The sequence below is a fragment of the Salmo salar genome, chromosome 11 (genome assembly GCF_965601325.2).
Source record: "Salmo salar chromosome 11, fSalSal1, whole genome shotgun sequence".
Classification (NCBI taxonomy): Eukaryota; Metazoa; Chordata; class Actinopteri; order Salmoniformes; family Salmonidae; genus Salmo; species Salmo salar.
Window position 1 is genome coordinate 100,748,532 of NC_138301.1, and position 72,089 is coordinate 100,820,620.

Below are 72,089 nucleotides of genomic sequence, written 5' to 3' on the forward strand. Positions count from 1 at the left end.
TAACCTCTCACTCTCTCTTCCTCCAGCCTTTCGTACTCCTGAATCACCCATGCTGTGCCTCTTCTGTTGGATCCTAATGAGGCTACATTGTGTATTCCCTCCCTCCATCCTCCTTCCATCCTTCCTCATTCACCATAACATTACCAAACAACGGCCTCTCTTCCCTCCCTCATGTCAACCAAGCTTTTCAAACCAATAACAACTGCTCTCCTGCCCCCAGCTCTCCACTCTATCACTCTCCTGCCCCCAGCCCTCCACCCTATCACTCTCCTGCCCCCAGCCCTCCACCCTATCACTCTCCTTTACCCAGCCCTCCACCCTATCACTCTCCTGCCTCCAGCCCTCCACCCTATCACTCTCCTGCCCCCAGCCCTCCACCCTATCACTCTCCTGCCCCCAGCCCTCCACCCTATCACTCTCCTGCCCCCAGCCCTCCACGCTATCACTCTCCTGCCCCCAGCCCTCCACCCTATCACTCTCCTGCCCCCAGCCCTCCACCCTATCACTCTCCTGCCCCCAGCCCTCCACCCTATCACTCTCCTGCCCCCAGCCCGCCACCCTATCACTCTCCTGCCCCCAGCCCTCCACCCTATCACTCTCCTGCCCCCAGCCCTCCACCCTATCACTCTCCTGCCTCCAGCCCTCCACCCTATCACTCTCCTTTACCCAGCGCTCCACCCTATCACTCTCCTTTACTCAGCCCTCCACCCTATCACTCTCCTGCCCCCAGCCCTCCACTCTATCACTCTCCTTTACCCAGCCCTCCACCCTATCACTCTCCTGCCCCAGCCCTCCACCCTATCACTCTCCTGCCTCCAGCCCTCCACCCTATCACTCTCCTGCTCCCAGCCCTCCACTCTATCACTCTCCTGCTCCCAGCCCTCCACCCTATCAATCTCCTACCCCCAGTCCTCTACCCTATCACTCTCCTGCCCCCAGCCCTCCACCCTATCACTCTCCTTTACCCAGCCCTCCACTCTATCACTCTCCTGCCCCCAGCCCTCCACCCTATCACTCTCCTACCCCCAGTCCTCTACCCTATCACTCTCCTGCCCCCAGCCCTCCACCCTATCACTCTCCTTTACCCAGCCCTCCACTCTATCACTCTCCTACCCCCAGTCCTCTACCCTATCACTCTCCTGCCCCCAGCCCTCCACCCTATCACTCTCCTGCCTCCAGCCCTCCACCCTATCACTCTCCTTTACCCAGCGCTCCACCCTATCACTCTCCTTTACTCAGCCCTCCACTCTATCACTCTCCTGCTCCCAGCCCTCCACCCTATCACTCTCCTACCCCCAGTCCTCTACCCTATCACTCTCCTGCCCCCAGCCCTCCACCCTATCACTCTCCTGCCTCCAGCCCTCCACCCTATCACTCTCCTGCCCCCAGCCCTCCACTCTATCACTCTCCTGCCCCCAGCCCTCCACCCTATCACTCTCCTGCCCCCAGCCCTCCACCCTATCACTCTCCTGCCCCCAGCCCTCCACCCTATCACTCTCCTGCCCCCAGCCCTCCACCCTATCACTCTCCTGCCCCCAGCCCACCACCCTATCACTCTCCTGCCCCCAGCCCTCCACCCTATCACTCTCCTGCCCCCAGCCCTCCACCCTATTACTCTCCTGCCCCCAGCCCTCCACCCTATCACTCTCCTGCTCCCAGCCCTCCACCCTATCACTCTCCTGCCCCCAGCCCTCCACCCTATCACTCTCCTGCCTCCAGCCCTCCACCCTATCACTCTCCTTTACCCAGCGCTCCACCCTATCACTCTCCTTTACTCAGCCCTCCACCCTATCACTCTCCTGCCCCCAGCCCTCCACTCTATCACTCTCCTTTACCCAGCCCTCCACCCTATCACTCTCCTGCCCCCAGCCCTCCACCCTATCACTCTCCTTTACCCAGCCCTCCACTCTATCACTCTCCTGCTCCCAGCCCTCCACCCTATCACTCTCCTGCCCCCAGCCCTCCACCCTATCACTCTCCTGCCCCCAGCCCTCCACCCTATCACTCTCCTGCCCCCAGCCCTCCACCCTATCACTCTCCTGCCCCCAGCCCACCACCCTATCACTCTCCTGCCCCCAGCCCTCCACCCTATCACTCTCCTGCCCCCAGCCCTCCACCCTATCACTCTCCTTTACCCAGCGCTCCACCCTATCACTCTCCTTTACTCAGCCCTCCACCCTATCACTCTCCTGCCCCCAGCCCTCCACCCTATCACTCTCCTTTACCCAGCCCTCCACTCTATCACTCTCCTGCTCCCAGCCCTCCACCCTATCACTCTCCTACCCCCAGTCCTCTACCCTATCACTCTCCTGCCCCCAGCCCTCCACCCTATCACTCTCCTTTACCCAGCCCTCCACTCTATCACTCTCCTGCCCCCAGCCCTCCACCCTATCACTCTCCTACCCCCAGTCCTCTACCCTATCACTCTCCTGCCCCCAGCCTTCCACCCTATCACTCTCCTTTACCCAGCCCTCCACTCTATCACTCTCCTACCCCCAGTCCTCTACCCTATCACTCTCCTGCCCCCAGCCCTCCACCCTATCACTCTCCTGCCTCCAGCCCTCCACCCTATCACTCTCCTTTACCCAGCGCTCCACCCTATCACTCTCCTTTACTCAGCCCTCCACTCTATCACTCTCCTGCTCCCAGCCCTCAACCCTATCACTCTCCTACCCCCAGTCCTCTACCCTATCACTCTCCTGCCCCCAGCCCTCCACCCTATCACTCTCCTGCCTCCAGCCCTCCACCCTATCACTCTCCTGCCCCCAGCCCGCCACTCTATCACTCTCCTGCTCCCAGCCCTCCACCCTATCACTCTCCTACCCCCAGTCCTCTACCCTATCACTCTCCTGCCCCCAGCCCTCCACCCTATCACTCTCCTGCCTCCAGCCCTCCACCCTATCACTCTCCTTTACCCAGCGCTCCACCCTATCACTCTCCTTTACTCAGCCCTCCACTCTATCACTCTCCTGCTCCCAGCCCTCCACCCTATCACTCTCCTACCCCCAGTCCTCTACCCTATCACTCTCCTGCCCCCAGCCCTCCACTCTATCACTCTCCTGCCCCCAGCCCTCCACCCTATCACTCTCCTGCCTCCAGCCCTCCAGCCCTCCACCCTATCACTCTCCTGCCTCCAGCCCTCCAGCCCTCCACCCTATCACTCTATAGGGCTTAAAGATCCAATGCGGCCATTTTTATCTCAATATCAAATAATTTCTGGGTAACAATTAAGTACCTTACTGTGATTATTTCAATTAAAATAGTCAAAAAGAAACAAAAATAGCTTCTTAGCAAAGAGCAATTTCTCAAGCCGAGTGGTCTGAGTGGGGAGGGGAAAACTGAAAACCAGCGCTTGGCAGAAAGTTTTGGAAATCTCTTTCTTATTGCTCTGTTAGCTCATTTACCGCCTGGTGATGTCACCAGGCAAGCCAAAACGCCATCCCGCCAAAACAGGCTGAAATTTCAGGCAATCTTTTCAAACAGCTCTTACACTGAAAGGGAATTATCCAGATTTTTACCATTTACATTTACATTTTAGTCATTTAGCAGACGCTCTTATCCAGAGCGACTTACAGTAGTGACTGCATACATTTCATACATTTTTTTTATTTTATTTTTTTTCTGTGCTGGCCCCCCGTAGGAATCGAACCCACAACCCTGGCGTTGCAAACACCATGCTTTACCAACTGAGCTACAGGGAATGCATTTCACTGTAATGTTCCAACCTCATAGTTTGGAAATATATATAAAACACACAAATCATGTTTTTGACTGCACTGAGCCTTTAACAGTTTATACAGAAGAGAGAGATATTGCACGCATGCGTGCGTCAGCGTGCATGCACGTGTCTTTGCTGAGTGTGTGCACATGTGCCTGTCTGCCTGCCCCTGGCTCCGGTGGGTTCACCCAGGATCCTCTCTTTAACCATGCTCACCACCTGTGACAAATGCAGCATGATGTTGTGCTGTGAGTCTGACTGAGGACGAGCTAATGAAGTCAATGTGCTTCTCTCTCTGGGCTCAAGGCCAAGTCAATTCCAATAGGCTGTGTGAAGAGATTGAGAGAGAGGGAAGAAATTGGCTATAAGACACCTCATATACAGTACAGTAGCATCATCTGACATCCATCACAGTATGCTTAGTATTCTTCCCAGCCACGTCTTCTCCACAAGGAACACTATACAGTAATCCTGGCAAGTTTATATGTGCAAATGTGTGTTATTTTGTTTTTCAACTGCACCAACTTTATACAGTTCTATGTATTTTTTATAACATCACCATGGCAACAGTATACTTCGTCAGTACACAATCCTTGATCTATATCTTAAATCCTTGTTTTACATAATGGATCTTTTTGAAGAAATAGGATAAATCACTCTGTCTGTATTTTTCCTCAGAAAAAAATGTTGGAAAAAGAATACGCTTGTTTTAAGTGTTCCATGGCAATTCCCTTTCCTTTTGTGGTCTTTGTTCGATAACTTTTCTAAAGCATGGCTCAGTGAAAGTGAAAATGAAATTCAACATCCCCATCAAATGTTACACCTACTGATAAACTAAGGTCTCAAAGTTTGAAGTTTGTTCATTGTTGTTCTATGAGTCAGTGAATAGACAGTGATCAATGTGCTGGGTAACAAAACATCCTAGAGGAAGAGGTAGGTCCTTCAGACATATAGGCCTAACAGATGGAAGGGTTATCTGCTGCATCATGACCCTTTAATGGCTTTATAATGATGTCCTCTTCCAGACCGAGGGAACGCTTCTGATGGAGAAAAAGCACAACTGCATCTCAGTCCATGAGGCGTCACTACAGTCTCTGGTATGAATCCAGGCTGTATTACATCCGGCTGTGATTGGGAGTCCCATAGGGCGGCGCACAATTGGCCCAGCGTCGTCCAGGTTTGGCCGGGGTATGCCCTCATTGTAAATAAGAATTTGTTCTTAACTGACTTGCCTAGTTAAATATAAAATGTTATTTAATGTAAACATTTCCAACTTCAGGTTTATGGTAATGTGTTAAAGTAGTAAATGTTCATTTGAATTATAATTTCAAAAAAGCCAGCTAATTGCTTTGGGGTACTGAATAAAACATGTATAGAACAAGTATTTAATCTTCAGTTCTCTGGAAAATATTTGGATACAAATAGGATACATTGTACAGTAAGTAGTACATAATCAGTAAACAAAGCACAAAACATACAAAGTCATACACTATAGTCAGTCTATACAAAACACTGAATAATTTTCTGTATAAAAACAAATATATCTTAAGTGCACAAAAACCTGGAAAATAGTTCACCTTTACAATTTGTATACAATCCCAATGTGTTCCTTTACAATAGCAAAGTAGCAATACAGTGTGGGAAAAAAGTATTTGATCCCCTGCTGATTTTGTACGTTTGCCCACTGACAAAGAAATGATCAGTCTATAATTTTAATGGTAGGTTTATTTAAACAGTAAGAGACAGAATAACAACAACAAAAAATCCAGAAAAACGCATGTCAAAAATGTTATAAATTGATTTGCATTTTAATGAGGGAAATATGTATTTGACCCCTCTGCAAAACATGACTTAGTACTTGGTGGCAAAACCCTTGTTGGCAATCACAGAGGTCAGACATTTCTTGTAGTTGGCCACCAGGTTTGCACACATCTCAGGAGGAATTTTGTCCCACTCCTCTTTGCAGATCTTCTCCAAGTCATTATGGTTTCGAGGCTGACGTTTGGCAACTCGAACCTTCAGCTCCCTCCACAGATTTTCTATGGGATTAAGGTCTGGAGACTGGCTAGGCCACTCCAGGACCTGAATGTGCTTCTTCTTGAGCCACTCCTTTGTTGCCTTGGCCGTGTGTTTTGGGTCATTGTCATGCTGGAATACCCATCCACGACCCATTTTCAATGCACTGGCTGACGGAAGGAGGTGCTCACCCAAGATTTGACGGTACATGGCCCCGTCCATCGTCCCTTTGATGCGGTGAAGTCGTCCTGTCCCCTTAGCAGAAAAACACCCCCAAAGCATAATGTTTCCACCTCCATGTTTGACGGTGGGGATGGTGTTCTTGTGGTCATAGGCAGCATTCCTCCTCCTCCAAACACGGCGAGTTGAGTTGATGCCAAAGAGCTCCATTTTGGTCTCATCTGACCACAACACTTTCACCCGGTTGTCCTCTGAATCATTCAGATGTTCATTGGCAAACTTCAGATGGGCATGTATATGTGCTTTCTTGAGCAGGGGGACCTTGCAGGCGCTGCAGGATTTCAGTCCTTCACGGCGTAGTGTGTTACCAATTGTTTTCTTGGTGACTATGGTCCCAGCTGCCTTGAGATCATTGACAAGATCCTCCCGTGTAGTTCTGGGCTGATTCCTCACCGTTCTCATGATCATTGCCACTCCACGAGGTGAGATCTTGCATTGAGCCCCAGGCCGAGGGAGATTGACAGTTCTTTGTGTTTCTTCCATTTGCGAATAATCGCACCAACTGTTGTCACCTTCTCACCAAACTGCTTGGCGATGGTCTTGTAGCCCATTCCAGCCTTGTGTAGGTCTACAATCTTGTCCCTGACATCCTTGGAGAGCTCTTTGGTCTTGGCCATGGTGGAGAGTTTGGAACCTGATTGATTGATTGCTTCTGTGGACAGGTGTCTTTTATACAGGTAACAAGCTGAGATTAGGAGCACTCCCTTTAAGAGTGTGCTCCTAATCTCAGCTCGTTACCTGTATAAAAGACACCTGGGAGCCAGAAATCTTTCTGATTGAGAGGGGGTCAAATACTTATTTCCCTCATTAAAATGCAAATCAATTTATAACATTTTTGACATGCGTTTTTCTGGATTTTTTTGTTGTTATTCTGTCTCTTACTATTCAAATAAACCTACCATTAAAATTATAGACTGATCATTTCTTTGTCAGTGGGCAAACGTACAAAATCAGCAGGGGATCAAATACTTTTTTCCCTCACTGTACATTTTTTGTCATGCTTCTTGCTGCATTTGCATTCAGTCTGAGGAAAATAATTAATGTACAGTATATTGGCAGTGTATTGCTATTGGGTGCCATAGAACGTATACAAAACCATAAGTGGGCAAACTGACATTTCTCTGGAAGTCATTTCTGTGTACAAAATGAGTGTTGAAATTAAAATGGAGGGTAAGTGGGGTGATCTGCCGTTGTAAACTGATAACAGAGTGAGTACAGCTCAAAAGGCATTCACATCCCCAGCTCCCCTCCTCTCCTTTCTCACCAGACGTTGTGCTGGAAGGCATTCTAGAACCTAATTAACTCCTCTGACATGCTGTGAATTCTCATCTCCCTCCCTGACTCGGATGACTAAGAGATAGACTGATTGAAAAAATCCCATTTAGGTTTCAATCTCCAAATTAGACATGGCAAACAATATCTTGCCGCTAATGCTCACTGATTATCAGTCTCATTTTACACAAGGTTGGTGAAAAAAATGTCCTTCATTTATCCCAGCAACAGGCGATTATTACCAGCCGAACCCTTACCCTCCTCATTCACACACAAAATAACTACTGCACTCTGAGTACAAAAAAATCTATTGACAGTACAAACATTGCACAACATCAATGAGGTTAAAAACAGAGGGAAATTAGATTTGCTACATCTTGAGAATATGGGTAGAAAAGAAAGGAGTGGTTCTTCCTAGTGTGATCTATAGCTACATCTGATCAACCCTAGTGAGTTAACCTCCTGGGGTAATAGTACTTGATTGTTTACTCAGAGCTCAGGGTTGTACTGCAGATGCTGTCACACTAGGCCAGGCCTATGGAAAAACACTATTTGTGAAAAAGGCATGATGCAGCCTACTTCTTCTCCACAATGTCCATCAGTCCTGTTATCCTGCCCTGTCAAGCTGTCAAGCTCTCTCTCTCTCTCTCTCTCTTGCTCGCTCTCCCTCTCCATCTCACAGAAAATCGATCATCCATCAGAGTTCTGTCAAACGTTGAAAGTGTTGGAACAAAGTGTCAGTAGTGGAACAAAGTGCCAGCCCAGTGGTGGTTTGCCTTTTCTCAAAGCAATAAAAATAATCTCCAACTGTTCTTCCGTGAGTCCAAGAGTATGATTATTGTATTGATTATAGTCAGCACCATGATGATGAGCAAGGCAGACCAAATATTGTACCTGCTTGTTCACTGACTTGGTAACAAGTACCATATACATAGTATTCCATAGAAGAAGCAGAGATCAATCAATGTAACTACTAGCTCTTGTAAATCAGTGGTAAAAGTCCTCTTCGGTAGGTACAGCTTTGAACAACAACAGCCAATTCTTTATTCAGCCCTGAGCGTCCACCAGAGTCCAGTCAGTCAGATGGTTGAGAGGTTGATGACTGTTCAGCCATACTGAATTACTGACGATGGCACTCTATTTTGACATTGTTGGTGGAAGTCTGTATAAATAAAAGTGTGAAATTCACTGGGATATTAGTAGAAAGCAACGGGAGAAGACCGAAAGACGCATACAAACAGAAAATAAAACAAAAACACCCACACAATAAGGTAGGAGGGACATGGGTAAACACAGCCAATCACACAGATCAGTAGTCCTGTTCAAACACACAATAACAGAAATTAGAGCTCTGAGCTGACCTTAGGTATAGATGGGATTGTCAGAACAGCACAGTCTCTGGTTCGGGGTCTGAGTAGCGGCTGGTCTCATGGTGATGACCCTGGAATTGGACTGACTCTTTGAGGCCCTTCTTGGAATAGTGCATGCTGGGAGTAGACTTCAGTAGACTCACTGAGGAGAACAGGCCTAAAGCAGGAGAAGATTGGACAGGGATTAGAAAGATCCTTATATAATCTAAAGCAGGGGTGTCAATCAAACCAATTGAAGAATTTCTGAAGTACCTTCAGTTAAAAAAATAACTAGGTGTCTTCACTGTGTCCAGCCTGCTAACAGTCACTAAAACTAAAGCTAGACAGTCAGGATCATTTAAAAAGTCCCAAAAGAGTGGACCAATTTGCCGTGTGGCCTTGGTGAAGACCGAATGTGGCCCTTAGGGCAAAATGAGATTGACACGCCTGTTCTTAAGCAACAGAGCTAGTGTTATTAAACACAGTTCTGAACATCTTTAATTCACAGACAGTGGCATGCCAGTCTAAAAAGGAACATTATAGCTCTCTCACTTGTGCCTTCAAGGTCTTGATCTCCTGGCTGAATGGACACATCAGTTGAGTCCCACTCATAATTCTTATCCACTGAGGCCTTTCTCCTGAAGAAGCACACACACACACAAGTGGAAAGTTTGTGATGGCTGACATTGAAGGGCATTTTATTTAATTGTCTATTAATTGTGTTGCATCTTACTCAACGTGAAAGGGACAATGTAGACAGAGAGTACTAGAGATATTAAATAAAAGAAGACTGAAGCACTCACCTTTTCAATGCCTCCATGTCCTGTAGGCGTGTCTCCTCTGTGCTCCCCTGTATCTCCTCGATGGTCTCAGGAGAGCTGGTGAGGGTTGGGGACAGGCAGATGGACAGGCGCCCATTGGGAGGCTCCAGACTCCCCCTGCCACTGCTCTGGCTGGTATAGCTACTGTAGCTCCCCCCTGAGTCTGGCACTCCCCGATGATACCTCCCAATCTCCACCTCCATTTCATGCCCCCCATACCGCTCCTCTCCTTCCTCCTCCTCCTCTTCTCCCACCTCCTCCTCCTGGGATGGCTGTGAGGTGTGAAGGGGTGTGGGCCAGCTGTAACCTCTGAGCAGGGAGGGAGCTGTAGTTCTGCCTCTATAGTCTGATGGTCTGCGGTGCTCCCTGTGGTCCCTGGGGAGAGAGGCATTCTTCCTGGCCTCCATGCGCTGCACAGACCTCAGGGCCTCCTTGTAGGTGATGGGCCACCTGGAGGCATCTGGGAAGATGGAGGCCTTTTTGTGGGGGTTGTGGGGGGGGTGGATGGGGCCCAAAGGCACTGGAGGAGGGGTTGGGGGGAGTGGCTGCTGTCTCTCCAGCACCAGGTTTCTTACATTTGGCATGTGCACATTACCCTTGTATGCTTCATAAAGCTGCTGAGGGGCCTTGCTGAGAGGCTGGGGGTCCTGGGGGGGAGGTGGGCAGGCAGTGGGGGCCTCTGTGTGGTTGGTCTCAGGAGCTGAGGTGAATTCTGGTTCCCAGAACACAGAGTCTGGTCGGAAGGAGAAAGGAGAGGAACAGTTCTCATGGCTGAGAGAGTCGACCCAGGCGTCAGGCGTCAAGAAGTTACCCTGGGATTGTCTCCTGGAATCTAGACTGTGGCTGCGCTGGTGGTGGCGGTCGTCCCCGTTCTGAGAGCCTTCTAGACTGAGGGCCTTCCTGAGCACCGGCCTGGGAGGCTGAATGGTAGTTGGGCTTCTGCCCCGAGGTGATCTCTTGTGCCACTTCTCCCGCTCCTCTCTAGGTACTGGGCTCTTTTTGTGGTCCAATGGATGGCCTCTGCGGTCTTTTTTTGTGGTTTGCGGTCCTCTGTGGTCTTTCTCTGCCAATAGGCTCTGGAACATTATGGGATTTGTAGGAGGATCAACTGAGCCTTCTGGTTCATCCACACTCATCTCTACACAGTCTGAGAGATCCAACACTGTGTGTTGAGATGGCTTTTCAAATGGCTGTGACCTTGCTAACGCCACTTTCCATACACCATGCACTTTGTTGACAGAGACATCTGGCTTAGACTTGTGTGAAATTCTGCCATTGGAATGGCATTGATTGCTCTTGCTGTTCCATTCATGTGACTCTGAGTCATCTCCCTTCAACTCTGTTGACATGTGAGTAGTATCCCAAAGCCCTGTGTGTGTCTTGAAACTCGCAGCTTCTTTCCCTTCTTGCCTCTCTAGTGGCTGGTGACTCACCCTCCTCTTAGAGTGACCCTCTGCTCTCTTAGCCTTGAGGTGGTGTTGTGTGACAGGTGACAGAGAGGGACATTGAGTGACTGGAGGGTCACAGTGGAGGGTCACTGTCCTCTCAGAGGTGGTGTGAAGGGCTGCGACCAGGCTGGTGGCAGAGGTGAGAGGGCTGGCCTCCCAGTGAATATCAGATGGGGACGAAGGCCTTTTGGCCATGCTAGATCTCCCCCAGCTGGCCTGGGGATGACAGTGATGGGGCTGATTTTGTAGGGAGGTGCTTTCCAGAGGTTTCCATATGGGATCACATTCTTCAGTCTCTCTCCAGTTCTCCTCATCTATGCCTGGTTTCTTGCTCTTCCCATCTAAAGTAGCATTCCTCTCCAGTGTGTACTTCCGTAGCTTTCTCTCCAGCTCCTCTCTCTCCCGGGCCAGCTTCAGACACATGCTCAGGTTGCCGGTCTCCCTCTCATGCTCCATCTGTAGCATCAGGGTGCTGGCGATGGCAGGCTGGACGGCCCGCTTTAGTGACAGGTATCCTGGTTTGCTCTCCTCCAGGCTTGGCTGGGGGTACATGTCTGAGTTACTGTCCGAATAGAGACTACTCTCGCCTGGATGTCCAGCGCAACTGTCTTTCTCCCCATCCAGGTAGAATCGTCCATGGAGGGAAAGGTGTTTGGCCATGGCCCGGACCATGGTCGTGGGGTTGGGGTTAGATCCACCACGGGGGGGTAGGTCCACTGAGAGGACCAATGGCGGCTCCCTCCTCACACAGGGGGACACTGACCTCTGGACCTCAGTGGATTGTGGGAAGTCTTTCCTCAGGGATCTTATGTTGTGGGAAATGTGGACAGAGGCCTGGTCATAGGGCTGCATCATGAAGAGACCATCAGGGCCTCTGAAGATGAACTCTAGAGGGGAAGTGGGAGAAGAGCCTGTCCTGGGGAGGTGGTGGTGGGGGTCGTAGTGAGGAGGTGGTGGGGGGCAGGAGAGCAGCTGCTGGCACTGCTCATGGTATTCACTGTGGCTGGGTCTGTCGAAAGAGGAGTGGTCCGACTGGGAGGAGGAGCAGGAGCGGGAGGTGGAGCCAGGATAGTGGGTGTGGGACTGGAGGAGCTTCTGCTTCAGCACACTGTCTGGACTGCTAGCAAGTGACCCACTACGAGAGAGAGCAAGAGAGAGAAGGGTTAAAGGATGGATGAGAGAGAGAACAGGGAATATTCATCAGGTCGAAGGGCCACTTTACCGAGCCATCACCAACCATGTCTTGAGATGTTTTGTGAAGACATCTTGAGACATCTTAAGCAAGGTTGGAGAGTAATGTATTACATGAAACCTGTTGCATGTAACAGTTTAACAAAATACTGTAACTGTAATCTGTTACGTTACCAGCAAAAATATTGTAATCAGATCACAGATACTTTTTAAAAACTAGATGATTACTTCTAGGGTTACTTTAAATTAAAAAAGGATGTTTGCAAAAACAAATCTTTGACACTTCTCTGTTTTCTCAATGACATTCAAATCAGCATTGAAAAAAGGCTCAAGTTGAAGTTTGTTCCACCTGAGCGAGTCTGACCACAAGTCAGAGACCACTATGATGATACACCAAATGTGTTTGATGGATCGCAGGAAAAGAGCAGGAATAGGCTTTTGTAGGCTACAGTCCAAGCTATGTCTTCCAATGGTGCGACTGCTGTCGGCATCCAAAGTTTATCCAACTTTAATAAACGCTTGGAGGTAAGGACGACAGCAGTGGTGTAGCCTACGGGTGATATACGGATATCACAAATTATTGATATCTACATAGCGCATTGATGTGAATCACACTGCTGCTCTCTTATTTAGTTATTTGTGCCTTACAGATTGTGGTTGTTGTGAATGGCTGTTCACAAATGTAGATGTGTATTTTAACCCAGTAATGGTTGAATTGAAGAGGTTTAAGCTGCCTATCAATCATTGTTTTTGCAACCTGTGAACAGCCAGTGAAAAATGCGCTCTTGCAACAACTGCATACTGCAGATCTCAGCCTATGGATTATTATTTGACCCTGCTGGTCATCTATAAATGTTTGAACATCTCAAAGAACCCTCTGGCCTTAATTGCCATGTACTCTTGTAATCTCCACCCGGCACAGCCAGAAGAGGACTGGCCACCCCCCAGAGCCTGGTTCCTCTCTAGGTTTCTTCCTAGGTTCCGGCCTTTCTAGGGAGTTTTTCCTAGCCACCGTGCTTCTACACCTGCATTGCTTGCTGTTAGGAGTTTTAGGCTGGGTTTCTGTACAGCACTTTGTGACATTGGCTGATGTAAAAAGGGCTTTATAAATACATTTGATTGATTGAATTTGATTATGGAATAAAGTTTGAGGGAGTTCCTAACTTGTAAACTCCTCTGTATTTTGCTACATACTGTCAAAAACACGTTTTATTTAAGAAGACCACAAGTGGGGCTTTTATTGCTCAATCTAATTCGTGCTGATTCAAAAAGAATAGGTCTATAGGTCTAAAGGACACATGCTCAAATTCACACACTTTTGATAGACTTAAAGGGGCAACCTGTAGTTGCTTCATCCATGTTTGGATTTATAAATTAATGGCATATACCAATTGATTTTTGAAGAATATAACTTATAAATGCATCATGAGTTTAGTTCAACTGTCACATTCCATCAGAACCCAAAATATAAGCTTGTTTTTCTCTAATGTTTGTAAACATTGTCAATGTAAACAAACACTGTAGCCTTAAAACATGGTTAAAACAATCATTTTGATATCATGGATGGTCAGTCCTTACATCCATAGCTCTGTCTATTAATCTGAGAGTGGTTACATTTCTCCAAGCCCATCCCTCAACTTTTTACCAAAACAGAGACGGGTATCCATTTTGTTATTGTTTCAACTGTGGATTCGCCCTTTAAACATCTGCAAATTATCGAGATATCAAAGTGTCACCTACAAAAATGTAAACAATGGGCCTATAGCAAATTCAGCATATGGCATTCATTTCTCACATGCAAATAGCACTTTTCAGTAATGCTCAAAGCATACCATTCCAGGAAGATCAGTATTTATTTTCAATTTGAAATAATGAGCCCAATACGTCCTCCATGACAACAAAATCAGAGTAGGCTAATAGCCTGTAGTTTTTGGGTTATGCTGAGGTAAAACAATTTGGCTAATCTAAACTTCCATATTTCTAAGTCCTATTTTTGAAGATCAAGGGTTATTAAATTAATTGGAATGACTGGAAATCTGACAGACTTTGGTTTTTAATGTAAAGATATAATCTAATAATCGTATTATTATCTGTATTAGAAAGAAATGGGTTAGAAGAAGCCTACATAACCAGCTATGTAAATTCTAACATTAATTTATCCTGCAATAGATGTCGTTCAATTGGTAATATATATTTTTGTCTTCTTCTAATGCCTCTTAAGGGGAAACTAATCTAAAAGTAACTGAAAGTAATCAGATTATGTTACTGAGTTTGGGTAACAATTTTGGACAGGTATCAAGTAACTGTAACGGATTACATTTAGGAGGTAACCTACCCAACCCAATGTCTTCTGAAAAATGAAAATGTGTCTACAGACACATCTTGAAGACGTCGTAAGATGTTTAGTAAATGACTTTAAGACAAAGGCGATGAAAGTCAGAAAAAAAACGAATCTTAAGTAAAACAAAATGGCAATGAGAAGGAAAACAATTAATAATAAGGGGCACTTACGTTGAGGGGGGGCTTTTATAGATGGCAGGAGGGAGATCTGAAAGGGCAGGGGGGGAAAGATGATCATTCACAATGACACAGTCACCATGGAAAGGAAATCAATGAAAAAACAAAATCTAGCCCAATAATACGAGCCCATTCAAAGCAGACAAAAATGTCCGGAGGCACAGCAATTGGCCATCCCTCAAAGTTAATTACCGGCACAATAATCAGCCACATTAATGAGAAATGACCCTAATTAGCCACAATGTAAACGACATGAATATATTTTACAACTAAAGCGGGATGGAGTTGACAAGCATGGCGTCATGTCCATGCTCTGAACTATGATTTATCAAAGAGTATTGGAGGACCTCTATCTGCTGTATCGTGGTGCTCATAGTGCATGTAATTAGTTAATTGATAATGTTTCACCATCTTTCCTCTTCCTGCGTCGCTGGTCTCTCTTGTGACTGATGATACACACTGTCCCTAGGACCAGGATCAGGGCCAAACACAGGAAGGCAACGCCTCCCATCACTCCAGCCAATAACGGCTTGGGTACAAACTCCAGGAGGCGGGAACTGGCAGGGTACATATCCATCCCTGTGGCATGACCACAACATCAGCATCCATAACACAGAGATTTACCACAACCAAATGTTAACAATGCATTCATTCCCTTACAGTAGATACACTAGGGCAGTTCACCCAAGATACTGCTTGACAGAATAGAAGCCTGATGTCTACCTCTGTTATATTGGTCTTCAATATGTCCCATGATGAAATATTAATATCATGTTAAAAAAGCCAGACAATGGTCTAATTCTAACAACATGTTTAGCTGCAATATTTCCATGATTCAGACTCCTACTAGACCAGTATTCTCCAGAGGGCTGTTCTAATTATGTGGTGCCAGTGGAACAGAGAGGAGAGGCTGCCTGCCTAGCTTTCCCTGGCTCCAAAGCCTGAAACACTAACCCATGTTGGAGACATTAACTGATGGACTGGGCTCGCTCAGCAACACCCCTCGCCGGGACAGCAGCCTCAGCTCGTACACAGAGTCCTAGATACACACACACACACACAAACACACAGACACACACACACGGGAGGACGGAGGGGTAGGGGGATGAAACCACACTTTGTCAACATGGGATAGCGCCTGGAATGCTAATCAGGATCATCTGAATTCAGATTTAGGAAAGAGAAGGAGAGAGGGACAAAGGAGGCAGACAGAGAGGGGAGGAAGGAACAAAAATACTGAACAAAAATACAAACACACGTGCAACAATGTTCAAGATTTTACTGAGTTACAGTTCATATAAGGAAATCAGTAAATTTAAATAAATAAATGAAGCCCTAGTCTATGGATTTCACATGACTGGGAATGCAGATATGCATCGGTTGGTCACAGATACCTGAAAAAAAAGGTAGAGGTGTGCATCAGAAAACCAGTCAGTATCTGGTGTGACCACAATTTGCCTCATGCAGCACGACACATCTACTTCGAATAGAGTTGATCAGGCTGTTGATTGTGGCCTGTGGAATGTTGTCCCACTCCTTTTCAATGGCTGTGCGAAGTTGCTGGATATTGGCGGGAACTGGAACACGCTGTCGTACACATCGATCCAGAGTATCCCAAACATGTTTAATGGTTGACATGTCTGGTAAGTACGCAGGCCATGGAAGAACTGGGACATTTTCAGCTTCCAGGAACTGTGTACAGATCCTTACGACATTATCATGCTGAAACATGAGGTGATGGCAGAGGATGAATGGCACGACAATGGGCTTCAGGATCTCGTCGCGGTATCTCTGTGCATTCAAACTGCCATCAATAAAATGCAATTGTGTTTGTGGTCCATAGTTTATGCCTACCCATTCCATAACCCCAGCGCCACCATGGGGCACTCTGTTCACAACGATGACATCATCAAACCGCTCACCCACAAAACACCATACACATTGTCTGCGGTTGTGAGGCCGGTTGGACGTACTGGCAAATTCTCTAAAACAACGTTGGAGGCGGCTTGTGGTAGAGAAATGAACATTCAATTATCTGGCAACAGCTCTGTTGGACATTCCTGCAGTCAGCATGCCAATTGCATGCTCCCTCAAAACTTGAGACATCTGTAGAATTGTGTTGTGTGACAAAACTGCACATTTTAGAGTGGCCTTTTATTGTCCCCAGACCCCAGGTGCCCCTGTGTAATGATCATGCTGTTTAGTATGCCAAACCTGTCAGGTGGAAGGATTATCTTTGGAAAGGAGAAATTCTTACTAACTAGGATGTAAACAAATTTGTGTCCAAAACGGATCTTCAGCTGTCCCCATAGGAGAACACTTTTTGGTTCCAGGTACCTTTTGGGTTCCATGTTGAACCCTCTGTGGAAAGGGTTCTTCATGGATCCCAAAAGCGTTCTACCTGGGCCCAAAAATGTTCTACCTGGAACTAAAAATGGTTCTTCAAAGGTTTCTCCTATGAGGGCAGCCAAAGAACCATTTTAGGTTCTAGATAGCACCTTTAACACCAGTTTTAAGATCTCTGCACTGGCTGCCTGTGAATACATTTTAAGATTCTTCTATTGGTTTTTAAATCAATCCACGATTGTACACCACAATAAATGTCAGACATGCTTTTAAGTTATGTACCCAGTAGGTCCCTCAGGTCCTCTGACACTGGCCTTTTAACTATCCCAAAGCCTAAGACCAAGAGGCATGGAGAGGCAGCCTTTAGTTACTATGCCCCCAGCCTCTGGAATAGCCTGCCAGAGAACCTGAGAGGGGCTGAAACTTTGGACATATTTAAAATAGATCTTATTAAAACACTCCTTTTTAGCTTTGTTTTCCTTAGGATGCTTTTAGATGGTTCAGTTTTTATTGTACATTTTTCAGTTTTTATTTTCATTGTTTTTATTCATTTTTTCCTGTGAAGCACATTGTGTTGCATTCCATGTCTGAAATTTGCTGTTTAAATAAAGCTTGATTTGATTTTCATAACCAATATAAATGTCTCTAAGGCAGCTAAAGCAGGGGATGATATCCGTTGATTGGTCTCAGAGGGAGTGACTAACAGGGACTGGCGGTTACCTTGCGCAGACCTGGAACGATCATCACAGTTCTATTGGCATCGATGTCCTCGTCTAGATTGAACCACTCCCCTTGCTCTGCGCGAGATTGGAGGACAAATCCAGTGATGGGCGGGAACTGAGCCACAGGAGACCATTGCAGGACTATACCTGCCAAGCTCTGATTGGCTGACAGCGATGTGGGCGGTTCTAGTTTCGCTCTCCTTGGGAGTGTATCTGATGGTGTAAAGCAGAACAGCCTTAGAAAGAAATACCCCTACTTTGGGAAAAAAAGAGAAAATGCCTAATTCTCCACGCATGCAGCCTTGAGTAGACAATGTCATTCAGGCTCTCAACACAACGGGTACTGACTCAGAGTTCGGATGGTGGCGATCTCACTGAAAGGCCCAGTGCCCACTTTGTTGTGTGGCAGGACACTGAACTGGTACTCTGTGTCAGGGACCAGCCCCGTCACCTGCAGACTGGAGCCAGAGGAGGAGGGCACGGGCACAGAGAGCCACTCCTGTTTCTCCCCACTGTCACCCACAGACATCTGCTTCAACCTGCAGAGAGAGAAGGAGAGGGGGAGTGAATGGAGAGAGAAAGAAAAAAGAAAAAGAAAAGAGAGCGAGAGAGAAAAAATAGAATAAAAAAATTAAGAGAAAAGAGAAACATTGTGTATATATGTATATACTGATCTTATACCATCTATTGCATCTTGCCTATGACGCTCGGCCATTGCTCATCAAAATATTTACATGTACATATTCTTATTCCATCCCTTTAGATTTGTGTGTATTAAGTAGTTGTTGGGACATTGTTAGATTTATTTGTTAGATATTACTGCACTGTCGGAACTAGAAGCACAAGCATTTCACTACAAGCATGTACATAGACTTATTTCTGGATTTGATTAGAGCTTTGATCAAAAATTCAAGTCTAATGCTACCTGAGCCTGATGAACCATATATATAATACATTTATGAGCCCTATATTAAATACATTTTATGAGCCCAAGCCCAAATGATTGTGCTGATATCCAATAGCCTACAGTACAGTATATGATATATAGGCTACTGCACATCACGCACAACAGAAAAACATAGAAGCCCATAGATGTAGCTAGCTATATGCTCTCTTGGCTAAATAAATGAAACTAGCTAATAATAGGCTAATAATAACTGTATTACTCTACTGTATTGTATTATATTGTATTATATGGACTGGAATTACGCATCTTGTTCAACCCATGTTAAAGCTTAGAGAACATGCGATTCTGGTGCAGCACATGCGGCCTACAAAGTTACAAGTAGGATATAGGTTAGAGAATTAGATTTTATTTTTTGAATATAATAGGGCTTATTTTTATAATTAGTAGGCTGAAGCATATGTAGGCCTACTGTTCATAAGATCCCGTGTGGTTCAGTTGGTAGAGCATGGTGCTTGCAACACGAGGGTTGTGGGTTCTATTCCCATGGAGGGCCATGAAAATGTATGAACTCACTACTGTCAGTTGCTTTAAATATGAGTGTCGGCTAAAACGTTATTAATATTTCCCGTCATGTCAATAGCCAACCTCCTCTTGTTCTATTGTTGCTTCTTCCCTTCCTCGCTTTCAACAGGTAAATGAAATATATTTTGTTGTCCTTATCGTCATCATTGAAATTACATGTTTGAATAATATGGGACTAAAATTAGATTCAGAAGGCTTTCACTTCTCTTCATGGAGATTGAATGGTTTTAGGTCTGAATAAATAACTGCTATAGCCCAACGCCATCGAGAGTTCGCTCTTCTTTCAAACTACCCTTGAAATCTATTGGCTGCTGTATGTAACATTCAGCAAACAAGAGCCTTTGTCCCTCTTAGAATAGTCTATTGGTATAAGAAATGCAACAACAACAAAAAAGTCCAGCAAGCTATTCTAGTCTAGCTTTTCTTGCATGGGACTCGAAGAGCTAAGGGGCGTTTTTTTTAAGGAGCGAGTCCAGCGGAGCACAGGTACGTGCGTGCGTATTGCGCAAGAGACAGAGGCTATAAGTTAGAAGCTTATTATGTATAACCCATCATTAATTAGTTAAATATAAGGCTAATACCGCATTGCATTTATTACCTGGAAGAGGTAGGCTAGGCCCTATATATACTGTATATATATCAATCTTGAACAGGATGATCTATTTTGGATGCAATTTGAAGGGAATTGATGGAGAGAGAGAGAGACTGCTTGCGCATGCTCTAATTTAAAGCAACGATATTCGAGTGATAGGCTGTTTCAAAACTATGCAGTTGCAATTAAAAATATATATACAGTACCAGTCAAATGTTTGGGGACACCTACTCATTCAAGGGTTTTTCATTATTTTTACTATTTTCTACATTGCAGAATAATAGTGAAGACATCTAAACTATGAAATAATACATATGGAATCATGTAGTAAACAAAAAAGTGTTAAACAAATCAAAATATATTTTAGATTTTAGATTCTTCAAAGTAGCCACCCTTTGCATTGATGACAGCTTTGTACACTTCTGGCATTCTCTCAACCAGCTTCATGAGGTAGTCACCTGGAATGCATTTCAATTAACAGGTGTGTGTCACGTCCTGACCAGTAATAGGGGTTATTGTGTGCCTTGTTAAAAGTTCATTTGTGGAATTTCTTTCCTTCTTAATGCGTTTGAGCCAATCAGTTGTGTTCTGACAAGGTAGGGGTGGTATACAGATGATAGCCCTATTTGGTAAAAGACCTAGTCCATATTATGGCAAGAACAGTTCAAATAAGCAAAGAGAAAAGACATTTAGACATTGCATATAATTTAACAGTTCCATTTCACATCATGCTGTTGATATAAATAATTGATTATAATTGACCAGTTTCTCGTAGTTATTAATCACGGGAAAAGGGAGTGGTTTTGGGTGGTAAATCTCAGTAACCGGGTTCCTGCCATTCAGCCCTAGTGTGTGTATGTGTGTGTGTGCAAATTCTATGCACTATAAAAGATGAAGAGACTGCACAATGCATTCTATGCTCCATGTGATAGATCTAAATGACAACATAGATATTCTATAATATAATCATTTTCACGAGATGAGGCAGAGTTTGTAAAAGAAACTGCTTGAAAAAGGACAGTTGAACAGCATCATTTTCCCAGTGATTTCTCTTTCAAACGTTCCTCTATCTGGCATCGGTAATTACTGTTTGTAGATTTCTGTGTTCTGTACCCGTCTATGTCAATACAATATGTCTGCTTCCCTGTTTGTGATTGTTTACCCCTGCTGCTGATGATGAGCTGTCCTCCACTGACGTTCAATACAGTATATTAATATGTTGCTGCTATGGTTACACAGAGGGAGACAGAACAGAGACTAGAAGAGTAGACAACTCACCAGACAGAGAAGAGAGGGAGATAGAACAGAGACTAGAAGAGTAGACAACTCACCAGACAGAGAAGAGAGCGAGATAGAACAGAGACTAGAATCAAATCAAATCAAATTTATTTTTATATAGCCCTTCGTACATCAGCTGATATTCTCAAAGTGCTGTACAGAAACCCAGCCTAAAACCCCAAACAGCAAGCAAAGCATGTGAAAGAAGCACGGTGGCTAGGAAAAACTCCCTAGGAAAAACTCCCTAGAAAGGCCAAAAACCTAGGAAGAAACCTAGAGAGGAACCAGGCTATGAGGGGTGGCCAGTCCTCTTCTGGCTGTGCAGGGTGGATATTAAAACAGAACATGGTCAAAATGTTAAAATGTTAAAATGTTCATAAATGACCAGCATGGTCAAATAATAATAATCATAGTAGTTGTCGAGGGTGCAACAAGCACGTCCGGTGAACAGGTCAGGGTTCCATAGCCGCAGGCAGAACAGTTGAAACTGGAGCAGCAGCACGGCCAGGTGGACTGGGGACAGCAAGGAGTCATCATACCAGGTAGTCCTGAGGCATGGTCCTAGGGCTCAGGTCCTCCGAGAGAAAGACAGAAAGAGAGAAAGAGAGAATTAGAGAGAGCATATTTAAATACACACAGGACACCGGATAAGACAAGAGAAATACTCCAGATGTAACAGACTGACCCTAGCCCCCCGACACATAAACTACTGCAGCATAAATACTGGAGGCTGAGACAGGAGGGATCAGAAGACACTGTGGCCCCATCCGATGATACCCCCGGACAGGGCCAAACAGGCAGGATATAACCCCACCCACTTTGCCAAAGCACAGCCCCCACACCACTAGAGGGATGTCTCCAACCACCAACTTACCGTCCTAAGACAAGGCCGAGTATAGCCCACAACGATCTCCGCCATGGCACAACCCAAGGGGGGGGGGGGGGGGGCGCCAACCCAGACAGGAAGACCACGTCAGTGACTCAACCCACTCAAGTGACGCACCCCTCCCATGGACGGCATGGAAGAACACCAGTAGGCCAGTGACTCAGCCTCTGTAAAAGGGTTAGAGGCAGAGAATCCCAGTGGAAAGAGGGGAACCGGCAAGGCAGAGACAGCAAGGGCGGTTCGTTGCTCCAGCCTTTCCGTTCACCTTCACACTCCTGGGCCAGACTATACTTAATCATAGGACCTACTGAAGAGATAAGTCTTCAGTAAAGACTTAAAGGTTGAGACTGAGTCTGCGTCTCTCACATTGGTAGGCAGACCATTCCATAAAAATGGAGCTCTATAGGAGAAAGCCCTACCTCCAGCCGTTTGCTTAGAAATTCTAGGGACAATTAGGAGGCCTGCGTCTTGTGACCGTAGCGTACGTGTAGGTATGTACGGCAGGACCAAATCGGAAAGATAGGTAGGAGCAAGCCCATGTAATGCTTTGTAGGTTAGCAGTAAAACCTTGAAATCAGCCCTTGCCTTAACAGGAAGCCAGTGTAGGGAGGCTAACACTGGAGTAATATGATCAAATTTTTTGGTTCTAGTCAGGATTCTAGCAGCCGTATTTAGCACTAACTGAAGTTTATTTAGTGCTTTATCCGGGTAGCCGGAAAGTAGAGCATTGCAGTAGTCCAGCCTAGAAGTAACAAAAGCATGGATTAATTTTTCTGCGTCATTTTTGGACAGAAAATTTCTGATTTTTGCAATGTTACGTAGATGGAAAAAAGCTGTCCTTGAAACAGTCTTGATATGTTCTTCAAAAGAGAGATCAGGGTCCAGAGTAACGCCGAGGTCCTTCACAGTTTTATTTGAGACGACTGTACAACCATCCAGATTAATTGTCAGATTCAACAGAAGATCTCTTTGTTTCTTGGGACCTAGAACAAGCATCTCTGTTTTGTCCGAGTTTAAAAGTAGAAAGTTTGCAGCCATCCACTTCTTTATGTCTGAAACACAGGCTTCTAGCGAGGGCAATTTTGGGGCTTCACCATGTTTCATTGAAATGTACAGCTGTGTGTCGTCTGCATAGCAGTGAAATTTAACATTATGTTTTCGAATGACATCCCCAAGAGGTAAAATATATAGTGAAAACAATAGTGGTCCTAAAACGGAACCTTGAGGAACACCGAAATTTACAATTGATTTGTCAGAGGACAAACCATTCACAGAGACAAACTGATATCTTTCCGACAGATAAGATCTAAACCAGGCCAGAACTTGTCCATGTAGACCAATTTGGGTTTCCAATCTCTCCAAAAGAATGTGGTGATCGATGGTATCAAAAGCGGCACTAAGATCTAGGAGCACGAGGACAGATGCAGAGCCTCGGTCTGACGTCATTAAAAGGTCATTTACCACCTTCACAAGTGCAGTCTCAGTGCTATGATGGGGTCTAAAACCAGACTGAAGCGTTTCGTATACATTGTTTGTCTTCAGGAAGGCAGTCAGTTGCTGTGCAACAGCTTTTTCTAAAATTTTGGAGAGGAATGGAAGATTCGATATAGGCCGATAGTTTTTTATAATTTCTGGATCAAGATTCGGCTTTTTCAAGAGAGGCTTTATTACTGCCACTTTTAGTGAGCTTGGTACACATCCGGTGGATAGAGAGCCGTTTATTATGTTCAACATAGGAGGGCCAAGCACAGGAAGCAGCTCTTTCAGTAGTTTAGTTGGAATAGGGTCCAGTATGCAGCTTGAGGGTTTGGAGGCCATGATTATTTTCATCATTGCGTCAAGAGATATAGTACTAAAACACTTTAGTATCTCCCTTGATCCTAGGTCCTGGCAGAGTTGTGCAGACTCAGGACAATGGAGCTTTGGAGGAATACCCAGATTTAAAGAGGAGTCTGTAATTTGCTTTCTAATGATCATGATCTTTTCCTCAAAGAAGTTCATAAATTTATTACTGCTGAAGTGAAAGCCATCCTCCATTTGCGAAGGCTGCTTTTTAGTTAGCTTTGCGACAGTATCAAAAAGAAATTTCGGATTGTTCTTATTTTCCTCAATTAAGTTGGAAAAATAGGATGATCGAGCAGCAGTAAGGGCTCTTCGATACTGCACGGTACTGTCTTTCCAAGCTAGTCGGAAGACTTCCAGTTTGGTGTGGCGCCATTTCCGTTCCAATTTTCTGGAAGCTTGCTTCAGAGCTCGTGTATTTTCTGTATACCAGGGAGCTAGTTTCTTATGACAGATGTTTTTAGTTTTTAGGGGTGCAACTGCATCTAGGGTATTGCGCAAGGTTAAATTGAGTTCCTCGGTTAGGTGGTTAACTGATTTTTGTCCTCTGACGTCCTTGGGTAGGCAGAGGCAGTCTGGAAGGGCATCAAGGAATCTTTGGGTTGTCTGAGAATTTATAGCACGACTTTTAATGCTCCTTGGTTGGGGTCTGAGCAGATTATTTGTTGCAATTGCAAACGTAATAAAATGGTGGTCCGATAGTCCAGGATTATGAGGAAAAACATTTAGATCCACAACATTTATTCCATGGGACAAAACTAGGTCCAGAGTATGACTGTGGCAGTGAGTAGGTCCAGAGACATGTTGGACAAAACCCACTGAGTCGATGATGGCTCCGAAAGCCTTTTGGAGTGGGTCTGTGGACTTTTCCATGTGAATGTTAAAGTCACCAAAAATTAGAATATTATCTGCTATGACTACAAGATGCGATAGGAATTCAGGGAACTCAGTGAGGAACACTGCATATGGCCCAGGAGGCCTATAAACAGTAGCTATAAAAAGTGAGTGAGTAGGCTGCATAGATTTCATGACTAGAAGCTCAAAAGACGAAAACGTCATTGTTGTTTTTTTTTTTGTAAATTGAAATTTGCTATCGTAAATGTTAGCAACACCTCCGCCTTTGCCGGATGCACGGGGGGTATGGTCACTAATGTAACCTGGGGGTGAGGCCTCATTTAACACAGTAAATTCATCAGGCTTAAGCCATGTTTCAGTCAGGCCAATCACATCAAGATTATTATCAGTGATTAGTTCATTGACTATAACTGCCTTGGAAGTGAGGGATCTAACATTAAGTAACCCAATTTTGAGATGTGAGGTATCACAATCTCTTTCAATAATGGCAGGAATGGAGGAGGTCTTTATACTAGTGAGATTGCTAAAGCGAACACCGCCATTTTTAATTTTGCCCAACCTAGATCGAGGCACAGACACGGTCTCAATGGGGGAAGCTGAGCTGACTACACTGACTGTGCTAGTGGCAGACTCCACTAAGCTGGCAGGCTGGCTAACAGCCTGCTGCCTGGCCTGCACCCTATTTCATTGTGGAGCTAGAGGAGTTAGAGCCCTGTCTATGTTCGTAGATAAGAAGAGTAGAAGAGTAGATGACTCACCAGACAGAGAAGAGAGGGAGATAGAACAGAGACTAGAAGAGTAGAAGAGTAGACGACTCACCAGACAGAGAAGAGAGGGAGACAGAACAGAGACTAGAAGAGTAGACAACTCACCAGACAGTGAATTTCTGGGGGTATCCCCCATCAAAGCCTGGTTCCCAGGACACATTGGCCTGCTTGACCCCTGGAAACACAGACACCAGGGTGGCAGCATGGGGACTGGTGCCTGACACACAGGCAGAGAAGGAGAAGAAAGAGAGAGGGAGTGAGAAGGAAGAAGAGGGAGAATAGAAAATGAAATAAGAGTTGCATCCTTATTCAACACGGATTCGTAATACACTGGTGAGGTTCCATAGTGTCATGAATACATATTAGCAACATTAATAAAGATGACTTAGATGTGTGTCAGTCAATCTGTCTGTTCCACTCACCCAGCGCTGAGATGAGAGTGCTGGCTTTGACAGTGCCCACGCGGTTGGTAACACTGCACTCCCACTCCCCCTGGTGGTCTTTAGTGAGAGGAAGCAGCAGCAGAGAGCCGTTGGCTGCTACAGAGTACTGAGAGAGTGTGGCAGGTGCAACCTACAGACAGGGAGGACAGAGAGGAGACCGGACACACAAGCTGGGATGATTGCTGAACTGCAATCAGTGAAGAGTTTGTTTGTCCCTGTTTGTCGAGAAAGGTGTGTGTGTGTATGTGTGTGTGTGTGTGTGTGTGTGTGTGTGTGTGTGTGTGTGTGTGTGTGTGTGTGTGTGTGTGTGTGTGTGTGTGTGTGTGTGTGTGTGTGTGTGCGAGTGTTCTTTCTTGCATGTGTGTGTTAAATAATAGCTATTTCTGCTCCAGGGCATGTCCACAGTTCATACTATCTTATTCACATGTTGCCAGGCCTGTGTGCATGCTTGTTGACTCAAGTAGTCAGTGGAGTACAGTAATTCGCTGTGGAGCGTATTGAAATGCACTCACCTTGCTCCAGGTTACAGTAGGGGCTGGCTCTCCATTTGTCTGGCAGGGGATAACAAGCGTCGTCCCCACCTCCTCTCGATACTCCTTTCGGGGAGACACGTTGAGTGACGGGGGGTCCTGCGGGTCGGAAACAAACCAACCAGCCATGTCATTTAGTCAAGGACTTTATCACAATTAGAGAAAGCGAGAGAAACAGTAGATTACCTTTAGCTTTAGCCAAGATTAACCTCATCTTAACCTATTTACAACCTATTCACAAAAGGATTAGCGCCACAATGAACCTTCACATACAGGAGCTATTGTAATCAGGCCACATTGGAATCAATTCATGTCACAGATTGACAAGTAGAAGAGTGAAAAAAAGATAATCTAAATATATTTTCTAAAAGTCCTTACTTGTCTCAGATATGAGCTCTCTCTTTGGACTGAAAGAGGCAGATAATTGGGTAGCACTTTATTTTAAAGTACTGTCTTCACATAGTTGTTATTTACTTGCAATTTACAAGGAAACGAAGTGGTAAAAATGGGGAATTCTAGTTCCTTTTCTAAGAAACAAAGCAATATTTCTAAAGTTATTATTGTGTAATTACCATTTTACCACATCATTTTGAGGATAAATAAAGGGTCATTTGTCTAATAAAGTGCTAGAAAACAGTGTGTGTACCCTGACCTGTAGGATGACTGTCGTGGGCCCTGATTGGCCCATGGTCCCGAAGCTGTTGTAGGGGGTGCACTTGTACACGCCTGTTGCATCATCATTGACAGTTGCCATGAACACCGAGCCTTCAGACGTCAGCGTCCATCCTGGGTACTGATTGGATAAAACAGTGAGAGGTCAGAGAACTTCTCAACAGTTTTTCAATTCAACTTAATGTTCATATATCTCTCTTGAATGGGAACATATTATCTTCTGAGCACTAAGCCTACACGGCATATTGATTCCTTATGTAAATGGAAGATATGGGTAGATATGAGGTTGATCTACCTACCATGGCCAGATCCAGTGGCTGTCCATCCTTGGTCCAATCAACACGGAGCAGGAGGGGCTGGGCTCTCACAGGGCAGGAGACCAGACCCCCCAGGCCTGTGGGGAGATATGTCTGCTGAGGCATCAGGAGAGCCTGGGCAGGGTCTGCGAGGAAGAAGGAAACACATGAAATGACGGATGGATTGATAGATGGATAGGAAGGATTTGTATAATTACGTGGGGGACTGAAAATTAGAGATGAAGACATCAGCACATAGACACTCACGTCTCACAGTGAGACTGGCGGAAGCAGTAGGCGGAGTTAACAGCCCATTGGTGGGGATGCAGGTATAGTTCCCAGAATCGTCTGGGGTGATGCGGGTGATGAGGAGGGTGCCGTCCACCATGATCTTCACCCGGGACTTTAGAGGCCTAAAAACAAAGCAAAACTTAAACATTCAGACACACAACTCATGAAGGACATTCAAATAAAGCAAACGCCACATTAGAAACATCATAACAAACGCAAAATCCCATGTAAACACACAAATCCAATATGAAGAAACTGTGACAAAATACACCAAACTTACTCTATGTGATGGACGTTCTCTCCCTGCCTCTGCCACACATAGGTCATGTTGGGTGGATCAGCCACGGCCTGGCACCGCAGCAGGGCATTCTGGGTCATGTTGAGGGCCGTGTTATTCGGGGGGATAACAATAACTGGAGGACCTGTTTGAGACCAGATAGAAGAGATAAGGGATTTCTTTCCTTGATCAAATTTAGCAGGACATCGCAGATTAGCAAGATATCTCGAATCCAATCAGTTATCTGGTGAGAGCAACACTACCACACAGCATGACACAGCAACATTTTTCATGTTGGGAGATTATGGCTGATTGAGATAAATGTTTAGAGGATTTGCTTGAAGGTCTGTTTTACGGGCTTACATAAGCCTTCGAAAAAGTTACTACAGCCAGAAATCAAAGCCTTACTATAATCCAAACAGGTGTCAATGCCAAAGCTAAACGGCATATCCTGGTCATATTGACGTCATTGGGCATAAACATAGCATGACTTAAAATAAATGGAGCATATTGTATTACATAACTGAGATTCATGAGGAAAAACATCCACAGAAAGATGGCTACCCTGGGCTACTCTGGGGTGGCAGGGTAGCCTAGTGGTTAGAGCATTGGACTAGCAATCAAAAGGTTTCAAGTTCAAATCCCTGAGCTGAGAAGGTACAAATCTGTTGTTCTGCCCCTGAACAAGGCAGTTAACCCACTGTTCCAAGGCCATCATTGAGAATAAGAATTTGTTCTTAACTGACCTGCCTCGTTAAATAAAATATAACACAACATAAATCCTCAGATTCACCTGTAATGGAAGATCTCCCATACCCCACTAGATGGTGATAATGCCTCACTACACTCAAATGAGGATTTGGGTAATACTAGACAAAATGATGGAAGATTGTATGGCTCACTGTGTACCAGTGGGGATTCCAGTGACTAAGACTGGGAGAAAATAAGGACAGAGTATGGTGCTAGATTTTTCTATTCTCCTAGTATGACCCAGGGGGAAACTGTAGACAGGAAACTCATAAACAAACAGACAGTGACTGACCTTTGACCTTCAGCTTTGTAACATGAGTCACATTACCCTCTGTGTTGGTGGCGAGACATTCATACCGTCCTCCGGCCTCCGTGCTCACTGCTCTGAGAGACAACGTCCCACTCAGCAGCTGAGAGAGAGAGCGAGAGCAAGAGAGCAATGAATTTCCATCCGGGGACAATAAAGTTTGCATTGAGAGCGAGAGAGATTGCAATGTGGAATTGTAGCGGTGAAATTAACTTTTTATATATTTCTTTGTTTAGCCATGAAGACTGAACCATGACTCCTCACCTCAACGTTGTCTCCTCCAATCAGAGTACCACCTTTAGCCCAGGTTATGGTGGGTTTTGGGTTGCCACGAGCAACACAGGCTAGAGAGAGAGAATTCCCCACTAGAGTCTCCAGGACAGGGGGAGGGGTCTTGGTGAAAATAGGAGGAGCTACAGAACAACAACAAAGACAGTCAACAATCGACATACCAATTAGGATCTGGCAAAAAATACTTGAATCAATTATAGAACCCATTGCTCTTTATGGTTGTGAGGTCTGGAGTCCGCTCACCAACCAAGAATTCACAAAATGGGACAAACACCAAATTGAGACTCTGCATGCAGAATTCTACAAAAATATCCTCTGTGTACCATGTAAAACACCAAATAATGCACGCAGAGCAGAATTAGGCCGATACCCGCTTATAATCAAAATCCAGAAGAGAGAGGTCAGAGAGAGAAAGAGGGAAGAGAGGGGAGAGAGGTCAGAGAGAGATAGAGGGAAGAGAGGGGAGAGAGGTCAGAGAGAGATAGAGGGAGCGTGTGTAGAGAAAGAGGTCAGCGAGAGATAGAGGGAGTGTGTGTGTGTGTGTGTGTGTGTGTGTGTGTGTGTGTGTGTGTGTGTGTGTGTGTGTGTGTGTGTGTGTGATAGGAAGGATGACGATAATAGGGCTCCATGGCCGTCAAATCATTCCCCTCCCCATTACCAGCCCATCCCTATTACCAGCCCCTCCCCATCACCAGCCCCTCCCCTCACCAGCTCCTCCCCATCACCAGCCCCTCCTTTCACCAGCCCCTCCCCATTTCCAGCCCCTCCCCATCACCAGCCCCTCCTCTCACCAGCCCCTCCCCATCACCAGCCCCTCCCCATCACCAACCCGTCCTCTCACCAGCCCCTCCCCATTTCCAGCCCCTCCCCATCACCAGCCCCTCCTCTCACCAGCCCCTCCCCATCACCAGCCCGTCCTCTCACCAGCCCCTCCCCATTTCCAGCCCCTCCCCATCACCAGCCCCTCCTCTCACCAGCCCCTCCCCATCACCAGCCCCTCCTCTCACCAGCCCCTCCCCATCACCAGCCTATCCTCTCACCAGTTACAGACAGTAGGGTCCAGGTCCCATTGTGGGTCTCATCTGTGGTTTTGTCCAGCAGGAGAATGCGACACTCGTACAGGCCCTGGTCCTCCATGAGGAGCCCCTTCACTCTCAGAACAGTGTTCCTGACCAGAGACACACGGCCTGGGGACACATAGGAGGACACAGGGTTAGACGACATGAGACAGGTTACAAACCAATCAGAGAACTGGAATTTTAGGGGTTTTCAATTCAAAGAATGTGTGCTTTACAACTGATAGGAATTTTCTTCTATGGTACTTAAATGTCCAATAGATAAAGCCTTCACGATGTCGTGAGCTTTGAAATTTGATCTCCTGGTTGCCAGGTGACTGCACCCTGGGGCAATGGTGTTTGCTGACTCACCCCTCCCTACCCCATGTGGCTTTTCTCTCTCTCTCTCTCTCTCTCTCTCTCTCTCTCTCTCTCTCTCTCTCTCTCTCTCATCTCTCCCTCACTCCAGTTATCTCTTAGCTTGTCATTTCTTTTGTTATTCTATAAAGCCATTTTCACAATAAATAACTGAAACACTGCAGTTTATCAGCGTGATTAGCCTCTCCTTTACAGACAGTAAAGCATTTAGGAAACTAATAAAACATTTATTACGAATAATAACATTTGAAACTTGAGAAAATGCACATTGTTTGTTTGCCAATTGCCTCTCTCTCATCCATAGACACATACACCTACCACACACATATACAAGACATTACAAGAACATGAGCCTGCCTCACACTGTAGCGCTAATGTGTTTGTGACATTGAGTCATTGAAGTGTGTTGAGCTAATCATTAACCACAGTCCTTGTCCCTAGTGACAGGGTGGGACTGTTTCTATGCCCACAGTGGGGATCAGGAAGCTAGTTAAAGGGATGATGGCTGTGATAACAGGTGAGGAACCACGTATGACATCACATCGTGTTTACTTTTCTAAATGGAATGGGGACTAAATCCACATTGGGGTTGGGGTCGGAGCAAAATACACATTCACATGATAACATACATAAACAGAGAGAGTGAGAGCGATAATAGAGAGAGAGGGAAAGCGATAATAAGGAAAGAGATAATAGGGAGAGAGAGAGAGGGAGATAATAGGGAGTGAGGGAGAGGGAGAGGGATAAGAGGGAGACAGACAATAGGGAGAGAGTGAGGGAGAGAGATAATAGGGAGAGAGATAATAGGGAGAGAGAGGGAGAAAATAGGGAGAGAGAGGGAGAGATAATATGAAGCGAGAGAGTGGAATAGATACTAGGGAGAGAGAGAGAGATAATAGGGTGAGAGAGGGAGATAATAGTGTGAGAGAGAGGGAGAGAGAGATAATAGGGAAAGAGAGGGAGAGAGATAATAGAGAGAGGGGGAGAGAGATAATAGGGAGATAGAGAGGCAGAGAGATAATAGAGAGAGAGATAATGGGGAAAGAGAGGAAGAGAGATAATAGGGAGATAGAGAGGCAGAGAGATAATAGGGAGAGAGAGAGGGAGATAATAAGGAGAGAGAAAAAGGGAGAGATACTAGGGAGAGATGATAGGGAGAGAGAGAGGGAGAGAGGGGAAGAGAGAGGAAGATAATAGAGAGAGAGAGGGAGAGCGATAATAGTGAGATAGAGAGGGAGGGAGATAGAGAGGGAGATAATAGGGAGAGAGATAATAGAGAGAGAGGGAGATAGATAATAGGAAGTGAGAGAGATAATAGGGAGAGAGAGGGAGAGGGATAATAGGAAGCGAGAGAGATAATAGGGGGAGAAGGAAGCGAGAGAGATAATAAGGAGAGAAAGAGAGGGAGAGAGATAATAGGGAGAGAAAAAAATGAGCAAGATAATAGGGAGAGAGATAATAGGGAGCGAGAGAGGGAGAGAGATAATAGGGTGAGAGAGAAAGAGAGACATCAGGGAAAAATAGGGAGAGAGATAATCGGGAGATAAAGGGGGAGAGAGATAATCGAGAAGGAGCAAGATAATAGGGAGAGAGATAATAGGGAGAGAGAGCGAGTGGGAGAGAGGTAATAGGGAGAAAGTGGGAGAGCGAGAACAGAGAGGGAGAGAGATAATAGGGAGAGAGAGATAATAGGGAGAGAGAGCGAGAGGGAGAGAGATAATAGGGAGAGAGAGGGAGAGCGATAAGATCAAGAGAGATAATAGGGAGAGAGATAATAGAGAGAGGGGGAGAGAGATAATAGGGAGTGTGATAGATAATAGGGAGAGAGATAGGAAGAGAGATAATAGGGAAAAAGAGGGAGAGAGATAATAGAGAGAGAGATAATGGGGAAAGAGAGGGAGAGAGATAATAGATAGGGAGAGGGAGAGAGATAATAGGGAGAAAGAGGGAGAGAGATAATATGGAGAGAGAGAGAGAGAGATAATAGGAACAGAGAGAGGGTGATGTATAATAGGAAGTGAAAGAGATAATAGGGAGATAGAGAGGGAGAGAAATAATATGGAAAGAGAAAGAGGGAGAGAGATATTAGGGAGCGAGAGAGAGAGGGAGAGAGATAACAGTGAAGGAGCGAGATAATAGGGAGAGAGAGAAAATAGGGAGAGAGGGAGAGAGATAATAGGGAGAAAGTGGGAGAGCAATAACAAAGAGAGAGATAGGGAGAGAGAAAGAGGTAGGGAGATAATTGGTTGGAAAGAGGGAGAGAGATAATAGAGAGAAAATAGAGAGAGAGCGAGAGAGAGAGAGAGAGAGAGAGAGGAAGTTAATAGGGAGAGAGATAATATAGAGAGATAATAGGAAGAGAGAGAGGGCGATGTATAATAGGAAGGAAGATAGATAATAGGGAAAGAGAGGGAGAGAGATAAGAGGGAGAGAGATACTAGGGAGAGATGATAGGGAGAGAGAGAGAGGGAGGAAGAGAGCGAGAGAGGGAGATAATAGAGAGAGAGGGAGAGCGATAATAGTGAGATAGAGAGGGAGAGAGATAATAGGGAGAGAGATAATAGGGAGAGAGATGTAATAGGAAGAGAGAGAGGGAGATAGATAATAGGAAGTGAGAGAGAAAATAGGGAGAGAGAGGGATAATAGGAAGCAAGAGAGATAATAGGGAGAGGGAGAGAGATAATAGGGAGAGAAAGAAAGGAGAGAGATAATAGGGAGAGAGATAATAGGGAGCGCAAGAGGGAGAGAGATAATACGGAGAGAGAGAAAGAGGGAGAGAGATAATAGGGAGATAGAGAGGGAGAGAGATAATAGGGATTGAGAGAGAGGGAGAGAGGTAATAGGGAGAAAGTGGGAGAGCGAGAACAGAGAGGGAAAGAGAGGGAGGGAGAGAGATAATAGGGAGATCGAGAGGGAGAGAGAGAATAGGGAGAGAGAGATAATAGGGAGAGAGAGCGAGAGGGAGAGAGATAATAGGGAGAGAGAGGGAGAGCGATAAGCTCGAGAGAGATAATAGGGAGAGAGATAATAGAGAAAGGGGGAGAGAGATAATAGGGAGTGAGAGAGATAATAGGGAGAGAGAGGGAGAGAGATAATAGGGAGTGAGAGAGAGAGGGAGATAATAGAGAAGGAGATATATAAAAGAGAGAGATAATGGGGAAAGAGAGGGAGAGAGATAATAGGGAGAAAGGGGGAGAGAGATAATAAAGGAGCGAGATAATAGGGAGAGAGATAATAGGAAGAAAGTGGGAGAGGCCAATAACAGAGAGCGAGAGGGAGGGAGGGAGATAATAGGGAGATAGAGAGGGAGAGAGATAATGGGGAGAGAGATAGAAAGAGATAATAGGGAGAGAGAGATAATAGGGAGAGAGAGCGAGCGAGATAATATGGAGAGATAGAGGGAGAGTGATAAGAGCGAGAGAGATAATAGGGAGAGAGAGCGGGAGAGATATAATAGAGACAGAGGGAGAGAGAGGGAGAGATAATAAGGAAAGAGACAATAGGGAAAGAGAGAGGGAGATAATAGGGAGAGAGAAAGGGATAATAGGGAGAGAGGGAGAGAGATAATAGGGAGAAAGAGAGAGGGAGAGATAATAGGGAGTGAGAGAGAGGGAGAGTGGGAGAGAGAGAGGGAGAGATAATAGGGAGAGAGAGAGAGAGATAATGGGAGAGAGAGAGGGAGAGAGATAACAGGGAGAGAGAGAGAAAATAGGGAGAGAGAGAGAAGGGGGACTCACCCACAAACAGGACCAAGCCTGGCCTGTTGAGGAGTGACGGACTTCATCTTAGCTGGAGGGGTGCTCTCATCTTATCTACGAACATAGACAGGGCCCTAACTCCCCTAGCTCCACAATGAAATAGGGTGCAGGCCAGCTTAGTAGAGTCTGCCACTAAGGTTTAGATCTGGTTTAGATCTTATCTGTCGGAAAGATATCAGTTTGTCTCTGTGAATGGTTTGTCCTCTGACAAATCAACTGTACATTTTGGTGTTCCTCAAGGTTCCGTTTCGGGACCACTATTTTTATCATTATATATTTTACCTCTTGGTGATGTCATTCGGAAACATAATGCTAACTTCTTTGGGATGGGGGCAGTATTTTCACGGTGGGATAAAAAACATACCCAATTTAATCTGGTTATTACTCCTGCCCAGAAACTAGAATATGCATATAATTAGTAGATTTGGATAGAAAACACTCTAAAGTTTCTAAAACTGTTTGAATGGTGTCTGTGAGTATAACAGAACTCATATGGCAGGCCAAAACCTGAGAAGATTCCATACAGGAAGTGCCCTGTCTGACAATTTGTTGTCCTTCTGTTGCATCTCTATCGGAAATACAGCATCTGTGCTGTAACGTGACATTTTCTAAGGCTTCCATTGGCTCTCTAAAGCCGCCAGAAAGTGGAATGGGGTGTCTGCTGTCTCTTGGCAAAGAACAGCAGCAGAATTTGTAAGTGGTCAGCCTGGGGACAGTGGGACTGAGATGCGCGCATGCACGAGACTACTCCATTTTTTTCTTTCAGCCTTTGAATGAATACAATGTTGCCTGGTTGGAATATTATCGCTATTTTACGTGAAAAATAGCATAAAAATTGATTTTAAACAGCGTTTGACATGCTTCTAAGTACCGTAATGGAATATTTAAAAAAAAATTGTCACGAAATGCGCTCGCGCGTCACCCTTCGGATAGTGACCTGAACGCACGAACAAAACGGAGCTATTTGAATATAACTATGGATTATTTGGAACCAAAACAACATTTGTTGTTGAAGTAGAAGTCCTGGGAGTGCATTCTGACGAAGTACAGCAAAGGTAATCCAATTTTTCTAATAGTAATTCTGAGTTTATTGAGCCCCAAACTTGGTGGGTGTCAAAATAGCTAGCCGTGATGGCCGACCTATGTACTCAGAATATTGCAAAATGTGCTTTCGCCGAAAAGCTATTTTAAAATCTGACACCGCGATTGCATAAAGGAGTTCTGTATCTATAATTCTTAAAATAATTGTTATGTATTTTGTGAACGTTTTTCATGAGTAATTTAGTAAATTCACTGGAAGTTTTCGGTGGGTATGCTAGTTTTGAACATCACATGCTAATGTAAAAAGCTGTTTTTTGATATAAATATGAACTTGATTGAACAAAACATGCATGTATTGTATAACATAATGTCCTCGGAGTGTCATCTGATGAAGATCATCAAAGGTTAGTGCTGCATTTAGCTGTGGTTTGGGTTTATGTGACATATATATGGTGTAAAATAGTTGAATGTTTGAGAAAATTGAATTGTGGTATTTTAGTTGGTTTTGTATTTCGCGCCATGCAATGCCATTGGCTGTTGGCTAGGGGTTCCGCAGGCGGAACGGGGTTCCGCTAGCGGAACGTCTGTCCTCAACAGGTTAACTTTCACTGGTATGCGGATGACACACAGCTGTACATATCGATGAAACATGGTGAAGCCCAAAAATTGCCCTCGCTGGAAGCCTGTGTTTCAGACATAAGGAAGTGGATGGCTGCAAATGTTCTACTTTTAAACTCAAAACAGAGATGCTTGTTCTAGGTCCCAAGAAACAAAGAGATCTTCTGTTGAATCTGACAATTAATCTTGATGGTTGTACAGTCATCTCAATTAAAACTGTGAAGAACCACGGCGTTACTCTGGACCATGATCTCTCTTTTGACGAACACATCAAGACTGATTCAAGGACAGCTTTTTTCCATCTACGTATCATTGCAAAAATCAGAATCTTTCTGTCCAAAAATGATGCAGAAAAATGTATCCATGCTTTTGTCACTTCTAGGTTAGACTACTGCAATGCTCTACTTTCCGGCTACCCGGATAAAGCACTAAATAAACTTCAGTTAGTGCTAAACACGGCTGCTAGAATCTTGACTAGACCCCAAAAATGTGATCATATTACTCCAGTACTAGCCTCTCTACACTGGCCTCCTGTTAAGGCAAGGGCTGATTTCAAGGTTTTACTGCTAACCTACAAAGCATTACATGGGCTTGCTCCTACCTATCTTTACGATTTGGTCCTGCCATACATACCTACACGTACACTACGGTCACAAGACGCAGGCCTCCTTACTGTCCCTAGAATTTCTAAGCAAACAACTGGAGGCAGGGCTTTCTTCTATAGAGCTCCATATTTATGGAATGGTCTGCCTACTCATGTGAGAGACGCAGACTCGGTCTCAACCGTTAAGTCTTTATTGAAGACTCATCTCTTCAGTAGGTCCTATGATTGAGTGTAGTCTGGCCCAGGAGTGTGAAGGTGAACAGAAAGGCACTGGAGCAACGAACCGCCCTTGCTGTCTCAGCCTGGCCGGTTCCCCTCTCTCCACTGGGATTCTCTGCCTCTAACCCTATTACGGGGGCTGAGTCACTGGTTTACTGGTGATCTTCCATGCCCTCCCTAGGAGGGGTGCGTCACTTGAGTGGGTTGAGTCACTGACGTGATCTTCCTGTCTGGGTTGGCGCCCCCCTTTGGTTGTGCCGTGGCGGAGATCTTTGTGGGCTATACTCAGCCTTGTCTCAGGATGGTAAGTTGGTGGTTGAAGATATCCCTCTGGTGGTGTGGGGGCTGTGCTTTGGCAAAGTGGGTGGGGTTATATCCTGCCTGTTTGGCTCTGTCCGGGGGTATTGTCGGATGGGGCCACAGTGTCTCCCGACCCCTTCTGTCTCAGCCTCCAGTATTTACGCTGCAGTAGTTTATGTGTTGGGGGCTAGGGTCAGTCTGTTATATCTGGAGTATTTCTCCTGTCTTATTCCGTTGTCCTGTATAAATTGAAGTATGCTCTCTCTAATTCTCTCTCTCTTTCTCTCTTTCTTTCTCTCTTTCTTTCTTTCTCTCTCTAGGAGGACCTGAGCCCTAGGACCATGCCTCAGGACTACCTGGCCTGATGACTCCTTGCTGTCCCCAGTCCACCTGGCCGTGCTGCTACTCTAGTTTCAACTGTTCTGCCTGTGGCTATGGAACCCTGACCTGTTCACCGGACGTGCTACCTGTCCCAGACCTGCTGTTGTCAACTCTCCAGAGACAGCAGGAGTGGTAGAGATACTCTGAATGATCAGCTATGAAAAGCCAACTGACATTTGCTCCGGTGTTGCTGACCTGTTGCACCCTCGACATCTACTGTGATTATTATTATTTGACCCTGCTGGTCATTTATGAACATTTGAACATCTTGGCCATGTTCTGTTATAATCTCCACCCGGCATAGCCAGAAGAGGACTGGTCACCCCTCACAGCCTGGTTCCTCTCTAGGTTTCTTCCTAGGTTCTGGCCTTTCTAGGGAGTTTTTCCTAGCCACCGTGCTTCCACAACTGCATTGCTTGCTGTTTTGGGGTTTTAGGATGGGTTTCTGTACAGCACTTTGAGATATCTGCTGATGTAAGAAGGGCTTTATAAATTTATTGGGAATTAGAGAGAGGGAGAGAGATAATAGGGAGAGAGAGGGAGAGATAAAGGGGAGTGAGAGAGAGGGAGAGAGAGGGAGAGAGATAATAGGGGGTGAGAGAGGGATATATAATAGGAGGAGAGAGGGAGAGAGATAATAGGGAGAGAGAGAGGGAGAGATAATAGGGAGAGAGAGAGGGAGAGAGATAATAGGAAGAGAGAGGGAGAGATAATAGGGTGAGAGAGAGGGAGAGATAATAGGGAGAGAGGGGGAGAGAGATAATAAGGAAAGAGATAATAGGGAAAGAGGTGCGAGAGGGAGATAAAAGCGAGAGAGAGAGAGATTGAGAGATAATAGGGAGCAATAGAGGGAGAGGGAGAGAGATAATAGGGAGAGAGAGGGAGAGCTAATAGGGAGAGAGAGAGAGCGATAATAGGGAGAGAGATAATAGGGAGAGAGAGAGTGATAAGAGGGAGAGAGATAATATGGAAAGAGCGGGAAAGAGATAATAAGAGAGAAAGAGGTAGGGAGATAATAGGGAGAGAGAGAGAGGGAGATAATATTAAGATAGAGAGGGAGAGAGATAATAGGGAGAGAGGGAGAGCTAATAAGGAGAGCGAGAGGGAAGTAATTGGGAGAGAGAGGCAGGGAGATAATAGGGAGAGAGTGAGAGGGAGAGACATAATATGAGAGAGAGAGAGAGGAGAGAGTTAATAGGGAGAGAGAGGGAGAGATAATATATATAGAGAGAGTGGGAGAGATGTTAGGTAGATGCTAGGTAGATGCTAGGTAGAAAGAGAGAGGGAAAGAGATAATAGGGAGAGAGAGGGAGAGAGAGGAAGAGAGATAATAGGGAGTGAGAGAAAGGGAGAGAAAAACTAGGGAGAGATAGAGAGAGAGAGGGAGAGAGAAGGAGAGAGATAATAGGGAGAAAGGGGGAGAGAGATAACAGGAAGAGAAAGAGATAATAGGGGGAGAGAGATAATAGGGAGTGAGAGAGAGATACTAGGGAGAGAGAGGGAGAGATAATAGGGAGTGAGAGAGAGGGTGATAGATAATAGGGGGTGGGAGAGGGATATATAATAGGGGGAGAGAGATAATAGGGAGAGAGAGAGGGAAAGAGAGGGAGAGAGATCATAGGGGGAGAGAGAGAGGGAGAGATAATAGGGAGAAAGAGGGAGAGCAATAATAAGGAAAGGGATAATAGGGAAAGAGAGAGAGAATACACTGCTGGAATACACTGCCATCAGACACACCTAACTGCACCACATATCACACTTTCACAAAATGCATGAAGACATGGCTAAAGGTCAATCAGATTTGTGAACATAATCACTAGCTGTGTATTACCACTTTCCATGTTGTCTGTTGTCTGTAGCTTGTGAGGTGTGGAAACACTTTGTTGTTTTTATGGATTTTGTCTTGTTGCTTTTTGTTCTATGTTGCTCTGTCTGTATGCTACATCTTGCTTGTCCTATGTTGCTCTGTCTTTATGCTATGTCTTGCTTGTCCTATGTTACTCTGCGTGTGCTCACTGTTCAATGATTGTCTATATTGTAATTGTTTTTAATAACCTGCCCAGGAACTGCGGTTGAAAATTAGCCGGCTGCCTAAAACCGGCACTTTTACTGAAACGTTGATTAATGTGCACTGTCCCTGTAAAAATAAAATAAATAAACTCAAACTCAAGGAGATAATAGAGAGAGAGAGAGATGGAGAGATAATAGGGAGCAAGAGAGATGGAGAGAGATAATAGGGAGCGAGAGCGAGAGGGAGAGAGATAATAGGGACAGAGATAGTAGGAAGAGAGAGAGGGGGAGAGCGATAAGAGGGAGAGAGATAATAGGGAGAGAGAGCGGGAGAGGGATAATAGGGAGAGCGAGAGGGCGAGAGATACTAGGGAGAGAGAGAGGAAGAGAGATAATAGGGAAAGAGAGGGAGATAGATAATAGAGAGAGGGGGAGAGAGATAATATGGAGATAGAGATGGAGATAGATAATAGGGAGAGAGAGGGAGAGAGATAATAGGGAGCGAGAGAGGTAGAGAGATAATAGAGAAGGAGAGAGATAATAGGGAGAGAGAGAGGGAGAGCGACAATAGGGAGAGAGAGGGAGAGGCAGGGTATTGCAAACAAATCAACTCTGTAATAAGATTAGTGGGGCTTAGAGTGGGGTTTCAGTGAAGGCATTGTTGATTTAAATACAATCACAATACTGGCCCATTCACAATACTGGCCCAGTGTCCCTCTTCTTTGGCAGCCATTGTCCCACATGGTCATTCTCTGGCACCACATCCACCACTCCTCCCCCTCTTTCTCTTGTTCTTCACTGGCCGGTCCCTCCCCTCTTTGGCCCTCTAATTCTCAAAATAACTACTCCTTGTTGACTGCAATGTCAGTCTCTGTGTGAGTGTTTCACCCATGTTCTGGGAAACGCTCTCTTTCTCACCCATTAGTTCAGATACATGTGTGGAACATCTGAGTCCCATTTGATTAATAATAATATGTTTCCATTGTATGCCCAGTCTAGCAACTCAGAAAATGCAACCACATCCCATTGCACTGAATGCATCACTAACCAAAGTCCAGCCAGGTTTCATCATGGCCTCGGCTTTGAGATGACAGACCAACAGAAAAGCATCATGTACACCCCTAACAGCACAGGCACATGACGTAATGGATCCGCTCAAATAACCCACCTAGGATAATATTTAATTACACTACTACCCAATATCATTTTACCTTTTCATTTGTTGATGAATGACAACAAACAGATAAAATCAGCATCACTAAAATACGCAACACTTACACATAGGCCAAAGTCAATCTACTATTACAGCTTCACATTTGTGTAAATATCAGCATGTGTTGGTTGCTGATGGGACTTCCCAGGCACCTAAGGATATGACATGTAGAATCTACAGTTGAAGTCGGAAGTTTACATACACCTTAGCCAAATACATTTCAACTCTGTTTTTCACAATTCCTCACATTTAATCCTAGTAAAAATTCCCTGTCTTAGGTCAGTTAGGATCACCACTTTATTTTAAGAATGTGAAATGTGTCACGCCTTGACCTTAGAGAGACGTTTTATTTCTCTATTTGGTTAGGTCAGGGTGTGATGTGGGGTGGGCATTCTATGTTGTTTATTTCTTTGTTTTTGGCCGAGTATGGTTCCTAATCAGAGGCAGCTGTCTATCGTTGTCTCTGATTGGGAATCATACTTAGGCAGCCCTTTTTCCACCTGTGATTGTGGGATCTTGTTTTTGTGTAGCTGCCTGTGAGCAGCCCCAGAACGTCACGTTTCGTTTTTCTCCTGTTTTGGTGAGATTCATTTTCATTAAAAGATGTGGAATTCCATGCACGCTGCGCCTTGGTTTATTTATGATCGGGAGTTTGAAGATAGCGAACGTGAAAAAATGTCATAATAATAGTAGAGAATAATTTATTTCAGCTTTTATTTATTTGATCAATTTCCCAGTGGGTCAAAAGTGTACATACAGTCAATTAGTATTTGGTAGCATTGCCTTTCAATTGTTTAACTTGGGTCAAACATTCTGGGTAGCCTTCCGCAAGCTTCCCACAATAAGTTGGGTGAATTTTAGCCCATTCCACCTGACAGAGCTGGTGTAACTGAGTCAGGTTTGTAGGCCTCTTTGTTCGCACATGCCTTTTCAGTTCTGCCCACACATTTTCTATAGGATTGAGGTCAGGGCTTTGTGATGGCCACTCCAATACCTTGACTTTGTTGTCCTTAAGCCATTTTGACACAAGTTTGGAAGTATGCTTGATGTCATTGTCCATTTTGTAGACCCATTTGCGACCAAGCTTTAACTTCCTGACTGATGTCTTGAGATGTTGCTTCAATATATCCACATAATTTTCCTCCCTCATGATGCCATCTATTTTGTGAAGTGCACCAGTCCCTCCTGCAGCAAAGCACCCACACTACACGATGCTGCCACCCCTGTGCTTCACAGTTGGGATGGTGTTCTTCGGCTTGCAAACCTAACCCTTTTTCCTCCAAACATAATGATGGTCATTATGGCCAAACAGTTTTATTTTTGTTTCATCAGACCAGAGGACATTTCTCCAAAAAGTATGATGTCAAGCAAAGAGGCATGGAGGTTGAAGGTAGGCCTTGAAATACATCCACAGGTACACGTCCAATTGACTCAAATTATGCCAATTAGCCTATCAGAAGCTTCTAAAGCCAAGACATAATTTTGTGGAATTTTCAAAGCTGTTTAAAGGCACAGTCAACTTAGTATATGTAAACTTCTGACCCACTTGAATTGTGATACAGTGAATTATAAGTGAAATAATCTGTCTGTAAACAATTGATGGAAAAATTACTTGTGTCATGCACAAAGTAGATGCCTTACCCGACTTGCCAAAACTATAGTTTGTTAACAAAAAATGTGTGGAGTCGTTGAAAAACGAGTTTTAATGACTACAACCTAAGTGTATGTAAATGTCCGACTTCAACTGTATATGCCCATCCCTTCCTTTAGACATGTCGTCATCCCAGGCGCTGGTGTTCAAGTTTCTGTCAGAGAATAGAGCAGGTAGAGTTTCACCTCTTGAAATCCTTCACTCCCCAATGTCTCCATCTTGTTCCTCTGTGAAGAGACGCTGTGATCATTTGAAATGTGAATCATCACAGTTTGGCTAAAGGCTCCCTCACGATCAACAGCAGAGATCAAACAGCTGCTGTAGTGCCAAAAGCCTGCCTCAATGAAAAATGTGTAATTCATTGAAATACAGTAGTAGGCTAATAATGGTCATATGAGTCGATGCTGGTCCACAGAGGATGGACAATATACAGGTCAGTACACTGGGGAGGGTATGACTTCACACACATACACACACACATTTAAACAAAACAGATATCTATCTTGTTTTTTTTCCGTGAGTACTCATCAATTCATTTACACATAAATAATTAGTAGTTTGTGATCTGTTTTAACAAACCTTTTTTATTTTTGTACTTATGTATTGTATATTGTTTTGACTTTTTTAAATTCGTTTTTATCTATATTGTTGTCTGTCATCTGTTGCCTTGGCTGCAAATAAATAAATACTAATCAAATAAATAAAGCTCTTGGTGTATTATTATTTTGCTGTGTGGACACTCTGGTCAGGCAGTAATGTAGAGTACAGAATAACATGATGTTACACAGCATTTATACAGCTGTATTTACCAAAGCATTGACTATTCTCTCTCCTGTGGTCTGTATCAGCAGCTCTGTGTGTACAGAACTAACAGCCTGCTCTCCTCTCCTGACCACTTCTCTCTACACAGCAGCCTATTCCAACCCTCTCCTCTGCTCTACATACACAACTCACACTGAAAAGAGATGCAGCTCTTTCTCCTCCATAAGAGAGGGGAGAGGGCTGACCTATCCAGAGGACATAACTCTGAGTTTCTCGCGTTTGCTTCGGCAAGAACAGCACTGCAGACTGAGGCATCCGTCATCAAGTAATATTAACCTGAATAGCTACAGTGGGGCAAAAAAGTATTTAGTCAGCCACCAATTGTGCAAGTTCTCCCACTTAAAAAGATGAGAGAGGCCTGTATTTTTCATCATAGGTACACGTCAACTATGACAGACAAAATGAGAAAATAAATCCAGAAAATCACATTGTAGGATTTTTTATGAATTTATTTGCAAATTATGGTGGAAAATAAGTATTTGGTCACCTACAAACAAGCAAGATTTCTGGCTCTCACAGACCTGTAACTTCTTCTTTAACCTGTTAGGGCTAGGGGGCAGCATTTGCACGTCTGGATAAAAAAAATGTACCCGATTTAATCTGGTTACTAATCCTACCCAGTAACTAGAATATGCATATACTTATTATATATGGATAGAAAACACTCTAAAGTTTCTAAAACTGTTTGAATGGTGTCTGTGAGTATAACAGAACTCATTTGGCAGGCAAAACCCTGAGACATTTTCTGACAGGAAGTGGATACCTGATGTGTTGTATTACCTTTAAACCTATCCCATTGAAAAGCACAGGGGCTGAGGAATATTTTGGCACTTCCTATTGCTTCCACTAGATGTCACCAGCCTTTACAAAGTGTTTTGAGTCTTCTGGAGGGAGATCTGACCGAACAAGAGCCATGGAACGATGATGTCCCATTAGACACCTGGCGCGCGAGTTCATGTTGGGTACCCTCGTTCCAATACGTTATAAAAGAGTATGCATTCGTCCACCTTGAATATTATTCATGTTCTGGTTAAAAAAGGCCCTAATGATTTATGCTATACAACGTTTGACATGTTTGAACGAACGTAAATATATTTTTTCCCCTCGTTCATGACAAGAAGTCCGGCTGGCTTAGATCATGTGCTAACAAGACGGAGATTTTTGGACATAAATGATGAGCTTTTTTGAACAAAACTACATTCGTTATGGACCTGTGATACCTGGAAGTGACATCTGATGAAGAGAATCAAAGGTAATGGATTATTTACATAGTATTTTCGATTTTAGATCTCCCCAACATGACGTCTAGTCTGTATCGCAACGCGTATTTTTCTGGGCGCAGTGCTCAGATTATTGCAAAGTGTGATTTCCCAGTAAGGTTATTTTTAAATCTGGCAAGTTGATTGCGTTCAAGAGATGTAAATCTATAATTCTTTAAATGACAATATAATATTTTACCAATGTTTTCTAATTTTAATTATTTAATTTGTGACGCTGACTTGACTGCCGGTTATTGGAGGGAAACGATTTCCTCAACATCAATGCCATAGTAAAACGCTGTTTTTGGATATAAATATGAACTTGATAGAACTAAAAATGCATGCATTGTCTAACATAATGTCCTAGGAGTGTCATCTGATGGAGATTGTAAAAGGTTAGTGCATCATTTTAGCTGGTTTTATGGTTTTGGTGACCCTGTCTTTGAATCGACAAAACATTACACACAACTCTTGTAAATGTACTGTCCTAACATACTCTAAATTTATGCTTTCGCCGTAAAACCTTTTTGAAATCGTAAAACGTGGTTAGATTAAGGAGATGTTTATCTTTCAAAGGGTGTAAAATAGTTGTATGTTTGAAAAATTTGAATTTTGACATTTATTTGGATTCAAATTTGACGCTCTTGAAATGCACCTGCTGTTGATGGAGTGCACCACGGGTGGCACGCTAGCGTTCCACCTAGCCCATAGAGGTTAAGAGGCTCCTCTGTCCTCCACTCGTTAACTGTATTAATGGCACCTGTTTGAACTTGTTATCAGTATAAAAGACACCTGTCCACAACCTCAAACAGTCACACTCCAAACTCCACTATGGCCAAGACCAAAGAGCTGTCAAAGGACACCAGAAACAAAATTGTAGACCTGCACCAGGCTGGGAAGACTGAATCTGAAATAGGTAAGCAGCTTGGTTTGAAGAAATCAACTGTGGGAGCAATTATTAGGAAATGGAAGACATACAAGACCACTGATAATCTCCCTCGATCTGGGGCTCCACGCAAGATCTCACCCCGTGGGGTCAAAATGATCACAAGAACGTTGAGCAAAAATCCCAGAAGCACACGGGGGGACCTAGTGAATGACCTGCAGAGATCTGGGACCAAAGTAACAAAGCCTACCATCAGTAACACACTACGCCGCCAGGGACTCAAATCCTGCAGTGCCAGACGTGTCCCCCTGCTTAAGCCAGTACATGTCCAGGCCCGTCTGAAGTTTGCTAGAGAGCATTTGGATGATCCAGAAGAGGATTGGGAGAATGTCATATGGTCAGATGAAACCAAAATATAACTTTTTGGTAAAACTCAACTTGTCGTGTTTGGAGGACAAAGAATGCTGAGTTGCATCCAAAGTTCACCATACCTACTGTGAAGCATGGGGGTGGAAACATCATGCTTTGGGGCTGTTTTTCTGCAAAGGGACCAGGACGACTGATCCGTGTAAAGGAAAGAATGAATGGGGCCATGTATCGTGAGATTTTGAGTGAAAACCTCCTTCCATCAGCAAGGGCATTGAAGATGAAACGTGGCTGGGTCTTTCAGCATGACAATGATCCCAAACACAACGCCCGGGCAACGAAGGAGTGGCTTCGTAAGAAGCATTTCAAGGTCCTGGAGTGGCCTAGCCAGTCTCCAGATCTCAACCCCATAGAAAATCTTTGGAGGGAGTTGAAAGTCCGTGTTGCCCAGCGACAGCCCCAAAACATCACTGCTCTAGAGGAGATCTGCATGGAGGAATGGGCCAAAATACCAGCGACAGTGTGTGAAAACCTTGTGAAGACTTACAGAAAACATTTTACCTGTGTCATTGCCAACAAAGGGTGTATAACAAAGTATTGAGATAAACTTTTGTTATTTACCAAATACTTATTTTCCACCATAATTTGCAAATAAATTCATTAAAAATCCTACAATGTGATTTTCTGGATTTTTTTTCTTCTCATTTTGTCTGTCATAGTTGAAGTGAACCTATGATGAAACTTACAGGCCTCTCTCATCTTTTTAAGTGGGAGAACTTGCACAATTGGTGGCTGACTAAATACTTTTTTGCCCCACTGTATATTGTAGCTCTACTCTATGGATCTTCAGCACAGTCACTGAGGCATAAAAATAAGGGTATAATGTATTAAAACTAGGGCTGGGAATTGCCAGGGACCTCATGATATGATATTATCACGATACTTAGATGCCAATACGATACGTATTGCGATTCTATATGTATTGCGATTCAGTACTGTGATTTGATATTCCAAACATATTGCTCAACATATGTCTGCTGCCGAGAGACAAGAGAGAGCCATGAGAAAATGAGTTTTGATCAGTCATGGAAATAAAAGTGCTGAAAACATTTTGGCTCACTATTCAAAAAGAAGATGGAAAACAAGCTATAGGATGAAAAATACTTGAGTTTTGGTGCAGGTACAGCCGACTAGCTCTAGCTAACACTACCTACAAATCAATACTTGGGAGTCAAATATCGATATAAAGGCATCGTCTAAAAATAATATTGCAATATGTAACTGTATCGATTTTCCCCCATCACTACTTAATACCAGCATAGTCATTTTGAATTCATGAAGCATGTTTAACATATTATTAAATACAGGTTGAGCTAACAGGTGAGTAACATACGGAGTTAAAGTGTTTGATATGACAGGTGGACATTGAGTCTAACTGACACAACATTTACATTACATTTTAGTAGATGCTCTTATCCAGAGCGACTTACACTAGTGAATACATTTCATAAAAATAAAAAAATTCTCCGTACTGGTCCCCCGTGGGAATCGAACCCACAAACCTGGCGTTGCAAACACCATGCTCTACCAACTGAGCCACACGGGACCACAACCCTGAGAGACAAGCTGAGGGGCTGTCTAGCAAAATACACCTGAGAAGAGACATGCCTGAGGAAGGGAACTCAACACCTCATTTACCCCCCCACCAAACCTCCCCTTCCCAAGCTACACCTGTCCTTCCCATCAGTCACCAGTTAGCTGTGAGAAAGGTGGACTCAGACCAGATAATGCCTCTTTTTCAACCTTTTGTTGCTCTGAACATGAGCTTTTAAAATGATCTGTTTGTTACTGAAGAAGGGTGTTATTACTGGTCATTTTAGACTCTTATTTTTTTTCCATGGTTTCAGAGGGTTTTTTCACCTGACAGAATCAGGTGATGCTGTTTAGAAAATAGGTAGAATACTATTGCCCTTCCTCCACTATTGTCAAATGTATGTTGTTGTCCCTACCAAAAAGGGTTATCCTACAGGGACAGCCGAAGAACCCCTAAAATAACCCTTTTTTCTAAGAGTGTAGGATCTTAATGTGAAATATTATGTGGATTATAATTAAAGTACATTTTTGTAGGGGTTGCTACATTTTTCGTAAGAGAAAATCAAGTCTGAAATTTCAAAGTGGAAATTCCAAACTTCAGAAGCCTTTTAAAACCTAAAATACACTACAAGTTTTAAATTTCCTGCATTGCAGGAAAGTTCTCCAGCAACAGGGTGATCAATTTAAGATCATATATCTGTACGTACCTACTTATTATGGCTTGTCATCACAGGCTGCTGACTGACTTTATTACCATGTACATTTCTGTATCGTTATCGTATTTTCATGTTTGGTATGAGTGTGTCATCTGGATACCTAACACTCTGATAGGAATTGGCTGAGCAGGTGTATAGTGGGCTTTCTGAGCCCTAGCCAATACACAAACATGAACGCATCTGCGCCCGTGCACAAATTCCAATGATCAGAGACGTCGACAGGTCAAATCTCACTCCCCCCAGCCCTTTGGAACACAGGACAATCCTAACTAAAGGAAGATGAAAAACACCCAGACTTGCTCTCCCTCTGTCCACGTCAAGCCCTTTGTCTGAGAGTTTCAAGGACAGAAGCGGTCACAAAAGGTATTTTTTCTCTATTGAAAATCCCTTTTCCCCACAGACCCTATGGCAGAATTGGAACAATAAACCATGATGCAATCTGAGAGACCAAACTAACACAAAACCCCCAGCTCCAACAAAGCATCCTGATGATAGAAATGGATGGATGGAAAGACCAATGGGGTGTGGTGCAGTTAGGAGGACTGAAGCTGTTTTGAACTAACGTTACTGTTAAGGTAGGATATGGGTAGAATGAAGTCTGGATATACTATGAATGTAGGAAAGGGGGCATGAGAGTGTAAATGGACAAGGCCTCTAGAAGTGGCTGTGCTGAGACAGTCCTGATATTGGGCTGAAATGAAAGACTCTTAAGGTAAGATTAGATCCCAGTTGAGCTCCTGATAGGATGAAGACGGACTTACCCTCGTAGTTGGGATGCACCCGAGGAGAATACACTCCAAACTTGATCAGGACTGGGATGTCGAAGCCCTGGCGCACCCATTCCACCACGTGCAGGAACACAGACGCACCCGTGTCAGTGGGTGGCAGTCTACACTCCATCTCCACCACACCCCCTTCCTTAGCACGCACCTCCGGCTTCTGACCATGGCTGACACCTAGGAAGGCCAACACAAAGTGTTGTTGTAACCTGAGTAGAGAGTGAACGACAGATAGTTCATTACAGAGGGAATGCATAAGTACTACTCACACAGCAGGTAGAGTGCAGTCATCATGGTGACATCCACGAAATAGCCCCTCTTTGGTCCCATAGCTGCCAGTCACACAGCCTCCAGCATCATTTACCTGTTGGCAAAAAGACACACTTGTCACATATTGCATCTTCCAACCTGTCACCTATCTCCATACAATCAGGCACAAGAGAGAGAGAGAGATAGAGAGCGAGAGCGAGAGAGAGCTGACAGTTGTGTCTAGCTTATGGACACATGGGAGATGTGTTTACATTTACAAAGTAGCTTTCTGAAGATTGGAATTCACCCCATTTCATCAATGGATCAAATGGATATCCAACAAGCAACCCTGTCAAAAGCCTCCCAGCCCGAAATGGTTCTCATAACATGAATGACCATTAAATAATTGGAGAGTCAGTTGTGCAGAGAACCTGACCGGCTGGAGTAAGAATCAGTGTTGTTTACTCAGAGAACCCAGTGAACTCGTTTGCTGGGTCTGTCAGGGACTGCAGTTACCAGTCAAGGAGATAAGCTGGGTGGCAGGAGACACATACAGCAGCCAGAAGCATTGTACTGCATGTGGTGCATCAGTCATTGGTGTCATAAAGCTTGCAATACTCCTAGCAGGTCAAAGAAGATATGGAGCAAGTTTTCATGATCCACTATGTCAAAACCATGATGAAGGTTTCCAGTTAGAGGGGGGAAAAAAATCAATACATGTCTCAAAAAGTCAGAGCTTACCCCTACTATTATAATCTATACATTAGACCTGAATGCCATCCATGGAGCTAGAGATACATTGATTGATTTTCTGGAGTCCCCCACATGTACGATGTTCTCCAGAGGCGCATGGGACTGGGCAAGCTCATGTGAGGGAGTGATTTAACAGAGGGTGGGCTAATAGTCCACTCAGCTCTCCATCCACACACCCAGAGTTCCCAGCACACCTTTACCACACACTCCTAACAGCAGCTTATTACACTAAGTTAATTACAGCCACTGCTAGACCACAAGAGCTATTTTTAGAGGGCGGGAGCAGCACCGCTCACCAAATCCCATGGGCACATGTCATACAAACAAGTCCACCAAGGATCCCACCAAATCCCACGTATACAGCAACATATCAACATACGAACAAATCCACCGAGAGCTGCCGTCAAGCTGAACAGGATTTCATACCAATTAAAATGCATTTCAAATTGAAATAAAAAATATTGAATGCATATGGAAATACATTTAAAAAAAGTTTTATTAACTGATAAGAACTGATAAGTACAGCAAGTCATATTCTATAGGTCTTCATGGTCGTTACAAGAGAGAGTGAGAGAGCAAAAGGTCGAGTGACCGCTCCCTGAATGGCCTACTGAATATGAGCAGCAGCAAGACTCACTCAGGTAACACAATTGGCAAATAGGTGATAGGCTACGTATCTGGTGAAGCTCATCATAAAACTCTATGGCAGTCTTCTGCACAAAGTCAAGATGATAAATGGAATGCGATAGACTGTCTTGTAAGTTGAGCAACATAACCAGTAAGTCTCTAGTACTACGGTAATAATCGTTTTGAGTGTGTTTGTCTGTTGTCACTCTATTTCAATTGCACTACTAATCGATTGCTTTGACCATGAATCAGACAGCAGCAAGCAAAGATACATGTAAAACAGTGTTGTTTGCTGCTTCTTATCTTTCCTCCCAAACAGAAAGTGGGTGAGGTACGACTGAGGATGAAAGACTTGGCTAGTCAGTCAGAAGGGTTTGTTGTGTCAGAGGAAGGCCCCAAAAATTGTCAAAGACTCCAGCCACCCTAGTCATAGACTGTTCTCTCTGCTACCGCATGGCAAGCGGTACCGGAGCGCCAAGTCTAGGTCCAAGAGGCTTCTAAACAGCTTCTACCCCCAAGCCATAAGACTCCTGAACATCTAGTAAAATGGCTACCCAGACTATTTGCAGTGCCCCCCCACCCCCTTTACACCACTGCTACTCTCTGTTGTCATCTATGCATAGTCACTTTAATAACTCTACTTAAATGTACATACTACCTCAAACAACCGGTGCACATTGACTCTGTATTTTTTTGAAACTGCATTGTTGGTTAGGGGCTCGTAAGTATTCGGCGCATGTGACTAATAAAATGTGATTTGATTTGCACACAGAGGGCTGACTGTGTTTCTGTGGAGAGAGAGAGAGAGAGAGAGAGAGAGAGAGAGAGAGAGAGAGAGAGAGAGAGAGAGAGAGAGAGAGAGAGAGAGAGAGAGAGAGAGAGAGAGAGAGAGAGAGAGAGAGAGAGAGAGAGAGAGAGAGAAAGCAGAGTAGGCCTGCAGAGGGACAGTAACACAAACATGCTCATTATCGGTAAAGCTCTTCAACCGTGGTAACCTAGGCCTAGTCTCCCTCACTACACTTCCTGCCACCAGCTAAGCAGCGTTGCCTTACAAACACACTGACGACGTTAACAACACAAAGCTCCTGCAATGTGTGTACAGCAAAAATAACAGACCCTAACCAACGGGAAATGCCTGTCTTGATTTCTCACCAGACAGGAGAGCAGGGACGGCAGGGACAGGGTTACTGGTGAAATACTACTACATTTAATCAGGTAAATGGGCAGCGATTGATTTGTAGCCACCAGAGAATACTAACCCTTTTACCTAGCTGTATAACCCAGCCATAACCCCGCCTGGAAACTGACTAGGGAGGGAGCTCTGGACACTCTTACAACAGACGCTCTCTAACCAGATGTGCACTTATGTGGAAAATATTCCAACTCATCCATTGCCACTATGGGTGTGAGAGAGATGTTCTCATTCTCATTCTATTCCTGTGACATGGAAGAGAAGGGTTATGCCGATCACATGTGTGTTTTTGGGGTAAGGCATTGGCTACAATATTCAACGAGGTAACAAAGACTCCACGCCTCTGAGTGATGCCAGAAACCACCATAATGTAACATCAAATATTTGTAGATGTTCTGTGAAGGTGTGTGCGCATGCGTATGAGTCTACGGTCATGCATACATGCGCCGAGACATAGACGTAATGGATTCTAAAGGGGTCTTTCTTTGTGTGGTGGTCAGTGGTGGATGGATAAGCAGCTGTATTCCACACTCCTGTTCATCCAGGTTGATCGTGCCAGCCGTGGTTTGGGGACAGAGCAGAGGGGATGAGGACTAGTTATTCCTAGTGAAGAACAGAACAAAGCACTCACATCCCCCTGCTGGGGTATTGTGCTCTATCCATAACTAATGAGGCCTCTCATTCTCAACAGCACATGTGAAGAGGATAATACCAAATGTGGTGAGGTGATATAAGCCCCAAGGTACATGGGTATCTTCTGAGTAATAATAGCATAATAAGGGGATAGTTTTCCATGAACATAGAAATCATCTGAGAAACAATGACATTCTCACACATCAGTTTAGAGGAGAGTTACCCATAGATCTCTTGCCACTGGATTGGAATTCCATCATGGTCGATGCAGATCACATTTCTAGCCTATTTTGACCCCTTTTCACTCAGTACTGATCACAGTCTCAATTTACAAGGCATCAACAGGTATGATTGGTATGGTTTGCTAAATCTACAGTGAACTGCCATCACCCCCACAACCCTTATTCACAGCAATGTTAGCCCCGATTTTACAATAGGCTATATAATACAATAACTTTTGGAGGAGAAATGTTGCACTTAGATTACTTATATAGGCCCATATGATATCCTAAGGTAAGAGTAAAGTCCTGTCACCACACATGACTCCAGTGATGCAGAAGGACTTTACATTTGAGCATAAATAATGAATATGAGGCTTGCATGGTTGTCAACTGCTAACATTGGACCGGAATATGATCAACCCACAGGTCTCTTACACAAATATCCCAGGACCTTGTTTGTCATGTCTGACACATCTGAGCATGTACAAGTGGCAATTTCAAATGTCTGTCTAAAATAAAGTTCCTCAAAAGGAAGTGGCTTTCAAAATGATTTGAGACAGGTAAAGACACACATTTCAGTCCTTCAACAGGTTAAAGTCTAGACGTTTCGATTACTAAGTAGTAATGCCCATACAAAACAGACAAACGGTCTCTTCAAGTTGTCAGGGGGAAAACAAGTTGGTTTAATACAATTAACACAATTTACCTGCGTTATACACATTTACAAGTAACGGCAGGTTGTCTTTCCATTTAGTGCGTCAGTCTGAAGTCTTCTTTGAGTAATTCCTTTAGTCTTCAGCGTGTACAAGTGGCATGTGTTTAATTGTTTTGTTCTCAGGTGCCAAATATGTTGTTTCAAGTTTCAACTAATTTTCTGATTCTTACTGAAACATCGAATGGTATCCGCAAATAAATGATGGTGGATTCTGCGCTGAATTCTTTAACAAATAATTGATAGACGCGTTGTATCTCCGAAATTGTTCCTCGCCCGCTGTAACATTCAACAGGTAGGCATATGAAGATTCAAGATACTTCCACGGTTAGAAAGTCCCCTAAAACGCAAAGAACAACCTTCCAGACACATTTGACTCTGATGCTCCGTGGCAAAGGTTTCTACACTCTCACCTCTTCCGTCTTCATTGAGCAGTTTAACCAATCACCCACCTCTTCTCTCTCTCTCTCTCTCTCTCTCTCTCTCTCTCTCTCTCTCTCTCTCTCTCTCTCTCTCTCTCTCTCTCTTTCTCAATTCAATTCAAGGGCTTTACTGACATTGGAAACATATGTTTACATTGCCAAAGCAACTGAAATAGATAATTAACAAAAGCTAAATAAACAATAAAAAATGAACAGTAAACATTACACTCACAAAAGTTCCAAAATTTATAAAGCCCTTCTTACATCGGCTGATGTCACAAAGTGCTGTACAGAAACCCAGCCTAAAACCCCAAACAACAAGCAATGCAGGTGTAGAAGCACGGTGGCTAGGAAAAACTCCCTAGAAAGGCCGGAATCTAGGAAGAAACCTAGAGAGGAACCAGGCTATGAGGGGTGGCCAGTCATCATCTGGAGATTATAACAGAACATGTCCAAGATGTTCAAATGTTCATAGATGACCAGCAGGGTCAAATAATAATAATCACAGTGATTGTAGAGGGTGCAACAGGTCAGCACCTCAGGACCAAATGTCAGTTGGCTTTTCATAGCCGATCATTCAGAGTATCTCTACTGCTCCTGCTGTCTCTACAGAGTTGAAAACAGCAGGTCTGGGACAAAGTAGCACGTCCGGTGAACAGGTCAGGGTTCCATAGCCGCAGGCAGAACAGTTGAAACTGGAGCAGCAGCACGACCATGTGGAATGGGGCTCAGGTCCCCCGAGAGAGAAAGAAAGAGAAAGAGAAAGAGAGAGAGAGAGAGAGAGAGAGAGAGAGAGAGAAGAGAGAGAAGGAAAAAAGAGAGAGAATTAGAGAGAGCATACTTAAAGTCACATAAATTTGGGTTTCCAATCTCTCCAAAAGAATGTGGTGATCGATGGTATCAAAAGCAGCACTAAGGTCTAGGAGCACAAGGACAGATGCAGAGCCTCGGTCTGGCGCCATTAAAAGGTAATTTACCACCTTCACAAGTGCTATGATGGGGTCTAAAACCAGACTGAAGCGTTTCGTATACATTGTTTCTATTCAGGAAGGCAGTGAGTTGCTGCATAACAGCTTTTTCAAAATAATTTGAGAGGAATGGGAGATTCGATACAGGCCGATAGTTTTTAAAAATATTTTCTGGGTCAAGATTTGGCTTTTTCAAGAGAGGCTTTATTACTGCCACTTTTAGTGAGTTTAGTACACATCCGGTGGATAGAGAGCCATTTATTATGTTCAGCATCGGAGGGCCAAGCACAGGAAGCAGCTCTTTCAGTAGTTTAGTTGGAATAGGGTCCAGTATGCAGCTTGGTTTAGAGGCCATGATTATTTTCATCATTGTGTCAAGAGATATAGTATTAAAAAACTTTAGTGTCTCCCTTGATCCTAGGTCTTGGCAGTGTTGTGCAGACTCACGACAACTGAGCTTTGGAGGAATAGGCAGATTTAAAGAGGAGTCCGTAATTTGCTTTCTAATGATCATGATCTTTTCGTCAAAGAAGTTCATGAATTTATCACTCCTGAAGTGAAAGCCATCCCCTCTTGGGGAATGCTGCTTTTTAGTTAACTTTGCAACAGTATCAAAAATACATTTTGGATTGTTCTTATTTTCCTCAATTAAGTTGGAAAAATAGGATGATCGAGCAGCAGTGAGGGCTCTTCGATACTGCACAGTACTCTCTTTCCAAGCTAGTCGGAAGACTTCCAGTTTGGTGTAGCGCCATTTCCGTTCCAATTTTCTGGAAGCTTGCTTCAGAGCTCGGGTATTTTCTGAATACAAGGGAGCTAGTTTCTTATGACAAATGTTTTTAGGTGTGCGACTGCATCTAGGGTATTACGCAAGGTTAAATTGAGTTCCTCAGTTAGGTGGTTAACTTATTTTTGTACTCTGATGTCCTTGGTAGGTGGAGGGAGTCTGGAAGGGCATCTAGGAATCTTTGGGTTGTCCGAGAATTTATAGCACAACATTTAATGATCCCTGGTTGGGGTCTGAGCAGATTGTTTGTTGCAATTGCAAATGTAATAAAATGGTGGTCCGATAGGACAAACCTAGGTCAAGAGTATGACTGTGGCAGTGAGTAGGTCCGGAGACATGTTGGACAAAACCCATTGAGTCGATGATGGCTCCGAAACCCTTTTGGAGTGGGTCTGTGGACTTTTCCATGTGAATATTAAAGTCACCAAAAAATGTTATCATACACATATAAAGACATTTCAAATGTCATATTGTGTCTATATACAGTGTTGTAATGATGTGCAAATAGTTAAATTACAAAAGGGGAAATAAATAAACATAAATATAGGTTGTATTTACAATGGTGTTTGTTCTTCACTGGTTGCCCTTTTCTTGTGGCAACAGGTCACACATTTTGCTGCTGTGATTGTACACTGCGGTATTTTACCCAATAGATATGGGGGTTAATCAAAGTTGGATTTGTTTTCAAATTCTTTGTGGGTCTGTGTAATCTGAGGGAAATATGTGTCTCTAATATGGTCATACATTTGGCAGGAGGTTAGGACGTGTATCTCAGTTTCCACCTCATTTTGTGGGCAGTGTGCACATAGCCTGTCTTCTCTTGAGAGCCAGGTCTGCCTTCGGCAGCCTTTCTCAATAGCAAGGCTTTTAGAAATATTTTTTTTTTTAGAAAGATGTTTAAACCAATTTTTTACTTTCTGGCATGTTAGAGTGTGGTTTAAAAGTGTATTTTGTAGGCCTACTTTGTACTGAATGTTGCTTTCCTGCATGGGCCTAAACACAACCTATCAAATAAACAAACAATGAAAGATATGTGAAATTAGATTAAAAGAAAATGTGAAATTAACTACATTACTCTAATTATTTATTTATATCCACAGAAAATGTATGCTAAGATTTGATGAAAATGATATTTGAATTGGAAAACAACTGCAGGTTTTCTTTTTGCCTGACAGTAATGAAGCCTGATGCAAATCTATGATAGCATATTCCCAATTATTGGTATTCATATTTCCCATACTATTACAAATATTTAGCCCAAAAATATATTTAAATGTGATTAAGGTCAGTATTTGTTTGCGCTCTATTTATTCCAGAGCCGAGGCCGTTCATCAAAAATATACTGCTTCAATTGAATCCACAAGAGGGCGAACTTTGACAACTAATAATCTCAGTAAAACACCTGTTATGGAAAAACAGTTATAGCAAGGTTATAGCAAATACCTATATGCTAACGAGCCAATTGCAGTTTAAAACCTTGAAGACAAAGAACATTGTACAAGACTAATAGTGGTGTAATCTAGCAAGACAAGTACAGAGTACAAGTACAGAGAAGTACCAAGTAAACATGATGTTCAAGAATTACCACACATAAAGGAAAGTGTATAATATTTTGTGTTTTAATCTCAAATTAAAGATACAAAAAAGCACATAATACCAATAATACTGTAGGCCACATAAAGCCATGCCATTGGATCGTTTTTTATACATATGTAACGTAAACTGGATAGTCTCTCTTCCAGTCGAACACATCCATGGAGAGCATTACAAACAGATAGTCATGACAGAAATTTATAACAGGCCTTGCATAATCTATATAGTGATAGGCTACTCTTACATTTCAAGTCAGAGTTGCATTGCGCAAGTGTGACATGCAATAAAACAAAGACAGAATAAAGTTAAACCACTTGGTGATGCTGTTTCTCAGTCTGGGAGAAATTGAGGTAAACAAAACCTTCTCATGCAGCTTTAGTAAGGTTGGTGTCTTGGCATTTATTGCTACAGTCATTAATTGTACCGCACAGATGGAAAGGTAATCCCAGAAGATTGAATTGGTAATAGCAGCAGCAGAGAAGTTTCTGTGTGTCAGAGATTGTAGTGCAGAAGAACTACACCAGGATGATGGCCTGGTGTAGGATCTGTTAGGGCCCAAGGAGTGGGAAGGGGTGGTGGGGTGTGTTGGGGATAGTGGTATATACACTGAGTGTACAAAACATTAGGAACAACTTCCTAATATAAAGTTGCACCATCTTTTGCCCTCAGAACAGCCTCAATTTGTCAGGGCATGGCCTCTACAACGTGTGAAGCGTTCCGCAGGGATGCTGGCCAATGTTGACTCCAATGCTTCCCACAGTTGTGCCATGTTGGCTGGATGTCCTTTGGGTGGTGGACCATTCTTGATACACACGGGAAACTGTTGAGCGTGTGTAACGCCCTGGCTATAGAGAGGGGTTTTTTGTTCTTTATTTTGGTTAGGCCAGGGTGTTACATTGGGTGGGCGTTCTATGTTCTGTTTCTATGTGTTTGTATTTCTTTGTTTTGGGCCGTGTGTGGCTCCTAAATCAGGCACAGCTGAAGTTCGTTGTTGTTGATTGGGAGTCACACATAAGTGCATGTTTTTCCGTTGGGGTTTTGTGGGTAATTGTTTCTGTTAGTGTTTGCACCTGACAGGACTGTTGGCTGTCGGTTTTCTCTTTTCTTGTTTTGTATAGTGTTCACGTCTTTCTTAATTAAATATTAAATGATGGACACTAACTCCGCTGCACCTTGGTCTTCTCTACATGACGACAGCCGTTACAGAATTACCCACCAAACCAGGACCAAGCAGCGGAGGAGGAAGGAGCAACAGGAGAACAGCTTGATGGACTCGTGGACATGGGAACAGATACTGGACGGAGAGGGACCATGGACTCAGGCTGGGGAGTATCGCCTCCCACAGTGGGAGATTGAAGCGGCGAGAGTGGAGAGGCGATATTATGAGGAGAGAGAGCGCAACGAGCACGAGAGGCAGCCCCAATAATTTTTTGCGGAGGGGCACACAGGACAGTCGGCGGAGCCGAGGTCGGAACCAGAGCCAGTCGGGTTGACATTGGAGGTGAGCGAGGGGTACGAGGCAGAGACTGTGAAGGAGTTAATGGGGAAATTAAAGGAGAGAGAGATGAGAGAGCTGCTAGTTTGGTGCATAAGGCACGGCATTCGCCCTACGGAGCGTGTCGTGGAAATGATGTCACCTGAGGCAGCTCTCCATACTCGTCCTGAGGTGCGTGCTGGTTGTCTGGTGAAGACTGTGCCTGCGCCCAGAAACAGGCCTCCTGCATGTCTTCCCAGCCCTGCACGTCCTGTGCCTACGCCCAGAACCAGGCCTCCTGCATGTCTTCCCATCCTGGTCAAGCCCGTGCCTCCTCCATGGACCAGTCCTCCAGTGGGTCTCCCCATCCTGGTCAAGCCCGTGCCTCCTCCACGGACCAGTCCTCCTGTGGGTCTCCTCATCCTGGTCAAGCCTGTGCCTCCTCCAAGGACCAGTCCTCCGGTGGATCCCTCCACCCTGGTCTCTCCTGTGCCGCCTCCTCAGACCAGGCCTCCAGTGGGTCTCCCCAGCCTGGTGAGTCCAGGGCCTGTGCCCAGAGCCAGGTCTCCCTCATGTCTCCCCAGCCTGGTGAATCCTGAGCCGGATCTGCCAGAGTGGCCCGCCGTGCCGGATCTGCCGGAGTGGCCCGCCGTGCCGGATCTGCCGGAGTGGCCCGCCTGTCTGGAGCTGCCGGAGTGGCCCGCCTGTCCTCCGGAGCTGCCGGAGTGGCCCGCCTGTACTCCGGAGCTGCCGGAGTGGCCCGCCTGCCCGGATCAGCCGGAGTGGCCCGTCTGCCCGGATCAGCCGGAGTGGCCCGTCTGCCCGGATCAGCCGGAGTGGCCGTCTGCCCGGATCAGCCGGAGTGGCCCGTCTGCCCGGATCAGCCGGAGTGGCCCGTCTGCCCGGATCAGCCGGAGTGGCCCGTCTGCCCGGATCAGCCAGAGTGGCCCGTCTGCCCGGATCAGCCAGAGTGGCCCGTCTGCCCGGATCAGCCATCGCCGCCCACCAGCCGGGCGCAGCCATCGCCACCCGCCAGCCGGGCGCAGCCAGGGTCGTCCGCCAGCCGGGCGCAACAAGGGTCGCCCGCCAGCTGGGCGAAGCCAGGGTCGCCCACCAGACCTTCGGCGCGGCCAGGTGCGCCACCTAAGAGGGCGACGCCAAGGGTGGGGCAGAGGCCACGTCCCGCACCTGAGCCGCCGCCGTAAGAAGGCCCACCCAGACCCTCCCCTTCAGTGTCAGGTTTTGCGGCCGGAGTCCGCACCTTGGGGGGGGGGAGGGGTACTGTAACGCCCTGGCCATAGAGAGTGGTTTTTTGTTCTTTATTTTGGTTAGGCCAGGGTGATATATTGGGTGGGCGTTCTATGTTCTGTTTCTATGTGTTTGTATTTCTTTGTTTTGGGCCGTGTGTGGCTCCCAAATCAGGCACAGCTGAAGTTCGTTGTTGTTGATTGGGAGTCACACATAAGTGCATGTTTTTCCGTTGGGGTTTTGTGGGTAATTGTTTCTGTTAGTGTTTGCACCTGACAGGACTGTTGGCTGTCGGTTTTCTCTTTTCTTGTTTTGTATAGTGTTCACGTCTTTCTTAATTAAATATTAAATGATGGACACTAACTCCGCTGCACCTTGGTCTTCTCTACATGACGACAGCCGTTACAGCGTGAAAAACCCAGCAGCATTGCAGTTCTTGACACACTCAAACCGGTGCGCCTGGCACCTACTACCATACCTCGTTCAATGGCACTAAAATCTTTTGTCTTGCCCATTCACCCTCTGAATGTCACACACACACACAATCCATATCTCAATTGTCTCAAGGCTTAAAAATCCTTGTTTAATCTGTCTCCTCCCCTTCACCTACACTGATTGAAGTGGATTTAACAAATTACATCAATAAGGGATCATAGGTTTCACCTGGTCAGTCTATGTCATGGAAAGAGCAGTGTTTTGTACACTCAGTGTATAAAGGGTTAGATGGTGGTGCAATTTCCTTTTCCCCCCATTTCCCTTTTCCCTTTTTTGTGAACAAATGTGCATTGCTTCTGAAAGGTATCAATACGCAAAAAAGCATATAGTCTGCTGGAAAACAACTCAAAGAAGAACACTGGTGGAAAAAGTAACCAATAGTCATACTTGAGTAAAAGTAAAGATAACTTAATAGAAAATGAAGTAAAATTCTACTTGAGTAAAAGTAAAAGTATTTGGTTTTAAATATACTTAAGTATCAAAAGTAAATGTAATTGCTAAAACATATTAAAGTATCAAAAGTAAAATTATAAACAAATTCAAATTCCTTATATTAAGCAAACAAGAAGGAACCATTTTCTTAGTTTTAAATTTACGGATAGCCAAGAGCACGCTCCAACACTGACATAATTTACAAACGAAGCATGTGTTTAGTGAGTCCGCTAGATCAGAGGCAGTAAGGATGACCAGGGATGTTCTCTTTAAGTGTGTGAATTAGACCATATTCCTGTCCCGCTAAGCATTGAAAATGCAACGAGTACTTTTGGGTATCAGGGAAAATGTATGGATTGGAAAAAGTACATCATTTACTTTAGGAATGTAGTGAAGTAAAAGTAAAAGTTGTAATAAATATGAATAGTAAAGTAAAGTACAAATACCACAAAAAACGACTTAAGTAGTACATTCAAGAATTTTTACTTAAGTATTTTTACACCACTGAAGAAGAAGAATATTTGGGGTAGTGTCTAAAAACTGGATCTTCCAATGTAGAACATGGGCTGCTAAACAGGAACAGTAATTTGAGCGAGTTACTCTGAATGTATTCAGACCTCATCTCATTAATTAATTAAATTATAAGAGGTCTAAATTTGTGATAGGCACAGCACAACAGTCATGTTGTTGTTGACAGTCATGCGTACATTCAACAGTTGACTTATGAATCAGACTGTGATCGCAATTCTTTGTATACAGTCTGAAACAAAGCACTGCAAAAACAAAATGTGTACCAAAAAAAACATTGACTACAAGCCAGAATGTTGAATAAAACTACATTTGAACTTCCTCTACCAGTTGTCTGTGAGGTTGACCTTTCAGTGGGTCTCAATTTGAAACAAAATATCAACAGGAAAGTATTATTTACCCGACTTTTTAGAGCGCCGGTAGTGTCGTCGAAATTTCTATCACCTGGCTCATGCGCTAAAGCATGTAAACACCTGTAACGTTCCGTTTCCCTTGCAGCATTGCGTTGCAGAGGCAGTTGCAGTTAGTTCTGTGTGGTGCATACGTTGGATTTATGGAACGTATGCATGAAATTGTATGTGTAGACTTGACAGAAAGTAGCAAAATGTGAATGTTGAATTTTTGTTGCACACATATCCAGTAAAAAAAAAATGGGATTACATAAACAGTTTGACTATAGAATTTATTTAAAAAATGTATTAATGTATTTCCAAAGTAGCATACATAGCCTATTATTTATTTCATGACATCTAAAAATTAATTGTGAGACCCTATAATATAATTTTCCTCCAAAATACATCGTTTTGGAGCGAAATGCAATAATAAATAGTCAAGATAGTAGAGAGTAGCTGAGTAGGCTCTTTCAACAATGAGACCAACGTTGAGGAAGGTGGTCTTGATTACGCTGTTGGGCCGGGACCAGCCCCGCCGAAAGCGCAGGTCTGTGTGGGTCCAGAGATGGTTGAAGTCCCGAAAGCAGGCAGGGGAGTTCCACCGTCTCATTCAAGAACTTCGACTGTTTGGATAGGAATTCTGAAGTTACTTTTGTCTGGACCAAAGCCAGTTCGATCACCTGCCCCAGATCGTTGGAGCCAGGATCTCCCGGATGGATACCAACTACCGGGAGTCCATCAGCCCAGTTGAATGCCTGTCGATTTGTCTCCGGTAAGCTAAAGTAAATTTTTTAAGTATTTGTTACCATAACTGATTGATATTAGATATATTTTATAGGGCTCTCTAGTTAATAGCCCCTATGTGATATCAGATGTACTTTTACAGAATGTTCATTAGGACTATAACTTTTCCCAAAGTTGGTTTAAAATATTTGTAATGATGCAATGTTACCAAATGAAAAGAACGTTGAGGTGCCTTCTGCCCTGATGAAGGTAGGCTAGTCTTCTCCAGACCCCTTGTTGTTCAAGACAGTTACAGTCATTCATTACATTCTTGTTGGAATCATGTACACTCTTAGAAAAAAAGGGTTCCAAAAGTGTTGTTCTGCTTTCCCCATAGGATAACCTTTTATGTTTCCAGGTATAACCCTATGGGAAAAGGTTATACATGGAACCCAATAGGGTTCTACCTGGAACCAAAAAGGGTTCTTCAAAGGGAGAACCCTTTTAGGTTCTAGATAGTACCTTTCTTTCTAAGAGCAGAGTTGGCCTGGGCTCAAGTTTATTGATATAGTCATAGACTGAATTGTACTGTTTCAAGGCATTGTTAATGATGGTTGATGAGCATTACAATATAATTAGTAGAGCATAATACACAGTAATGAGGTAGCTATGTGAGTAGATAGAATATGTGGGTGGAATTCAAGTTACATATAATATTGATAATTATTTTTGAATTATATTTCAGACTGTTGGTGACAGGGGACTCCTACAGGACCATAGGATTCAGCTTCGGAGTTGGATGGTCCACGGTAGCAGGCATTGTTCCCCAAATGTCTTGGCCAAATGTCAAGTTCCCCAAATGTCTTGGCTCAACTTTTGATTTTATTTATTTCACCTTTATTTAACCAGGTGGGCCAGTTGAGGACAAGTTCTCATTTACATCTGCGACCTGGCCAAGATAAAGCAAAGCAGTGTGACAAAAACAACAACACAGAGTTACACATGGGATAAACAAAAGGACAGTCAATAACAATAGAAAAATCTAGATACAGTGTGTGCAAATGGAGTAAGGAGGTAACGCAATAAATAGGCCATAGTACCGAAGTAATTATAATTTAGAAAATTAACACTGGAGTGATAGATGTGCAGATGATGATGTGCAAGTAGAAATACTGGGGTGCAAAAGAGCAAAAAAAGAACAATATGGAGATGAGGTATTTGGGTGGGCTATTTACAGATGGGCTGTGTACAGTTGCAGTGATTGGTAAGCTGCTCTGACAGCTGATGCTTAAAGTTAGTGAGGGAGATTTAAGTCTCCATCTTCAGTGATTTGGTGTTGGCTTTGGTGATCACCAGTGGGGATCACCAGTGAAATATACCTGCTGGAGCGCGTGCTACAGGTGGGTGTTGCTATGGTGACCAGTGAGCTGAGATAAGATGGAGCTTTACCTAGCAAAGACTTATAGATGACCTGGAGCCAGTTGGTTTGGTGACGAATATGTAGCGAGGGCCAGCCAACGAGAGCATACAGGTTGCAGTGGTGGGTAGTATATGGGGCTTTGGTGACAAAACGGATGGCACTGTGATAGACTACATCCAATTTGCTGAGTAGAGTGTTGGAGGCTATTTTCTAAATGACATCACCGAAGTCAAGGATCAGTAGGATAGTGAGTTTTACGAGGGTAAGTTTGGCAGCATGAGTGAAAGAGGCTTTGTTGCGAAATAGGAAGCCGATTCTAGATTTAAATTTGGGTTGGAGATGCTTAATGTGAGTCTGGAAGGAGAGTTAACAGTCTAACCAGACACCTAGGTATTTGTAGTTGTCCACATATTCTAAGTCAAAACCGTCCAGAGTAGTGATGCTAGTCGGGTGAGCGGGTGCGGGCAGTTTTACTTGCATTTAAGAGCAGCTGGAGGCCACGGAAGGAGTGTTGTATGGCATTGAAACTCGTTTGGACGTTTGATTACACAGTGTCAAAAGAAGGGCCAGAAGTATACAGAATGGTGTCGTCTAGAGGTGGGTCAGAGAATCACCAGCAGCAAGAGCGACATCATTAATATATACAGAGAAAAAAGTCGGCCCGAGAATTGAACCCTGTGGCACCCCCATAGAGACTGCCAGAGGTCCGGACAACAGGCCCTCCGATTTTACACACTGAACTCTATCTGAGAAGTAGTTGGTGAACCAGGCGAGGCAGTCATTTGAGAATACAAGGCTATTGAGTCTGCCGATAAGAATGCAGTGATTGACGGAGTCGAAAGCTTTGGCCAGGTCGATGAAGACGGCTGCACAGCACTGTCTTTTATCGATGGCGGTTATGATACCGTTTAGGACCTTGAGTGTGGCTGAGGTGCACCCATGACCAGCTCGGAAACCAGATTGCATAGTGGAGAAGGTACGGTGGGATTCGAAATGGTTGCTGATCTGTTTGTTAACTTGGCTTTCGAAGACTTTAGAAAGGCAGGGCAGGATGGATATAGATCTGTAACAGTTTGGGTCTAGAGTGTCTCCCCCTTCGAAGATGGGGATGACAGCGTCAGTTTTCCAATATTTAGGGATCTCAGACGATACGAAAGAGAGGTTGAACAGGCTAGTTATAGGGGTTGCAACAATTTCGGCAGATAATTTTAGAAAGAGAGGGTCCAGATTGTCTAGCCCAGCTGATTTGTAGGGGTCCAGATTTTGCAGCTCTTTCAGAAGATAAGCTATCTGCAATAGGGTGAAGGAGAACTGGGGGGGGGGGGGGCTTGGGCAAGTTACTGCGGGGGGTGCAGAGCTGTTTGCAGGATTAGGGGTAGCCAGGTGGAAAGCATGGCTATAGAAAAATGCTTATTGAAATTCTCGATTATCATAGATTTATCGGTGGTGACAGTGTTTCCTAGCCTCAGTGCAGTGGGCAGCTGGGAGGAGGTGCTCTTATTCTCCATGGATAATTTGTGTGAGATTGAGGGCACCTAGCATAGATTGTAGGATGGCCGGGGTGTTAAGCATATCCCAGTTTAGGTCACTAACAGTACGAATGGAGGGCAATCAATTCACATATGGTGTCCAGGGCACAGCTGGGGGCTGAGGGGGGTCTATAACAAGCGGCAACAGTGAGAGACTTACTTCTCGAAAGGTGGATTTTTAAAAGTAGAAGCTCGAACTGTTTGGGCACAGACCTGGATAGTATGACAGAACTCGGCAGGCTATCTCTGCAGTAGATTGCAACTCCGCCCCCTTTGGTAGTTCTATCTTGACGGAAAATGTTGTAGTTGGGGATGGAAATTGCCGGGAAACATGTAGTAATCCATGCTCCACCGTGCTCGGGTTCGCAATTCTACAACTATAAGAGTACATATTCAGTTGTACTCTTGGCTGTTGTAGATGCCATGTACTGTTTCCGTGTCATCAATGTTGGTGCTTATGGCAAGGGAAGTGATGGCGGGACCCTCCGGGACTCTGCCTTCAGCCAGGCACATTGGAGATTCCACCACCTGCATCACTCCCTGGGGCTGAAGACCTGGGACCCGTTCCTCACGCCTTCGTCGGTGACGAGGAATTCCCTTTGAGACACAACCTCATGAGGCCCTACGCTGGACACCAGCTACCATTGCCAAAGCCTGCAAGGTTCTTTAACAAATGACTGTCCATGGGGATTCTGACAGCCTGGTGGAGAATGTTTTGGAGAGTGCTTAGTCTCAGCCTCTCAAAAGTCGATGCCTGCGTGAAGGCCACGTGTTCTCCACAACTTCCTGTGAAGGTCATTCCAGGAGCCGCTCCGGATGGAGACGGGCACGCCAAATGGTCACCTACCTGATGTCACCAGGGCAGGTGCCAACAACGCCCCAGACAGGCACTCCATGTGAGGGAGAAGCTGACCACCTCCTTCTCATCGCCAGCAGGTGAAGTCCCATGGCAGTATGCCGTGGAGTGAAACAGCTCTTTTAAGAGCCCCCTAACACCAAGGTTTTATTAAGAACCATCCACCGTTGTCCATAAAATAGCATTTTTCCCCAGATTATTTTATGCCTCATTGTCTCTCTTCATTTGTAAGTTATATTTAAGTGACATTTGGGAGTAAAGACCACACCTTAATCACTTCCCTCTCCCATTAACGTCAGTATTATACACACCTGGCATGGTACATCAGGTGAGCGGGCGCACTAATTAAGGTTATACGACATACAGTTAGTATGATGACAAAGGGAAAGGGTAACCTAGGGTCCATACAAATAGTACAGTTTACCAACATCTTCACTCTTCTGACAAAATGCAGGTGGAAGAAAAACTAATTAGGAAGAGAATGTGTTTTTACTTTCATCTTGTCTTAGATCGGCAAAGGTGTAGGGAAGAAATAAGCAGATTAAGTCTAAATTAGTAAATAAAGAAATTAAACAACTGACTATGAAAACATTAGAATTTTGTAAGTATTCAAGTACAGGAAAGAACATGACAGGTATGTGTGTTGTAAAATATTTACAACAAATAAAACTATTGAAAGAGGTGTGTGTATGTGTGTGTGCATGTATGTACATGTAAAAATACAAAAATGAATGTATTGCCTGTAATCTGTAAGAGAACAACAAGAGAATGTAAGAGAACAACTGCAGAGTAGTCCCTGTATCGGTCTGCAACAACTGCAGACCGATACAGGGACTACTCATAAAGCCGAGACGTAGTAGGGGAACTGCAGACAGATACAGGGACTACTCATAAGTAGGGGAACTGCAGACAGATACAGGGACTACTCATAAAGCCTAGACGTAGTAGGGGAACTGCAGACAGATACAGGGACTACTGATAAAGCCTAGACATAGTAGGGGAACTGTAGACAGATACAGGGACTACTCATAAAGCCTAGACGTAGTAGGGGAACTGCAGACAGATACAGGGACTACTCATAAAGCCTAGACGTAGTAGGGGAACTGCAGACAGATACAGGGACTACTGATAAAGCCTAGACGTAGTAGGGGAACTGCAGACAGATACAGGGACTACTCATAAAGCCTAGACGTAGTAGGGGAACTGCAGACAGATACAGGGACTGCTCATAAAGCCTAGACGTAGTAGGGGAACTGCAGACAGATACAGGGACTACTCATAAAGCCTAGACGTAGTAGGGGAACTGCAGACAGATACAGGGACTACTCATAAAGCCTAGACGTAGTAGGGGAACTGCAGACAGATACAGGGACTACTCATAAAGCCTAGACGTAGTAGGGGAACTTCAGACAGATACAGGGACTACTCATAAAGCCTAGACGTAGTCGGGGAACTGCAGACAGATACAGGGACTACTGATAAAGCAAAGACGTAGTAGGGGAACTGCAGACAGATACAGGGACTACTCATAAAGCCTAGACGTAGTAGGGGAACTTCAGACAGATACAGGGACTACTCATAAAGCCTAGACGTAGTAGGGGAACTGCAGACAGATACAGGGACTACTCATAAAGCCTAGACGTAGTAGGGGAACTGCAGACAGATACAGGGACTACTCATAAAGCCTAGACGTAGTAGGGGAACTGCAGACAGATACAGGGACTACTCATATTCAAAGATGTCTGCCAAAAGAATGGGGCGTCCGCTATGACATGACATTTTGAGTTTGAAAAAATGTATTTTGGTTATTGAACTACAGTAGGTGAAGTGGATTTGCATCCTGTAACAGAATTACGGTAAAATAATTACATCATAGGTCCCTGATACTGTATGTACTATACAGAAATGCATAATTATGGATATGAATATCACTCTCTTCATGGTGATGTATCCTGAATATGTACACAAAGGTAGAACTATGCAATGTCCTTCTTTTGCATATTTGGGTATTATTTTACACACTGGCTATTATTGAAATGAGCTCCACCCCAAGCAAGCCCACATTTGGTTGGTCCTGACCAGATCAATTCTTAACTAATCATAGACGTCTATGTTTCACAAGTTTGGACAGCACAGTACAGCACAGTAGAGCACAGTGGAGCACAGTACAGTGCTGCAGAGTAGAGTTAAGTTAAGTAGAGTACAGTAAAGTAGATATTTACAGTACTGTACAAACCAGTATATTATACTGTACTCTAGTGAGCGCTACTGTACTGTACTGTGCTGTCCAAACTTGTGAAACATAGACGTCTATGATTGGTTCGGATTTGGTCCGGCCAGGGCGGACTGACCAATTTAAACTACTTTTCAATGTCAGTGGACGTCTGCTTGTTCCAGCAAATGGAAAGACAGTCGGTGGTTGGTGCCATGGTAGGAGTCAGTAAGAGCTGGGAGAGGTTACATGAACTGGAGAGAGAGAGAGAGAGAGAAGAGAGAAAGAGAGCGGCAGAGAGAGGGAGAGTGGGAAGGAGCGGTTGTCCAGACCGTTTTCATTTTTGCTTTGACCACCAGACGACAGAAGAGAAAAACAAAACTGTTGAGCTGAACATAACAGTATGCCATTGAAATGGAGGACAGTAGCAGGTGACCCAACTGTGGTTTGTGACTACTATGATTTCCCAATGAAGCAAATGCAGGTGCAGTAATTCCATTACCGATTTTTTGTAACAGAATTACGAGTTTTAATCACGTAATAATTCATAAACAGAACTTGATTTCAGTAAGAACAATGTAACTAATTGGTAGGTTTACCTTTACTTGTTACTTCTGTGAACTTTCATTATCCTCCCTCCTTATGAGGGAGAGAAATTAGAAAATATCTTAAAAGATGTAGGTTTTTGGTAATGGAATTACAAGGCACAAGTTAATGTTTCTTAAACTGACAGAAGGCAAATCATTTTTCTAAAACTAAATATAAGTTTTGATATTAGTTGGCAGGGTTCTTTACTTCAGCATTATTGTATTTAATTTATTTCTAATACCTTTTAATGCTGATAGATGTTGTATAAGACCCCTTTTCCATCTATTTGATCAGAAATTGAATCCTTTGCTTATTCCAAATTTTTAGGATGGAAAATGGTTGACAAATGTTATACGCTGTAATTTCCCCCCAAAATATAGACTATTAGATTTCATTTGACACCCAATTTGACATGCTCCTATAAACGTCACGTTGGTGCTCATGGATCCTTTTAGAATGAAATTACCATAGAGACAGCGGGACTAATTCAACCGATGCTCTGGCTAGCTAGCTAAATAAACATTACCTGCAATGTTCCAAGACGCAAAATAATAAGTGACATCAACGTAATTGTCACGTCCTGACCAGTATAGAGTATATTTGGTTATTATAGTTTGGTCAGGACGTGGCAGAGGGGAGTTGATCTATGTTTATGGGGTTTGTCACTGGTCTATGTCTGTGTTTCTATGTCTTGTTAATTGGGGTTGGACTCTCAATTGAAGGCAGGTGTGTTGAGTTGCCTTTGATTGGGAGTCCTATATAGTGGGGTGTGTTTGTCTTTGTGTTTCATGGGTAGTTGTTTTTTGCACTGCTAGTTATAGCCTGCGAAACTGTCTCCTGTTGTGTTGTCTGCATTTGTTGTTTTTCGTGATCAACGTGTTTAATAAACATGATGTTGAGCACACAACCTGCTGCGTATTGGTCCACGTTCTCCGACAGTGATTTCGCGATATCGTCAGAAGACGAGGAGTGTGACAGTAATACACTTTCTCCTAATAAATGCTCATTTCGAGGTGGTAATTGATCAACTTTACAAATAGCTACAGTATTTTGTTTATTTGTTTTCTAGCTACAGAACTTCATCAAGTCCTATGTCAGCTTCTTTGTTTTTCCGGATTCCCTCAAGAATTGATCAGACAAACTCGAGTGGCCATATTGGTAAGGTCTCAGTAGATCGACTGGTACCCCTTTCCTGGCTACCCAGACTCCTTGCTCCGGCCAAACGCCATGCCCATGGACATTAGTTTATTCTCCACAATAAGTCTGGATCTGAGTACCTTCACCGTATGCAAACACATTCGGGGCCATCTGATTGGTCCAGAAACCGATGGGTTGGGCCAGTGCCAGAACCCATGTGGGTAAAGTGGTGGTTCGAAAATTCATCATTGGCATTGATAGCACTTTTTTTTCTAAGAGTGTACTTAGAACCTAAAAGGGTTCTACGGCTGTCCCCATACTTTTTGTTTCCAGATAGAACCCTTCTGGTTCCAAGTAGAACCCTTTTGAGTTCCATGTAGAATCCTTTCCACAGAGGGTTCTACATGGAACCAAAAAGGTTTCTACCTGGAACCAAAATGGGTTCTCATATGGGGACAGCCAAAGAGACTTTTGGAACCCTGATTTTAAAGAGTGTACTCTGATTGGTTAGAGACGATCTAATCACTGAAGTTTTTTGTACAACGGCCCTTGTGCCCATCTTCACCACAAACAACTTCAATGATGGAAGATTAAAGTATGTAGTGAACGACAGAGCAGCGGAAGAAATTAGTGTGAGTTGTCAGGCTATGGTACCCCTGGGTCTCTTTATACAATTAGCTTGTGGTATTATAAGCAAATATGTGGTGATATAACCTTTCTTATAAGCTTCAATTTTAATGTTTAAATGAATAGCCCTATATGTTTTCTCCTAAGTCAAATATGACTATATTGACAAAACAACATTTTATATCAACAAGTATTTTAGCTTGTTAAAATTGTAGCTGATATGAAGAACATTACAAACATCGGTGATCTATCCAAACCAATTCATTTTTTTGAACTGCTATAAATAATAATGATCTGTATCTTTTCAGAATTTAATTAGAATGAATCTACCTAATTTCTTTGAAACACTAACCTTTCTTTTGTAAAGAAGAAATAGAAAGCAATTTCATTCAGCACTTTGAGATATCAGCTGATGTAAGAAGGACGTTATAAAATACATTTGATTTGATTTGAATTGATGTATTGATGTTAGTGTCTTGTCAGTTCGTATCATGCAATATTCTTTTTTTTCGGATTGAATCTGCTTTAGTCTGTGGTGAGTGTAAGAGGCTACAATTTCACAGCTAAACTATTAGGGGCCATCATTTTGCTAGAGTGCATGGTGTGTGTGTGTGTGTGTATCGTAACAGGCCTCCTGCTGTGACTGGCCCGGCATGCTGCCTCACCGCCGGGGTCCATTGCGGCCTCCTCTTCCTCTTGCCCTTTCCTCTAGGATAAATGACAGACAAAGCAAAGCCCCGCTAATAATATTACAATCGAATAATGTAAGACCTTTCATTGTTTGCTTATATGCCCCCTTTATTTATCCTACAGTTCTGACTTGGTGTCAAGGAGAATACTGTAAGAACGGCCCATGTTCTGAATTCTGTCGCTGTACATTTCAAAAGTGCTGAACAAATAGTTATATTGACTATGTCCGTCCTAGCTCGTTAATGTCTTAATTGAAATTATGGAATGCCTCTTATCCGCTTGTCGTCCCCTTATGCCATAGTTTGTACGTTTCAATTGTCAGTAGAAACCACATTTGATTAAGCAATTCAGCCATATCAGTTGTTTTTTTTAAGGCAGTAAATGAGGCTGAAAGAACTGTTTCGCTGCCAAACAAGGCTCTGCTGATAACCAGGTGTAGCAGTGGTAAGGTGTTGGGACTGCTTTATTTAGATCCTAACAGTTTGTGGGCACCGTTTGTCACCGTTATAGTGTAATTAATTTATTGTTTAGTGTTGTGTAGTAGCTTTACTGGCATGCATTAAAAAAAATGTTTTGTTTGCACCACCAAGCTTTACATGCCAAAATTGCCGCTGGCTGCACCACTTCCATTATCGTGCCCTTGAGAGTTTGTTCACCACAGAGATACCTCCCCATTACCAGACACTGGTTCCAAACACAATGGCTTTCCCAATGCCATCAAAGCAA

General features: G+C 44.1%; 1 protein-coding gene across 1 annotated transcript; it reads right to left on the reverse strand.

The window, feature by feature from the left end:
* Nucleotides 1-6,908: 6,908 nt before the first annotated feature.
* On the reverse strand, nt 6,909-53,677 carry LOC106563221 (protein turtle homolog B). Its single transcript, XM_014128584.3, has 22 exons — nt 53,237-53,677; nt 49,125-49,219; nt 48,838-49,032; nt 30,247-30,393; nt 29,180-29,328; nt 28,901-29,018; nt 27,862-28,003; nt 27,558-27,703; nt 27,294-27,436; nt 26,975-27,115; nt 26,305-26,421; nt 25,772-25,922; nt 25,455-25,566; nt 17,989-18,179; nt 17,639-17,853; nt 15,527-15,611; nt 14,981-15,151; nt 14,567-14,603; nt 9,399-11,999; nt 9,148-9,233; nt 8,608-8,773; nt 6,909-8,408 (listed from the first exon to the last, which is right to left on the reverse strand). The coding sequence occupies exons 2-21, from the start codon at nt 49,183-49,185 to the stop codon at nt 8,628-8,630; spliced, it is 5,154 nt and encodes a 1,717-aa protein (XP_013984059.3). The 5' UTR covers nt 49,186-49,219; nt 53,237-53,677; the 3' UTR covers nt 6,909-8,408; nt 8,608-8,627.
* Nucleotides 53,678-72,089: the final 18,412 nt, after the last annotated feature.

Bases quoted from the DNA above. Each gene is read 5' to 3' on its own strand.
- LOC106563221 (XM_014128584.3), bottom strand. From the start codon at position 49,185: ATGGGACCAAAGAGGGGCTATTTCGTGGATGTCACCATGATGACTGCA. The intron at 28,004-28,900 runs GTCAGTCACTGT...GGTCTCAAACAG, and splicing joins TACAAAGCTGAAGGTCAAAG to GTCCTCCAGTTATTGTTATC. The intron at 15,612-17,638 runs GTAACCGCCAGT...GTGTGTATCTAG, and splicing joins TCGTTCCAGGTCTGCGCAAG to GACTCTGTGTACGAGCTGAG.